General features: G+C 40.1%; 1 pseudogene; it reads right to left on the reverse strand.

Annotated features, from left to right (window-relative positions):
- Positions 1-16,518: 16,518 nt before the first annotated feature.
- Positions 16,519-28,435, reverse strand: LOC129050549 (ATP-binding cassette sub-family B member 10, mitochondrial-like; annotated as a pseudogene).
- Between the last annotated feature and the right edge of the window lie 32,578 nt (positions 28,436-61,013).

Below are 61,013 nucleotides of genomic sequence, written 5' to 3' on the forward strand. Positions count from 1 at the left end.
TCTCGGCCTCCCGGGGTGCTCAGATTGCAGGCGTGAGCCACCGCGCCCGGCCCACTTTATTAATCAGAAAGGAATAGATAGTCCTGGCATGGTGGCTCACGCTTCTTATTCCAGGAATTTGGATGGCCAAGCGCGGCAGATCGCTGGAGCTAGGAGTTTCAGACCATCCTGGGCAACATGGTGAAACCTGGTCAATTTTTTTTTCTTTTCTTTTTTTTTTTTTTGAGGCGGAGTTTCGCTCTTGTTGCCGGGCTGAAGTGCGGTGGCGCAGCCTCGGCTCCCCGCGGCCTCCGCCTCCGGGTTTGGGTGGTTCTGCCTCAGCCTCCTGAGTGGCTAGGATTGCAGGCCTAAGCCACCAAGCCCGGCTCATTTTGAATTTTTTTTTTGGGGGGAGGGTACAGACGGGGTTTCTCCCTGTTGGTTAGGCTGGTCTCAAGCCCCGGACCTCAGTTTATCTGTCCGCCTTGGCCTCCCGGGGTGCTGGGATTGCAGGCGTGAGCCACCGCACCAGGCCCAAATTATTAATCAGAAAGGAATAGATGGGCCTGGCGTGGTGGCTCACGCTTGTGAGCCCAAGAATTTGGACGGCCAAGCGCAACAGATCGCTTGAGCCTAGGAATTCCAGGCCGGCCTGGGCAACATGGTGAAACCTGGCCACTTTTTTTTTGTTGTTCTTGAGGCGGAGATTCGCTCTTGTTGCCCAGGCTGGAGTGCAGCGGCGAGGTCTCGGCTCCCCGAGGCCTCCGCCTCCCGCGTTTGGATGGTTCTCCTGCCTCAGCCTCCCGAGTGGCTGGGATTACAGGCATGAGCCACCGTGCCCGGCTCATTTTGTATTTTTTTTTTTTTTCGGTGGAGATGGGGTTTCTCCATTTTCGTCAGGCTGGTCTCAAACTCCCGACCTCGGGTTATCTGCCCGCCTAGGCCTCTGGGGGTGCTGGGATTTCATGGATGAGCCAGCTCGCAAGGACCAATTTATCAATCAGAAAGGAATAGATCGGCCTCGCGTGGTGGCTCACGCTTGTGATCCCAGGACTTTGGACGGCCCAGCGCGGGGAATTGCTTGAGCCTAGGAGTTCCAGGCTGGCCGGGGCAACATGGTGAAACCCGGTCTTTTTTTTTTTTTTTTTTTTTTTTTTTTGAGGCGGAGTTTCGCCCTTGTTGCCTGGCTGGAGTGCAATGGCGCGGTCTCGGCTCCCTGTGGCCTCCACCTCCGGGTTTGGGTGGTTCTCCTACCTCAGCCTCCCGAGTGGCTGGGATTACAGGCATGAGCCACCATGCCCAGCTCATTTTGTATTTTTGTTTTTTTTTTGTTGTTACTGTTTTGGTGTAGACGGGGTTTCTCCATGTTTGTCGGGCTCGTCTCAAACTCCCGACCTCAGGTGATCCGCCCGCCTCGGCCTCCCAGGGTGCTGGGATTGCAGGCGTGAGCCACTGCGCCCGGCCCAATTTATTAATCAGAAAGGAATAGATCGGCCTGGTGTGGTGGCTTACGCTTGTGATCCCAGAACTTTGGACGGCTCAGTGTGGCAGATTGCTTGAGTCTAGGAGTTCCAGACCGGCTCGGGCAACATGGTGGAACCCGGTCTTTTTTTTTTTTTTTTCCTTTTTCTTTCTTTTTTTTTTTTTGGAGGCGGGGTTTCGCTCTTGTTGCCCAGGCTGGAGGGCAGTGACTGGTCTCAGCTACCCACGGCCTCCGCCTCCGGGTTTGGGTGGTTCTCCTGCCTCAGCCTCCCGAATGGCTGGGATTACAGGCATGATCCACCATGGCTGACTAATTTTGTATTTGTTTTGTTTTGTTTTGTTTTTGGTACAGATGGGGTTTCTCCCTGTTGGTTAGGCTGGTCTGAAACTCTCGACCTCAGGTGATCCGCCCGCCTCAGCCTCCCGGAGTGCTGGGATTGCAGGTGTGAGCCACCGCGACCAGCCCACTTTATTAATCAGAAAGGAATAGATCGACCTGGAGTGGTGGCTCACGCTTGTGATCCCAGGACTTTGGATGGCTGAGCGTGGGGGATCTCATGAGCCTAGGAGTTCCAGACTGGCCTGGGCAACATCATGAAACCCGGTCACTTTTTTTTTTTTTTGGAGGCGGAGTTTCCACTCTTGTTGCCCAGGCTGGAGGGCAGTGGTGCGGTCTCGGCTCCCCACGGCCTCCATCTCCAGGATTTGGGTGGTTCTCCTGCCTCAGCCTAGGAAGTGGCTGAGATTGCAGGCATGAGCCACCATGCCCGGCTAATTTTGTAATTTTTTTTTTTTTTTTTTTTTTTTTTGGTACAGACAGGGTTTCTCCCTGTTGGTCAGGCTGCTCAAAAACTCCCGACCTTAGGTTATGCTGCAGCCTTGAATTCCTGGGCTCAAGCAATCCTCCTATCTCCACCTCTTGAATAGCTAGGACTACAGGTTCGTGCTACCACACCCAGCTAATTTATTTTTATTTTTTGTAGAGGTTGGGGCTTGCTGTGTTGCCCAGGCTAGTCTCAAACTCCTGGCCTCAAGCAGTCCTCCTATCTCAGTCTTCCAAAGCACTGGAATTATAGGTGTGAGCCACCGCACCCCAGCTGCCAAATATGTTAATAATCACATCAAACATAAATGATTCAAACAGCCCAGTTAAAAGTCAGAAGTTGTTAGAATGGATATGAGAGCAAGATCAAACCATACGCTGCCTTCAGGGGTCCTACTTTAAATACAAACAAATAAATAGGCTAAAAGCAAAAGGACAGGGAGGTACATACCATGCTAATGTGCATCAAAAGAAAGCTGGAATGCCTGTGTTAATGTCATACAAAGTAGAATTCATAGCAAACAATACTGACAGGGACTAAAAGAATAGTATCCAGACAATGCAGGTGATAGTTCATCAAGACGACATAATGTCTTAAACCTTTGCACCCTTCATTATAGATCTTCCAGATACATGAAACTAAAATAAAACTTCATGGAGAAATAGACAAATCCACAGTTGTAACTAGAGATTTGAATACCCCTCCTCCAATAATTGATAGAACAACTACGTTTAAAAAATTGATATAAGATTTGAACAACTGTATCAACTAACTTGACCTAATTCACATTTTTTTAGAACACTGGACAGATTTTACATTCTTTTCAAGTGCATGAGGAATACCTACCAATATAGATCATGATTTGGACCATAAAACAAATCTTACGCATCAGAAGGATTCAAATTTTGTAAAATATATTCTCTGTCCACAGGGAAATTAAATTAGAAATTAATAACAGATCCCTAGAAAATCCCCAGTATGTGGAAAGTAAAACATTTCCAAATACAATGGATCAAAGAATGAATCAGAAATAAATTACAAATAATTTTGAAGAGTGAAAAAGAAAACTGTGTACCAAAATGTGTGGGATCCGGCAAAGGCAGACCTTAGAAGGAAAATTATGGCATGAAATGCCTATTTTAAAAAAGAAAAATGGTCTCAGAACTATGACCTTAGTGTCCATCTTAGAAAACAATAAGAAGGACAGATACAAACCAAAGTAAACAGAAGAAACGGAGGGAGTAAGAAAGAGCAGAGGAGAATCCATAACATAGAAAACGGAAAAACAATAGAGAAAAAGCAAAGGAAATAAAAACCGGTTCTTTGAGAAGATCAATATAATTGTTAAAATCTCTATCTAGACTGGTCAAGAAAAAAAAGATTACAAATTATAAAAATATTAGGCATAGAGGAGTTTTTGTCACCCCAGAGTATACAGATATTAGAAAGTAAGTATAATGAACAACTTAATGCTGACACATTTGACTTTTTAGATGAAATGGACAAGTTCCTCAAAGGACATACTCTTAGCGATGTGTCTAAGAAATTGAATTTCCTGGAAACCAATCTCCAGGACCAGATGTGGTGATTTCTAACAGATATGTAGCTAACAGATAATACCAATTCTACACAAACTTTTTCAGAAAATTGGAGGAGGGAATTCCCATTTTTTTGAGGATAGCTTTACTGATAGCAAAGACTGTCTCAAGAAAAAAAAAGATTTTTAATATATATATTCAAGAATATGTGAAACAGTATTTTTTCAAGTTTCCATTGAAAAATTTAAAAATAGATGATATAAAACCTCAATATATTTTTTAAAATAAAAACCACACAGGTCACATTACCTACTCAAAGTTTAATTACATTAGAAATTAAGACAAAGTTGAAACAGGACAACCAGCACCCATAGTATCACCCTCCTCAGAGTATTTAAAAATAGATTCCTTTAAAACTATTTCTTTTTTTACAGGAATAAAATCTAATCAATTATTAGAAAGATAATCTCAAACTGAACTCAAAAGAAGACGCAAATCGTCTTCAAAGTCAGTAAGGGTGCTATAAATGCTTCTTGTACTTTGAAACTCTCTGACTTTCCATTCTACTCTCAGTTGTAGAAAACTCCCTGATTGTTAAGTTTTTGTGTGATTAGATTAGGTTTACCCAGATACTCTCCCTGTCTTAAGGCTGACGGATTATTAGCCTTAGTGACATCTGCAAGACTCCTTTGCCGTGTGAAGTATCAGCAGAGTAACAGGAGGAAATGAAGGTCATAGGGGCTTAGAAATCTTCCTGCTACAACTTCTATTCACTTATTTTGAGTCCTCAGAGTTTAATGAGCTCCTACTATGTTCTAGGTCCTTGCAATAGGAGTACAGCAGTGAACAAGACAAACATGGTTCTGGTCCTTGGAGTAGAAAGTAAATGCTGAAAATTTAATAAATGGGTGGGTAGATAGATAGATGTATGAAGGTCTAAATGCACACTCAGAAAACAGCAGGAGAAGACTGAGACTCAATATTATTGAATATGTTTTCAAGGCCCATGTATCGTCTTGAATGAAAATGTTGCTCAATTTCTGATGAGACTAATTCATCAATATCTGTTATCATTGACTGATGACCTCACATAATAAAAGATCTTGACTTGAGTGTATGTTAATAATCAACATAATGGGTAATGTATCAAGAGAGTATATGGAAAGTAATAAAAAGATATAAATTAAAATCTTGAAAATTTTTGTGCTAAAAATGTTAAAATATTTTATGTTAAAAATTTATATATTTATTTCAATTTTTAGATGCTTCATCTGTTACAGGCCATCATGATTTAAATTTAAAAAATGAGAAACATTTTGTTTAGAGAATAAAATATAAAGTGTTAATAAATTGATTTTTCTGTTTATTATTTCTGCGAACTTTTGTCCACCACAACCTATTTTAAAAAGTTACTATAGGCTGGTTGCAGTGGCTCACGCCTGTAAACCGAGCACTCTGGGAGGTCAAGGCAGGTAGATCACCTGAGGTCAGGAGTTCCAGACCAGCCTGGCCAGCATGGCAAAACCCCGTCTCTACTACAAACACAAAAATTAGCCCAGTGTGGTGGCGGGCACCTGTGATCCCAGCTACTGGAGAGACTGAGGCAGGAGAATTGCTTGAACCCAGGAGGCACAGGTTGCAGTGAGCTGAGATCATGCCACTACACTCCAGCCTGGGCAACAAGATCCAAACTCCATCTCAAACAAACAAACAAACAAAAACAACCCACACAAACACAAAAAGTTACTATAATTGTATCTCTTTTGACTATAGCCTGGAAGAAATCACTTTTTCCCCAGCTTAAGGAAGTGGAGACTTTCTCTATCCAAGCTTTGAGTATACATATATAAAAAGAAATTTTCATTTTCTTGAAACTGACTTGATGAAAAGGCATATGGTGTTCCCAAAAAATGTCTGATGAGTGAGAATATTAAAATGACTAAACTCATGGGACATATTTAAATTAATATTTAAACTTTATAAATAAAAAATAGTTAAGCATTTAACTCAAGAATTTCAAAATGGTACAGCAAAGCATACAAGCAAAATTAAAATGAATACTAATTACATATTAAAAGGCAATAAATTATAAACAAAAACAGTAACAATTTATAAACATACACAAGTTCATTCTTGAACAAATAACCCATAATACAGAAAAATACAGCAAATGTGATAAAGCAAAAACAGAAAATATAAAATTTAAAGTGAAAAAAACAAAAACATGCAGCAATTGTTTTAAAGACAAAAAATGCTATCTTAGAAAATTAAATACATTTCACTAAAATAAACAGGTACTGCTTAAATGAATCTTAATTTTAACAATAGTAAATAGGTTGCATGTATCAATTTTTGCAAGAAAAGTAAAACATTTTAAAAATTTTTATTAAAGTCCCTATAACCAGTGTTTTTAATAAGCATCTGTTTAAAAAACCTTGTAAAATGGACCCCAAACTACGAAATACGGATAAAGTTATAAAAAGTGGTTTCCTTTCAGTTCATTTTACAAAGCAAATACAACTATTACCAACTCTCGATGAAGTGAATATAAAAAGAATAAAATTACTAAACAGTGTCTCTTATAAACATAGTTAAAATATTCTTAAAAGAAAAAGGAACTGAATTCCACACTTACTAAGAAATCACCCACCCCAGTGATTTGGCATACAAAGATTTAATACTAGGAAATATATATTAATATAAGGCAACACAATAATAAAGCTGTTTATTTACTTTATATTGTACATTTACTGCTACAGACTAAATGTTTATATCCCTCTCAAATTCGCATGTTGAAATGCTAACCGCCAATTGAGGGTTTTTGAAGGTGGGGCTTTTGGGAAGTAATTAAGTCGTGAGAGAGGAGCCCTCATTAATGGGTTTAGCACCCTTCTAAAGCAGCCCCCTGGAACTCCCTTGCTCCTTCCCCAACTGAGGTTATAGAGAAAGGGCAGCCTTCTTTGAACACAGGTTTCTCCCAGACACCAAACCGACTAGTACCCTTGGTGAACTGTGAGAAATTCCTTTCTGTTGTTTATAAGCCACCAAGTCTATGGTATTCGGGTACAGCAGCCCAATTTCAGATATTTATTTAATGATATTTAACATGCGTGACTGATAAAATTTAACAAAGTAGTTATAGATATGTCCTTACCATGACTAAAAATAACTATCTTAAACTGATGCATATTTTTATTATCTAATCTAGTTCTAGCCAAAGGCATAAGATAAAAACACAAATAAGAAACCACCATGGCACACGTATACCTATATAACAAACCTGCATGTTCCACGCGTGTATCCCAGAACTGAAAATCATATGTAAAAAAAGAATTATTTATATAGAAAAAGCAAATGATAATATTTTTTCAAAAACTGATAATTATAGTAAGTTCTGTGTGACATGTGCCTGATATGTGTGATATGTGTCTGATGTGATATGTGTGATATGAAAAACACTAAGGGGGTATGTGCTTTTGAGGATTCACATGCCCATAAATCTTTGTTAGAATTAAAATATCACATTAAACCTCTCTTTCTTTTAATGTCCATGATTTCTTTTATATGTTTTAGTAAGTGACACAGAGGAAAATATTGAGCAGACACCATTTCTAAATGGGTAAACTGCCCTGAACTGCCACTTTACTCTCTTTTCTACAGCAGATGTGGAAGATTAGAGTTCAGGCAAACATGTCATGTAAGTTGTGAAGATTCCCTTTTTCCACTGGGACAGCAGTAGAACTGAAGGGAAATCAGGTAACAGCTACCTCAGCAGTAGAGCCTCAATGATGATACTTTTACCTCAACAGTGGAAGCTGGTAGTTTCCAAAAATAGAGCTAAAAAGTGAATCAATTTTTAAAGCACACAGAAAGTCACATGCAAAACTCATTATTACAGAAAAGCTATAAACCAATCACAGTAAATGAGTGAATTTAGAAATTAAATTTTAATATGAAAGGTTCATGTTGTCAAAACTGACTATATTAGTCCATCTCAATGCTATAAAGGAATACCTGAGACAGGGTAATTTATAAAGAAAAGAGGAGTATTTGGCTGATGGTTTGCAGGCTGTACAAACATGGCACCAGTATCTGCTCAGCTTCAGCTGAGGCCCAGGAAGCTGACAATCATGGCTTAAGGCAAAGGTGGAGCTGGCGTATTACATGGGGTGAGAGGGAGCAAGGGAGATGCCAGGCTCTTTTAAACAACAATATCTCTTGTGAATTCATAGAGCAAGAACTCACTCATTACCAGGAGGGCAGCACAAAACCATTCATGGGGATCCACCCTTGGGAAACAAACACCTTGTACTAGGCCCACCTCCAACACTGGAGGTTGCATTTCAACATGAGATTTGGAGGGGACAAAACATCCAAACCATATCACTAACAGAAAGTTATTGTTTAAATTTCTGTATTCAGTCCCTTGGCCTTTTTGAGAAATGCCATTCATTTCAGCCATCAAGCAAATTATTATTTGAGACATTTACACCTCTTCATCGTTTAAAAGTTTCAGAAGCATGAATTTAAAAAGTATTCATTGTAAATTTGAGGCTAGTCAAATTGATGTGGCATCTAAGTAGCACGGGGATGGGATGAGGAGACAAAGTCACGAGGGGAGGTAGGAAGAAACAGAGAAAAAGAGAAATAGGAAGAGAGAAAAAGAAATGAGGAGACAGTATAAGAAAAATAAAGAAGAAAGAGGAAAAGAAAAATGGTTTAAATCAGGGGCAAATGTCATCTGATGTTTTACCATTGGGCCATAGGGTATTTGAAGTTTCGGAAAATTCCTAAGTTATTAAAAAATGTGACTTTAGTGTAGTGAAGTTATAACTTGTAAGAAAACAAGAACTGATTTCTTTTAAGAGAGCCTGCTTGGCCAGGCGCTGTGGCTCATGCCTATAATCCCAGTACTTTGGGAGGCCGAGGCGGGTGGATCACGAGGTCCGGAGATCAAGACCATCCTGGCTAACACGGTGAAACCCCGTCTCTACTAAAAATACAAAAAATTAGCCGGGCGTGGTGGCGGGCACCTGTAGTCCCAGCTACTCGGGAGACTGAGGCAGGAGAATGGCGTGAACCCGGGAGGCGGAGTTTGCAGTGAGCAGAAATCGTTCCACTGCACTCCAGCCTGGGGAACAAAGCAAGACTCCGTCTCAAAAAATAAAAAAATAAAAAAGAGGAACTTCTTAAAGATGCTGTTGTCTTTCGTATTCTTCCTTTAGCTCTTTTTCACCTCTCCACTGACACAGATTTTTATACCAAATAGCTGGCATTAGCTAAACCAATGTCTGGGAGAACTGATCCTCACAAAAGTCATAATTTATTATTTTTTAAATTCATGGTATTTACTTGTAAAAGAAATATATTTCTATTTAAGAGAAAGTAGAAAACAAAGGAGAACAGAAACAACTTTGTTTTTTGTTTTTTTTTTTTGAGACAGAGTCTCGCTCTGTCGCCCAGGCTGGAGTGCAGTGGTGCGATCTGGGCTTGCTGCAAGCTCCGCCTCCCGGGTTCATGCCATTCTCCTGCCTCAGCCTCCGGAGTAGCTGGGACTAGAGGTGCCCGACCCCATGCCCAGCTAATTTTCTTGTATTTTTAGTAGAGATGGGGTTTCACCTTGTTAGCCAGGATGGTCTCGATCTCCTGACCTCGTGATCTGCCCGCCTCAGCCTCCCAAAGTGCTGGGATTACAGGCTTAAGCCACCGCGCCCGGCTGAAAAAACTGTTTAAAATTTGTTTGGGGATCTCCCATATTTGCCAAAGTAATCCCACAAAAACAATTAACATTTGACTTTGAAAATTAAGACAAAAAATACAATGATGAATATTTTCTTGTAAAAGCAAAGGCAGTAAAAATATTCAGATTTAAAATAAGCCTGAGAAAAAGCACGATTTCCTTGAGCTTACCTAAGTAAACCTTAATTTACGTGTGAATGTATCAATAACTAGCAAAAGTAAAAGTCATTATGAAATCCTCCAAATCTTTCAAAGTAAAGTACTATCTTACATTCAAGCATTGAGTTTGCCCATAACATTACTTAAGCTCAACCTTTTCCTCAATCTTCAAAACTCTGGCATGTAACTACACACAAATTTCAATAGGGGACAGAATCTCCTTTTATCATTAATTCTACCAAACATCAACTTCATAAGAATTAGAATCCAGTGTAATAAGAATGAACTAAATATAATCATTGATATAAATTTATAGGTGTTCAGACATAACCTTTAGACATATTTGTCAGTGTACATGTAAACAATACTCAATAACTTCTTTAATAGACTTCCCCAGAGAAATAGAACCAATTGGATGTAGGTATATAACTCAGTTATATATTTCATCAGCTTCCTTTTTATGTAATAGAAACCAACTACATCTAATGATGAATTTTTTTCATTCATTAATCTTTAAAAGGGGAGAGAGAAATCCAGGCTGGGTTTGTGCCATTTTTGTTCCCTCACAGTTATCTCCTTGCTGCTGGATTTTTCCTCTCAGATATTAACCAGAAGGAGTGGTTAGCCTGACTATAGCTCTAGATGAGCAACACAGGCTCTGGATAATGAGGATGCATGGGCTTTAATCAGTCCCAGCAGGAGGTCTTGGCTTAGACAACTACATAGCTGATGGTATCCCTATAGGGAAAAAAAACATATATATATATGATTTTGTAGTAGCAGGACAGATTCAGTTTCAGACATTTGTTCAACAAATGTTGGTGTTCAACATACATTAGTGTTTTGCACTAGGTACTATGTACTAAAAGTATAGTAAGGAATAAAATTATGTAGGGGAATAAACAAAAACAAAACAAAGAAACAGATAAAATTCCTATTACCCTTTAGGAAAAGCAACATAAAATAAAGTAACAGAATCTAGAAATAGAGAATAACAAGATAGAAGCCTTGTATATACCACCATTATCAACCTGTCAAAATAAGCATCGTCAGTAATGAGACAAACTGAAATCATGTACCAGCTGATAGGATGCAATGAAAAAAACACAGCATCAATTCTGTGATATTCTTTCCAAAATGCATTGCCTGACTCTAGTCACAAGGAAACCTCAGAAAACCTAAAGGGAGCCATTCAAAAAAGAAGCAAGGGAAAAGGAAAAAGTAAGGGAAAGGGGAAAGGAGAAGGAAGGGGAGGGGGAAGGGAAGGGGAGAGGGAAGAGAAAAAAGAAGGGGAAAGCGAAGGAGAAAGGAAAGGAGAAAAGGAAGGAGAGGCAAAGCAAAGGAAAAAAAGAAAGAAAATATGGGCCAGAAATCTTGCTCAAGTTAGGTTTAAAGATCTATTCTTGATACAAGGACATTAAAAAGACATGACAATGAAAGGCAATGCATGATGCGGAACTTGATCCTTTTGCAATGAAACATTATTGGGACTATTGGTGAAATTTTTTTTTTTTTGAGACGGAGTCTCCCTCTGTCCCCCAGGCGGTAGTGCAGTGGGGCGATCTGGGCTCACTGCAAGCTCTGCCTCCTGGGTTCATGCCATTCTCCTGCCTCAGCCTCCCGAGTAGCTGGGACTACAGGCACCCAACACTACACCCGGCTAATTTTTTTTTTTTTTGTATTTTTAGTAGAGACGGGGTTTCACCGTGTTAGCCAGGATGGTCTTGATTGCCTGACCTCGTGATCCATCCCCCTCGGCCTCCCAAAGTGCTGGGATTACAGGTGTGAGCCACCGTGCCCGGCTGACTATTGGTGAAATTTTAATGGGGGCTTGAAAATCAGATGTAGCAATATATTAATATCAATTTTCTGGTTTTGTTAGTTGTACTGTGCATGTATTGTGTGTTTGTGGGGGGGGGGCACACACATATTACTGTAATAGATTTGTAATATATAGAATTATATATATGTATATACATATATAGACACAATTGTGTTTGTAGAAAATATATATGAAAACAGGGTTTTTCAACTTTGGCACTATCGCTTTTGACATTTGGGCCATATAACTCTTTGTTGTGGGCATTTCCTGTGAGTTGTAGGATGTTGAGCGACTTGGTTTGCCTTTAATAACTAAACGACAGTAGCATCTTCCTCACACCTTTCCCCAGGCGAACAACTAAAAATATCTTCAGATATTATCAGATGTTTCCTGGAGGGCAAATCTCCTCCTGGTTGAGAATCACTCTACTAAAGTATTTGGAGATGACAGAGCATCAGGTTCGTTTCTATATATTATTAAAGTATCTTTCAAAGTTGAAGGTAAAATTAAGACATTTTCAGAAAAATTAAATGGGCTAATTTGTCACCAGCAAATCTGTACTACAAAACATGCTATCAGAGTTTTTGGCCTGAAGGGAAATAACATCAAATCTAAACTTCAAATTAGAGGAAATGAAAAGCATAGAAATGATAAGTATATAAGTAACAAGAAATGCTTTTTTTAATCTGTCAATTTCATTGAAGGAAACTGACTATTTAAATTGAAAAAGATATCATTTTATTGTGGGGTTTATGACGTGCATAGAAAAACTTACACTAAAAAAATCACAAAAGACAGAGGAATAAAGGAAATGTTACTGTCATCAGTTTTTGTTGTTGTTGTTGCTTTGGGTTTTTTAAATAGACTTTATTTTTAGGGCAGCTGTAAGTTCAGAGCAAAATTGAAAGAAAGATACAAAGATTTCTCATACATCATCGTGTCCACACAGGCACAGCCTGACCCCTTGCTGTCATTCTCCTCTGGAGTGGCACATAACTTACCGCTGATGAACCTGCATTGGCACATCCTTATCACCAAGGTCCATAGTTTCTATTAGGGTCCACGCTTGCTGTCATACATTCTATGAGTTTGGGCAGATTCATATACCATTATAGTATCATGCAGAATAGTTTTCTGCCCTAAAAGTGCAAATGAATAGGATAGGTGGAGCACAGATCACTTTTTAGGAAAATGTTGCCTTGTTTTGATTTGACAAAGTGGACAACACTATCAATCACTGGAGAGAATGTAAAAATAGAAAAAGGATGTCATCAGTTTTTTACATTATATATGAAGTTGTAAAAAATTACCTCTAAGTAAAATTTAGATTAAGTATAAATTGATGATTATTGTAATACAAATAACTCAATACAAAAGCATTGCAACTAACTCATCTATGCAATTTAAAATGAATACTTAAAATACAATTAAACAAAAATATGAGAAGAGAAGAAAGAGATTGTACAGTTTTTAAAAGTGGCAACACGTTTCATTTAACATATTTATGAACTAAATTATCCAATTACAAGGTAGAGATTGTCATATTAGACAAAAGAACAAGACCCAACTAATGTTGTCTACCAGAGACATATATTAAACATAAAGACACACATAGGTGAAAAGTAAACCTATAAGAAAAGATAAACCACATACACAGCAAGCATTAGGAAGCTTGTGTGGCTATATTAGCAAAATGCAATGTAGACTGGAAAAGAGGGTGCATTATAAGAGAAAATGGGGGCATTTCATAATCACGAAATAACCAATTCATCAGAGGACAATAATATCAGGAATTGTCCTCTGATGAATTGGTTATTTCATAATTATGAAATGCCCCCATTTCAGAATTATGAAAGGGACACCAACTTAATAATAAAGCCTCATAATTCATGAAGGAAAAAGCAGAATTGAAGGGAGAAATGGATAAATGACAGTAATAATTAAAGATTTTAACATCCCTCTGCTCATCACTGATAGAACAGTAAGACAAACCATTCGTATGGCTATAGAACATTTCAACTTCATTATAAATCACCTTGAGCTTATTGACATTTATAAAAACTACACTTAAAATGCTGAATATACATTGTTTTCTCGTGTATTGAAAGCATCACCAACATAGGCCAAATGCTGAATCAAAGAGTAAGTTTAAATGAATTTAAGTTTTAGATTTTATAGAATATATTCTCTGATCACAATAAAATTTAATTTGAAATTGATGACATAAGAGTTACCTAGGAAACCCCCAAATAGTTGTAAATAACATGAAACACTATTTAACTAACTCATAGTTCATAAAAGAAATCAAAAGATAATTTAGAAAAAATATAAGGAAAACAGTATATTGAATAAACATCTGCACCTAGATGTTTATTGCAGCACTATTCACAGTAGCCAAGATATGGAATCAACCTAAGGATCCAACAACAGATGAATGGTTAAAGAAAATGTGGTATATAGGCCAAGCACGGTGGCTCACACCTGCAATCCCAGCACTTTGGAAGGCCGAGATGGGCAGATCACTGGAGGTCAGGGGTTCAAGACTAGCCTGGCCAACATGGTGAAACCCCATCTCTACTACAAATATAAAAATTAGCTGGGCATGGTGGCACCTCCCCAGCTACTCGGGAGGCTGAGGTGGAAGAATCACTTGAATCCGGGAGGGAGAGGTTACAGTGAGCCAAGATCACACCATTGCACTCCAGAGCAAGACTCCATCTCAAGGAGGGGAGGGGAGGGGAGGGGAGGGGAGGGAAAAAGGAGGAGAGGGAAATAGTACACAATGAAGTACTATTCGGCCATAAAAGACAAGGAAATCCTGTCCTTCACAGCAACATGCATAGAAATGGAGGGTATTATGTGAGTGAAAGTTAAACATCACAGCTTCTCACTCATATGTGGAAGCTAAAATATTTTGATCTTATAGAAGTTAAAACAGAGGATGCTAGAGGCTGTAAAGTATAAGAGGAAGGGAGGGATAGGAAGAGATTTGTTAAAAGATTCAAAATTAAAGCTAGATAGGAGGAATAAGTTCTAATGATATGACAATAGTTAACAATAATATATTATATAGTTTCAAACAGTTAGCAAAGGATATTGAGTGTTCCCAAAACAAAGAAATGGTAAATGTTTGCAATGATGGATATGCTAATTACCATCACCTCATCAGGGTAATTCAATATATACACTATGTGTATTGAAACATCACTATGTACCCATAAATATGCACAATTATTATGTGCCAATTAAAAAAATAAAATAAAACAAAATTTTGATAATAACAGCTACATATTTGTGGTGTAGAGTTAAATTGAGAGGGTAATTTATTACTTTAAATTCTTGTATTGGAAAAATACATAGGTTTAAAAGTCAATGAAAAAATAAACAAAACATGATTTGAAAAAAATAAAATAACAGAGGTAATGAAAGAAATAAATGAAATTGAAAGTAAATAGTAAATTCACAAAGTGAAAATTCCCTTGGAAAGATCAATAAAGTTGTTACATACTAGTAAGACTAAGAAAAAAGGACTGATAAAAGAAGAAATATCATTACAGAACCTCTATATTTAAATGATAATAACTATTATGGACAATTCCATACTCACGAATTTGGCAGCTGAAAGTTCTTTAAAGAGACAAATTACCAAAGGTTATTTAAGAACAAATTGATAATGTGAATATTTCTGTATCTATATGTATCTATATATTCTAGGTTTTCTAATTTCTGGCGTATGTTTGCTCATAGTAGCCTCTAATGATCCTTACAATTTCAACAAAGAAATTAAGAAGAAATTGAAAAATTTATTGAAGCAAATGAAAATGGCAACACAACATACCAAAACCTATGGGATACAGCAAAAAGCAGTAGTAAGAGGGAAATTTATACCTATAATTTCCAAGATCAAAAAAGTAAAAAACCTCAAATAAACAACCTGATGATACATCTTTTTTTAAAGTTCACTATAAATTTTAATCTATGATATAAAGTATTACCTAAAGATATAATTGAACATCATGCATCAGAAAATAAAACATAACAATGAAATGCAATTTTGTAAATACCTCCATGGCACAAGGATTATTTTCCTCAGATTCAACCTTGTAATTGTGTTTTGTTTGCTTTCTGAAAATCACACTTTATAAAGAACACAAGTAGAGCTTGTTAAAATGATTGTCACAGATGTACTGTTTACTAATTCAGAAAACACTACGTTCATTCATTCAATTTTATTCATTAATTATGAAGAATAAAATATAATATTCCATGCTTATCATGAAATAGCGGTTTCTTCTTCCAGTCTAATCAGGGAACTAATAAATGCTTAGTTCATGGCAAAACTTCCATTTGATTTACATTGACTTAATTACTTCTTAGGGTCTAGCCTCATCAATGGAGAAAAAGCAATTTTTCCTGAGGCAACAGCACATTAACAGCACTGAATACAAAATATGGCAAATTCAATGGTTATCAGCACTGCTTTAGGAATTTTGAGACTGTAAATAAAACTATAACCGTAAATAAAAGAAAAGGGCTTATTAATATCTTTTCAGAAGAGTGATACATTTTTCTTGTTATTCTGTTGAATAGCAAGGACTTCCAAACTTAAATGTCTTAAGGCTGAAAATTAGTTATATTCCTCAGATTTTAGCCTTATTAATGAAATTCCAAAAGTATCATAAGATTCAATTTGTTTTGAAATTATAAATTTGTAACAGATTTTTTTTTCAAAATACATGCCTTCAAACAACTTATATGCAAAAATCATTCATTCTCAATAATACCTAGCAGTTCACCCCTTGCTTCCCAGAAGTACTCATACACACATGTGAATTTAATAGGTTTTCCTGTTCAAAAAATAAGCTTCTGCCCTTTTAAAAACTTATCAGGTTTTCTTGTGCCAGAATGTTGAAAATTGCACATATTCAAACATAGTTCCCATAGGAACACGTAGTCTTCAACTCTTACACCTTTGAAGACACAGGAGACGGGCAATATAAATGTTCTCTTCTTTCCAGCTGATGTTAGTTAGGTTTGCTTCATGAGATTATCGGAATAAAGGGTTAAATTTTCATTTTCCATTACTCTATCTAGTAAAATTAGACTTAAAGTAGGTAGACTATTACCAGAAGAATTACACAGTGACTGGTAAACTGGCCTAAAATAATCAGGCTTTTTATTTATACTTCCATTTTTTAAGTTGTCATTTGACAATAGCTTCCATCTTTAACAGCAGGCAAAAGAAAATGAGATGCCATGCTATATTAATTAAAATATTCCACAATAAAACAAAATACAAAACCTGAAAATAACTTCAGTGCTATAAACATTTAAAAAGTTACAATTATTAAAACTCTGAATAAAAAGATCTTGAGAACAGGTACATTTCAAAGCAATATTTTACACACTTTGGAAAAAATAGGTATTTTTCAAATAACTTGATATATGGTTTACATATTTCATACAGTCTCTGAAGTTTTTTTTTCTGCAACACTGTTTTGCATTAAAGTCTCTCATGTTGTCTACCAGATGGGTTCCTGTCTCACTGTCCCAATCTTGGATCTCAGCCACACTGGGTTTAGCTGACGGATGTCATGGCCATCAAGACTGATAGTTCCAGAAGCAGGGTCCTACAACCTCAGCAGGAGCGAAAGCACTGTTGATTTGCCAGAACCACTTGGGCCACCGCCAGAACCAGTGCGGTGATAGATCCTGACGGAATGGAAAGGCTGAAATCCTGAAATATGGGCGCCTCTGGGCGAGCGGGATCGCCAAAATGCACGTTCTTAAACTTCAAGGCACCCTGGAAGGTTTTCTCATTTAAGATAACCCTCCCCCCTCGTTAAAAGGCAGGTTGAGCTCTCTCTCCAGGAGCTCCCAGAGGCGCCCCCCGGCACCCAGTCCTTTCATCAACTCCAAGTAAAAAGATCTCAGAACTCCAATGCTTATTCCAACCCAGAAAGCATACATTAGGAAGGAAGAGAGTTCACCCATGGTCATGTGGGCACTACCCATCAGCAGCCTCCCTTTTTACAGGACAGAAAGCACAATCAGGTTTCCGGCAGCCTAGTTGCTCCAAAGAAGCCAGCCCGAGCGAATGCCTCTTTCTTTGTTAACTGCATCCCATGGTCCACTTTGCTGGCGTATTTCTCTATTTCAGTCATTTCTTTTCCAAAACCTCCAACAGTTCTTACATTTCCAATACATTCCTCAGCTAGCTGAGTGGCTTGTGCCCGGGAATCCTGGGTGACTTTGTTCAGTTTCAGCAGATATCGTTCATAAATTACATCAATGATTGACACTGGAGGCACCACGCTCAAAACAAAGGTGGCCAGATTAGGTGAGACAAAAAACATCCATACTGATGCCTACAGAAGCCCGGCCCCGGCCCTGGCCCTGAGCCCATCTGAGAGGTTTTCAGTCACTGAGCGCCCCAGGAGTGCAGTTTCTGATGAGAGGCGGTTAATCAATTCTCCTGCGCGAGTCTTGTCAAAGAAAGCAACCTCCTGCCCCAGAATGGAGGCGAATAATGAAGTTCTCAGCCTCTTCACAACGCGCTGACCTGAAGTTTGCATGAGGTAGACACGAATGGCATTGGCGGCAGCACCACACAGAAACACACCACTGAGGCCAAGGCAGAGGCGGGTCAGGTTGTCGCTGTAGTCTATGGTGGGGTTGGTATAGATGACATCCATGATCTTCCCCAGGAAGAAAGGGGCAGACATGGAGATAACAGTGGACATCGCGAGAAATCCAACCGCAGCTGCCAGCCTCGGGCGCTCAGGGTACGCCAGCCCCAGGAGCTTCCGGGCTCCGAGAGTCCAGGCGCCGCAGGTCGTAGCCGCCCATCCTTCCCGGAGGCGCCGCCGGCCCGCGCCGCCAGGCCTCATCCCCGCCCAGGCAGTGTCGATGGGAGCGCCCAGGAACCCGGTGCGTGGGAGCCGAGGAGCGCCCGGCCAGGCAAGAGCCCGGCACCTGCAGCAGCCAGGCGCCCGAGCCCACAACCCCAGGAGCCGCGCGAGGCCCGCGCCGCCCCCTGAGCCGCCCAGAACCCCGCCCCGGCAGCTTCCCTCCAGCGGCGCGTGGCTTCTCCAGCACCGCGCGGCTCCAGTGCCCCAGAGCAGCACCGGCCCCGCGCCCCATGGCGGCGCCAGCCTCAGGGCAGTGAACGGCGAGATGGACGCGGGGCGCGGCTGGCCGGGCCGCACGCAGGCTACCGGCAGGAGCCGCCCTGGCTCTGCTGGGCCTGAGGCGCCGATACATCTTAAAGAACTAGAAAAGCAAGAGTAAACCAGACCCAAAATAAGTATAGAAGAAAGGAAAGAATAAACATAAGTGCAGAAATTAATGAAATTGAAATGAAAACATACAAAATATGAACAAAATGAAAAGTGCGTTTTTTAAAAAAGATAAACCAAACCACTAACCTGTAGCCACACTAAAAAAAACAAACAAACAACAACAAAAAAAACCTAAATAAAATCAGAGATGAAAATGGGGACAACATTATCATTGATACTATAGAAATTCTAAGGATCATTAGAGGCTAGTATGAGCAACTACAGACCAATAAATTAGAAAATCTAGAATAAATGGATACTTTCCTAGACACATACAACCTAGCAAGAATGAACCATGAAGAAATCCAAAACCTGAAAAGACCAATAAGTAGTGAGATGGAAACAAAATTTTCCCAGGAAAGGCCGGGCGCGGTGGCTCACGCCTGTAATCCCAGCACTTTGGGAGGGCCAGGCGGGCAGATCACGAGGTCAGGAGATGGAGACCATCCTGACTAACATGGTCAAACCCCGTATCTACTAAAAAATACAAAACAAAACAAAACAAAACAAAAAAATTAGCCGGGCGTGGTGGCGGGCGCCTCTAGTCCCAGCTACTCAGGAGGCTGAGGCAGGAGAATGGCGTGAACCCGGGAGGCGGAGCTTGCAGTGAGCCGAAATCACACCACTGCACTCCAGCCTGGGCGACAGAGCGAGATTCCCTCTCAAAAAAGTTTCCCGGGAAAGAAAAGCCCAAGACCCGACGGCTTTACTCCTGAATTTTACCAAATATTTTTAAAAGAACTAATACCAATCCTACTCAAACTACTGTGAAAAATAGAGGAGGAGGGACTATTTCCAAACTCATTCTACAAGGACAATATTACTCTGATACCAAAACCAAAGACACATAAATAAAAAACAACAGGCCAATATCCCTGGTGAACATTGATGCAAAAATGTTTGGCAACATGCTAGCAAACTGCATTCAACAACACATTAAAAAGATCATTCATCATGTCCAAGTGGGATTTATCCCAGGGATGCAAGGATGGTTAAACATATGCAAATCATTATCATCATCTCACATCAAATCACATCATATCAATAGAATGAAGCACAAAAACTGTATGATAATTTCAATTGATGCTAAAAAAGCATTTGATAAAATTCCACACCCCTACATGATCCAAGCCTTGAAAAAACTGTATGGAAGGAACACACCTCAACATAATGAAAGCATATAGAACAGACACTCAGTTTCATACTAAATGGGGGGAAACTGAAAGCTTTTCCTCTAAGACCTGGAACAAGAAAAGGATGCCCACTTTCATCACTGCTATTCAACATAGTACTAGAAGTCCTAAGCAAGTCCTAGTTAGAGCAATCAGTCAAAAGAAAGAAATAAGGGGACACGCAAATTGGAAATAAAGTAATCAAATTACCATCGTTTGAAAAATTAGTAAAGACATTACCAAAAACAATAAGCCTCCATAACTTATAAACACAGATGCAAAATTTAAAAATACATATTAGCAAATCAATTCTAGTAATATATAAGAAATATATAATGATTAACTGTGGTTTACTGTGATAATAAAAAGTTATTTTAACACCCCAAAATTAAGCAATGTATTTGAACTGATCAATAGCATTAAAAAGACAGTTCCATATAGTGATCTGAATAGATGTACAAAATTCTACTGACAAAATTATATAAGTATTCTTGATAAAACGTCAGAGTAGATCAAGAATAGAGGCAAACGTTTTCTTATATTGGAGAGGAGCATCTACATAATCATACATCAAATGTCATACTTAATGACTATATATTGAATGTGTTCTTCCTAACATTGGGAACAAGGCAAGTATGTATGCCCCTGTAACTTTTATTTAACGTTGTACTGAGGTTTGAGCCAGTAATAAAAAAGCAACAAAAAAGAATGAAATACAAAATTTGGAAGAAAAAAAAACAGCCATAGAAATCTTTATGCACAGACAACACAATCACTTATGTATAAAATCATAAGAAATTTATAAAACAAGACATAAGACCAATGTGAAAATAAATTATATTTCTTTTAAAATTGTACTTGCTAACATTAAAACATAATAAAATGTATACAATAATACCATCCTGAAAACTACTAAGCATTTCTGAGAAAAATTATATATGACCTAAACCCATGTTCATAAATTAGAAGACTCAATCATGTTAAGATGCCAATTTTCAATTTGGTTATTAGATTAAATTTCAATCAAAATCCCATCTGCTGTTTGGAAAAAACTGATAGGTTGTTTTTAAAAATGTATATAGAAATGCATAAGACTTATAATAGAAAGATAAAAACCATAATGAAGCATGAATTAGGAGAAATTATTATTCCTGGTTGAATACTTGTCAAAAGCTATCCTGAACAAGACAAAGCAACATTGGTGTAAGGGAAAATGAATACACTAGTAGAGAAGAATAGAAATGTACAAATACATATTTGATCATTCAATTTAAACAAAGGCACCAAGGCAATTCAAATTGGAAAGAAAAATCTTTCTAACAAATGATGGAACCACTTCCTAAGTCAAAAAAAAAAAAAAAACCTTAAGCCCTACATCATAATGCATAAATTAATTTCAGGTATATAATAGATTTAGGTGTATAGTCTAAAGCTATAAAGATTCTGATATAAAGCATAGGAGAAAATCTGCCCCATCTTCAAGAAAAAAATATTTCTTAGGACATAGAGAACAAAAATTTATGTTCACAAGGTGTCTTTACAAATGAAAAAGAAATAATCATAAATATTAAGAAAATAAAAGAGCAAGCTACAGACTAGAATAAGATATTCAAAAATATATACCTGAAAAAGAGCTTGACTACTAAAGAAATCCTACACATCAATAAGAAAAAGATATCCTAATGTCTAACTTGAACAGATGCTTCAAAAAAAGATATACAAATGGCCAAGATGCACATGAAAATACACCTAACATCTTTAATTGTGTGTAAATACAAATTGAAACCACAAAGAGTTACTAATTGTGGAATGCAAAAAAATGACAACACTAAATGATGAACATATGGTGAACAACTCAACCTCTCATAATTTGCTGATGGAAGACTACAATAAAATACACACTTTTGAAAACTAATCCAGTTTCTTACAAAGTTAAACATAAAAATATTTCATATTTATCAATTTCACTCCTAGGCCTTTACACAAGATCAATTGAATGACCACAAAAAGACTTTTTACATACCTGTTTATAGCAGTATTACTGAAGATAGTAGAAACTTTGAAAAAAATCAAATATTCATCCAAAAAAATCCAGATTTTTAAAAAATGTGTATATCTACACAATGGAATACTACTTAGCAATGAAAACAATGAACAATGGAATTTAACAATGAAAATAATGAGATACCAATACACACAACATGAAAGGACCTCAAGAATATATATTAAACAATAATAGTGAGACACAAAATATACAAAGTCCAAGAACAGACAAAAGTAATACATGGATATAGACTTCAGAAATCACGTTGCCTATTGGAGCTGGGAAATGACTGAAAGTGGACAAAGGGAACTTTCTAGCAAGTAGAAATATTGCATATCCTGATTTAGGTTTTGGCTACATGAATTTATATATATTTGTCATTGAATTATATATCTAAAATCTATGCATTCATATACAATTTCCCTCAATACATAATACATAAAAAAACTAAAATTGAAAACTCAGTACTAGACTGAATGACCAAGAAAATCATAATGTTTAAGGTATAGGTCATGCCGGCATCAGAGATCTAGAAGTAGCGGAATTGACGTCATCAGAGTTAAGGCATTTTGAAATACCATGAAACTTGACAACTCTATCATGAAAAACCAGCCTGCTTTCTATTTCTTATGTCCTGGCAGTAACTTGTTTGGTTGCATTAATCAAGGATTTGATTCTACATGTTAATTTCATATTATTAGAGAATATTGCCAATTTTGCTTCTCATTCACATTTCCATTTAGAACTTCACTATTTTTTCACAGTAGGAAAGTACAATGCTTCGTATAAAATAGGCATTAGGACTAATTTTCCATAACTCCGTAATGGCAGGAAAAGATGACTCGTTTTATATGCATGTTTGAATGTAGATTGCCATGGTTTTAATAGCTAGTGGGAAAGTACACATTTTACAGATATTTTAAGGTAGATTAAACAAAATTTCATTGCTTAGATATGACTATTCTCTTAAGAGCTGAAAAGCCAATGAAATTTGAAGTTGTACCTGTTCTATAATTTCATTCCATGGTTACTAGGAGCTAGTTAGAAAAGCATGTTAAAACTCACCGGTATAGAAGATAAAGTCTGTCAACATCTACTAGCTATTGTCTTTATCAAATTTCACCGTGGCATTTTCCAAAATTTAGACTATAAAGTTTGAAAACAGGATTAAAAAATTTAAATAAGGCTGGGCGCGGTGGCTCACGCTTGTAATCCCAGCACTTTGGGAGGCCAAGGCGGGCGGATCACGAGGTCAAGAGAGCGAGACCATCCTGGCTAACATGGTGAAACCCCGTCTCTACTAAAAATACAAAAAAATTAGGCATGGTGGCGGGCGCCTATAGTCCCAGGTACTTGGGAGAATGACGTGAACCCCGGAGGCAGAGCTGGCAGTGAGCCGAGATCGCGCCACTGCACTCTAGCCTGGGTGACAGAGTGAGACTTCTCAAAAAAAAAAAAAAAAAAAATCTAATGAGTATCTTTCAAAAATAGTAACAGAGATGCTTCAATTTAATTACCATCAATTTGTATATGCAATGAGATTGCTATTTAATACATTTATTCACATTTCCAGGCAACATAAAATAGTTAACATCTTAGGGAATAGAAAAAAAATCAAATGTGACTTGAAAGTGCTGAATTCTCATTTTAACCATCATAAGTCTAGAAACTAAACTCCTATTTTTTAAACAAATGTTAAAAACATGTCTATTAACAGTATAAATTTGAGGGTTAGATTTCACATATATTTTTTAAAAGTGAAAATAAGCAATTGAAATATTTCAGTTGTTTTTTAAAAATGAATTTAATTTCTAGTGTGATTGGATGAGGGAGTACTTGCTTATTTTTGCCTTTCTTGGTTGAAATGTTCAGTATCTTTTAAAAATCAAAACAATGGAGCTCATGGAAATAGAGAATGGAAGGATAGTTACCAGAGGACAGGAACGGTGGTTTGGGGAGGGGAAAGAGGAGAGGAAGTGGGAATGGTTAACGGGTACAAAAAAAATAAAAATTAGAAAGAATGAATAAGACAGACCAGGCGCGGTGGCTCACACTTGTAATCCCAGCACTTTTGGGAGGCTGAGGCGGGCGGAACACAAGTCAGGAGATGGCGACCATCCTGACTAACACGATGAAACACTGTCTGTACTCAATACACACACAAAAAGATTAGCCTGGGACCTGTAGTCCCAGCTACTGGGGAGGCTGAGGCAGGAGAATGGCATGAACCCCGGAGGCGGAGCTGGCAGTGAGCCGAGATCGCGCCACTGCACTCTAGCCTGGGTGACAGAGTGAGACTTCTCAAAAAAAAAAAAAAAAAAAAATTCAAATGAGGATCTTTTAAAAATAGTAACAGAGATGCTTCAATTTAATTACCATCAATTGGTATATGCAATGAGATTGCTATTTAATACATTTATTCACATTTCCAGGTAAAATAAAATAGTTAACATCTTAGAGAATAGAAAAAAATCAAGTGTGACTTGAAAGTGCCGAATTCTCATTTTAACCACCATATGGTAAGTCCAGAAACTTAACTCATATTTTTAAACAAATGTTGAAAACATGTCTATTAACAGTATAAATTTGCGGGTTAGATTTCACATATATATTTTAAAAGTGAAAATAAGCAATAAAAATATTTCAGTTGTTTATTAAAAATGAATTTAATTTCTAGTGTGATTGGATGAGGGAGTACTTGCTTATTTTTGCCTTTCTTGGTTGAAATGTTCAGTATCTTTTAAAATCAAAACAATGGAGCTCATGGAAATAGAGAATGGAAGGATAGTTACTAGAGGACAGGAAGGGTAGTCTGGGGAGGGGGAAGAAGAGAGGAAATGGAAATGGTTAATGGATATAAAAAAAAAAAAACACAACTAGAAAGAATGAATAAGGCAGGCCGGGTGCCGCGGCTCACGCCTGTAATCCCAGCACTTTGGGAGGCTGAGGCAGGCGGATCACAAGGTCAGAAGATTGAGACCATCCTGGCTAACAGGGTGAAACTCCGTCTCTACTAAAAATACAAAAATAAATTAGCTGGGTGTGGTGGTGGGCCCCTGTAGTCCTAGCTACTTGGGAGGCTGAGGCAGGAGAATGGCGTGAACCCTGGAGGCGGAGCTTGCAATGAGCCGAGATCACGCCACCGCACTCCAGCCTGGGCAAAAGAGTGAGACTCCGTCTCGGAAAAAAAAAAAAAAGAATAAGACCTATTATAGTATTTGATAGCTCAGCAGGGGGACTAGAGCCAATCGTTCAATTGTATATTTTAAAATAACTAAGAGTTTAATTGGATTGTTTGTAACACAAATGATAAATGCTTGAGGGGATGTAGACCCAATTTCCCATGATGTGATTATTACCTATTGCATGCTTGTGCCAAAATATCTCATATACCCCATAAATATATATACCTATTATGCACCCACAGAAACTAAAAATAGAAAAGGAAGAAATTTTCAATATCTTTATTTGTTCTGAAAAAGCTAAAATGTATTGTTGTGATTGCAGAACTCTCCATACTATAAGTATTTATAGAATAATTGGTTATAGCACCTCTTTTTTTCCTGCTTGCTCATAGAACGTTGCTACCAATTCCAAGCTCAAACCATGAAGGGCTTGGAAAGCCACGGAGTAAGTGCATGAATAAACCTTCTAGGCCGGACGCGGTGGTTCACACCTGCAATCCCAGCACCTTGGGAGGCCGAGGCAGCCGGATCACAAAGTCAGGAGATGGAGACCATCCTGGCTAACACAGGGAAACCCAGTCTCTACTAAAAATATAAAAATTAGCTGGGGGTGGTGGCGGGTGCCTGTAGTCCCAGCTACTCGGAAGGCTGAGGCAGGAGAATCGCTTGAACCCAGGAGGTGGAGCTTGCAGTGAGCCGAGATAGCGCCATTGCAGTCCAGCCTGGGCAACAGGGTGAGACTCTGTCTCAAAAAATAATAAATAAATAAATAAATAAGCCTTCTAACAGCAGAAATTTCAGGAAAAAAATAACCATAGTGAACTTGGAAGACTTAAGGAAAGCTATTTATGTTACTCTGAGGAATACAAATCAATAAAAGCCGATGGCTGAAAGGTTCTCATTGGCTGGAACATACTGGTAGCACAGTAATTTCAAAACCCAATGTAGGGTTTGCCAACCACACCACATTTTCTGATTGTATCCAATAAAACGTTATGACCTAGAAACGGTTATCTCTAGTGTAAATTTCTTGAATGACTTTATTTTTTATTCTAACAGGACTAAGCTGATATCAGGGCATTTTAAATAAGGTTTCAAAGAAGGGTAAAATGCTTTTAAGTTAAATATTTCAAAGTCAGCTTCATGAATGTTGATGTTGGAAAGCACACTCATCATTCAGAGGTGTGAGGAATATACAGACAATAACTTGATTACCTTTCTAGAAGTTTGTTAAATTTTCCATTTTGAGAATGCCAACCAATCATCTGTTAATTCTTTAGCCACATCTAAACCAATGAAAGCTGTTGTAAATCTCTCCATGCTGCAATGCCAGTGTAAAGTCTTCTTGTGTCTTGGTATAAGGGCAGAGTAATCACTTTTCTAAGATGTACCTTAATTTTCCATGCTGATTTAAAAAGTTACCCTTCTCTAAATGCTGCTGATCAGTGTATCTGCCACATCAACTATGATATTTTAAATGAAAAAAGAAATAAAATTCTTCCAGCATAAAGTCTCATCCACATCAAGCATTATACCCCCAGATGAGAAAGAGAAACCCCAAAAGAATAACTTGAAAAGTTAGAGACTGAGTATCAAAGTTCTTAAAGACAACTTTTAGCTTAATATCAACTTATTATTTCTATAATTTTAAAAAAATTCCATTAATTTACCAATCATTACATTGCTCAGTCCTTGAAAACACTTGTACTTACCATTCTGACCGTATACAAGGGTGAAAACTCTTAATGAAAAGTTGCATATATAGATGAATAATACTAATAAACTACCACTCTAGAATGTAAACTACACAACGGCAGAGGCTTCAGTTGTTTGGTTCAGTGCTGTTGTTCTGAAGCCTAGAATGGTGCTTGTCCTAGAGTAGGTACTCAGCAAATGTTTCATAATGAAAATATCTGAAATGAAGCTCTCCAAGTTCTGCATTATCTCATAAAAGTATAGGCATGCCCCACATAACAATGTTTGGCTAACGACGGATCACATATACCACAGTGGGTCCCTTAAAGTTATACTGGAACTGAAAAATTCCTGTTGCTTGTTGAGGTCCTAGCTGCAGTATCATTACAGCTCAAACATTATTCACATGTTTATGGTGAGGCTGATGTAAATAAACCTAAAAAGAGAAGACGAACTCCCAAGAAAATACACAGTGATGGGTGCAACTTTTGCAGAGCTCAACAAGCTCCATAAAAAGTTTTAAAACATGGACACCAACAGCAACAGATTTTCCTTAATAGAGAGAAATGTTCATGATGCATTATTTGCTTATAAGCAAATCTATAAGGAGAGAAAAAAAACAATAAGTAAACCACCATGGACATATTTCTAAAAAAGTGACACCCGGGATCTCCAGGAAGTATTTGGAAAGAAGGTCCTGTTATCATAGGAGATGAAAGCTCCGTACATGTCATTGGCCCTGATGACTTTTCAATGGAATAAGATGTGGAAGTGAAAGACAGTGATATCGACGATCCTGACCGTGTGTCTGCCTAGGCTAATGTGTGTGTTTGAGTCCTAGTTTTTAACAAAATAATATAAAAATATAAACAAAAAATAATTTTTTAAAATTAGAAAAAAGCTTTAAAGTAAGAATATAAAGGACAATTAAAACAATCAATGTTGGTAAAGTAAAAATGTCACAGTGAGCTAAAGTTAATTTTTTACGTAAGAAAGAAAACGTTTTCTAAATTTAGTGTAGCCTAAGTGTACAGTGTTTATAAAGTCTACAGTGGTGTACAGTAATGTCTTCGGTCTTCAAATTCACTCACTACTTACTGACTCACCTACAGCAACTTCCAGTCCTGAAAGCTCCGCTCATGGGAAGTTCCCTATGTGGGTGTATTTTCTCTTTACCTTTTGGATTTTATTTTTACTGTATTTTTCCATGTTTAGGTCTGTTTACATACACAAATACCTATCATCCTGCTACAATTGTTTACCATATTCAGTACCTCTGGGGCACTGGCTGTATCTCATCTCTAAATGAGATGTGTTCAAAACGTTTTTTTCTGCCAGAAACAATATTTACCTCCATGTACTTGTCAGGTGTCAGCTCAGACCTCACCTGATTGCTCAAGCCTTGATTATAGGCCCTTTTATGTCCATTTGTAATGCCTTCCATATTCTTTATCATCATATCACATCTTGTTTGTAAATTCACTTATGAATATCCTGCAGAAGGCTCAACTCCAAAGGGGCAGTTATGTGTCTAGCTTCTATTTCCTGGACTCAATATTTCTTCAATGTATAAAAAATTACTATTCATCATCCCATGAAATTGTTAATAGTTAATAAGGATAGGGCCCCAAACACAAATAAATACCAGGAAATGCAAAAAACACAAAACAATTTTTTTCTTGTGTAGATCAATGGTGGAAACTAAAATACAACAATCACACTTTTTTCTATCTATCTAGAGACATATCTAACAAATGAAGCTTGAAAAGTTACAAAGGAAAAGCACTGGCATTCGTGTGAGGTTAGACTTCTTAAAATAGACCTTTGAACAAAAAGGAAGAGGATCAAGTTCTATAAAACATAGATGAGAATATTTGAAGCACTTCATGAAAATATGACATAATGTAATCTAGAGACAACCCTAAAAGTTTGAAATACAATAGAAAAGGGAAGATCAGACTTCTTTTCAACTAGTATAGGATACATGTCTTTTATTACATATAAGTGTTGCAGAGGGCAGCATTAAATCCCTTTAGTGGGTTTATCAACCTTGATATTATTGACAGTTTGAACCAGAAAACTCTTTCTTGTGACAACCAGAAATGACTCCAGACATTAGCAAATGTCACCTGAGGGGTAAAATAGCCCCGGGTTGTTCTATAGGTTTCAGGCAGATTTGGCAAAAAGCATGGATGTCAGAAATATAGTGATGGTTTTATTGTAAATTTGATGATACTAATTATCATCAATTAATGATATTATCGTTGGTTATCGAAGGTTAAGCATCGCTAACCTTTGAAGGTGAGAGAGTCATGGTATCTCAATCAAACACTAGTGTTGTAACTTTCTTTCTTTCTTTCTTTTTTTTTTTTTTAAGACACAGCCTTGCTCTGTCACCAGGCTGGAGTGCAGTGGCATGATCTTGGCTCACTGCAACCTCCACCTCCCAGGTTCAAGCCATTCTCCTGCCTCAGCCTCCCAAGTAGCTGGGATTACAGGCATCTACCACCAGGTCCAACTAATTTCTGTATTTTTAGTAGAAACAGGGTTTCACCATGTTGGCCAGGATGGTCTCAATCTCCTGACCTCGTGATCTGCCCGCCTTGGCCTCCCAAAGTGCTGAGATTACAGGCATGAGCCACCGCGCCCGGCCTATAGTGTTGTAACTTTCAAACATTATTGATCCAAAAAACCTCCGTTGAAAGATACAAGTAATCAGCATTTAAAAGATTATAATTAAGTGCCAGTTTCATATACTGGATGGGAGAATAAAGAAATCTCAATGCCTGACTCATCTTCACCTCTACTCTGTGAGACAGTGAGCAATATCCTTTACAATATTTTCCCTCACTTTTCTCATCTTTACACTGAAGGTGTGAATTATTTCTTAGTCCCATAATGGCTCTAATATTCCATGATCATATGACATCATTTTGTGTATATCAGAGTTAGTAAAATAAAAATAACCACTCTCTTCTGATACAGGCATCGTAATGTACCACAACTGATATTAAGCATAAAAAGATTTGTATAGATTATGCAGTTTTTGGAGGTTTCCCTCGATCAAAAGCTCAATAGCCATTTGAAGGTACCTGAAGTTCTATTAGAAACTCGCATTTCTTTGAGTTAAAGCAACTCTTTTCAATCTGTGTTGTATGGATACTCAAGAGCATACATTAAAGGGCAGTAAGCCTGCAAGACTCTAAAGCTCCAATAATTCAAACAGAATACACAAGCTTTAATGATGTTATTTACTGAGGTGTGGCCAAAAAACCTCTGAATATAGAATTTGGCTAGATATAAAAAAACACTGCAAGGTATAAAATATATTTTTAAATGTGCATAGAGCTATTAAACCATGTGTGGTTTATAGGCAATGGATGGAAATTCACTCATTTTTCTTTCCAAGGCAGCCTTCTGAGGAAGGACGGTGCCTCTATAGAGCAGTGTCTGGGATAAACAAGCCTGGAAAGTCAGACACAAAGCCCTGGTAATTCTGAGTGTAGAAATATATATCATGTCATCATACTAAAAGGGTAGGTAGCAGTGTGCAAAAATTACATGGTTTTGAAACAGGCATGTATGTGGAAACCCAGCAGAAGCCAATGCATTCTTTACTACATCAGAAAAAGAGCCATAGGTTTGCAGCACATAGGTAGAAGGAAGGAGTTGCAGAGCTACTAGGATAAGCTAAAGGGGCTGACCACCTCCTTTCAATAAGCCAAAATTATTTTTTCCATGGCAGTTGTAGATCTGCCCTCTCACCTCTAAAAACAGTTCACATTTAAGGATTCTGGGATTCACGATGATAAATAAAATACCAGCAATCTATATTATTAAGTTGTAGAATTAACCATACTGCATGCAATATATTTTCAGGAACATCTGATTTTTTTAAAGTTACTCATTATACAAAGCTAAAGTTGTCCTAACTTGTAAATTATTGCATAACAATTGACTTTCAAGTCCATAGAACTCCTAATGAATCAATCATCAGAATGTCCCTGGTTCAGAAGCAAGATGATGTTATTCAGAATCTATTGGAAAGCTTTGCTACTATGGTTTAAGAGATTAATTCAAATATTGTATTTCCCAAATATAGTTAACAATAGATATACCTCACTTACGAAAGAAGCTGAATCACTTTAAAACATCCTCTTTTCTACCCTCTTCTTTCTTCCCTTCTGCTTTCTCTTTCTCCTCCATTTCCACTTTCTGGTCTTCTAACTCTTACAGGCCCACCTCCCCCAGAAAACCATCCTTTAGGCTGGAGCCCCTCCCAGGCCTATACCCATAGGTATGTCTCTCCCACTGCATTTACTGCAACTCTCCCTCACTACTATAGGCTTCTGTGGACAGGATTAAGCCCACTTACATTTTAAATTCCTAGTTTCTACTACTAGTTTTTGATGTGCAATAGCATCCAATAAATATTATTTCAATCAATAATTAAATAAACAAACTGTTGGCCAGATTTATCCAACATACGAACTGAGAAGACACAGTACAGCCTCGCGCTTTCTTCCTAATAGAGTAGAGCAAGTTATGTTTTCAAGGTGAGAATAAGGGACAAAATTGGCATTCACATGAAAACTGGCATTTAAATACATGGTCTGGAATTAGTTCCAATTAATAATTATGATTTGTGTATGAAAAGTTTAGGACTGAAAAGAAGCAGCCCATTCCATCACTGTGAACTGATTTCATCACTTTCCAAAGAACAGAAAATTACATGGCATGATTACATAATAACAGCCAAGGGCCACATCAATACCTCACTATTAAAAGTATTTTGCTCAACTAAAATGATGTTTTCCAAAGCAATGGAGAGTACAGCACTCAAGGCTATATTTTCTACTATAAGACTATGAAGAATATTCTTCAAAAATTAGATTTATGGTCACTATAAGGTATGTATTTTGAAAATAAAATGAGTTAAAATTTCCTGTCAAAATACATCTTACTTTAGAAACTAATCTCAGAGATCATTTAACCAGGAGATGTAATTTCTGATTATACAACCAAAAAGGATAAGGAAAGTTTTGTTTTATTGTTCTATTTCTAAATAATCCTGTATCTCTTTCCTGTAATATTTACTAAATATATATTTTAACCAGGGATGAGGTTTCTCATTATTCTTTTGATATTAATTACTTCTTATTCTTAGGTTAGAAATTTGGAACCAAAGTAGAAATATTACATCAAATCTTATGGAAAAAGAACATTTCTCCCCTCTAAATCAGAAATGTAACACTCAGCAGCTGAGAGGAAGTAAATCATGCCTAATTCTATGTCGTTGCTCTTTGACAGAATTTGTTTTTCAATCAAACTCTATGATATACTTACAGTAAAGGCCATAATTTCTCTAATCTGTGTGTATATAAACATATATACACATATACATAATTATAATAAAGGTACATACAGAAACCTATTTAATGGCCATCCTTAAAGGAGTCTTTCAAAACTCACTACATCTAGTAATTATTACTAATCATCAATGATGTTTTCACACCCATTTCAGTTGCAGAAAATTATAATAAAGCATACATTCTCTCTTTGAACTTAATCTTCACTCCAACAATCTAATTTTTTCCCATTAATATTATCCATTTTCCCAAAACCTCTTCAATTCCCATAAACATTGAGAACTGTTATCTCACCCTAGAGTAACTTCAACATTTTCTATAGAGGATTTGAGATGAGATTGGCCAATTTGATGAAAGGAAATGGGAGAATACTTGAAGGAGAAATAACCACTGACAATACTTGCAGAGGTATCCAAGTAGGTAGAAATTACACTGAGTTCCTCCTTCCTTTTGTCTTCAGTAAAGAGCCATTCAAAAGCCAATGATGGAGAAGCCTACTCATACTACTAATTACTTCTCTCGGTGAACTTGCACTTCACAAAAGATCTAGGTGCCTAAAGCTGCTCAGCTTATTATAAAGGTATACTTGATCATCAACTTCCGTTTACATGCTTACATCAATTCTAAGGAAATACTAAGTTACTAATCCATGACCAATAAAAGAATGAAAATTTCAGTAAAACCCTTATGTGCAACTCAAAATTGTTACACTGGGAGAATCAGGTTAAACTAGATTTAATATGTTACTATGATGGTATATTAGATGCTGTTTTTTTCTTCAACATAAAGCATGCAATTTAGGATTATATGTTAATTGAAAAGTTGTAAAATGAATATGACTGTATATTAGAACCTGGTGTGTTTGTCTGATTTAGTAGGTCACATGGGCGTGCCAGGGTATAAAGTAGCTGATATGTCAAGTGTCTTACAGCCATATAGGTACTTTTCAGATCATGTAGAGGGAGCCCCACAATGCCTTCTGCAAAAAAGTGTTTCCCATATGTACATTTAATTTGCATAGATTTCACTATATGCCTTTCTGCCAAAAGGAAAGATAATGGGATAGGGATGATGTAAATGATGATGGTTAAAGCCCCAGTTAAAGTATTAACTATGATCCAATTTTAAGCGTGATCTAATAATCCCCTATGAGGTACCTACTATTATCTCTATTTTACTGATGAGAAAACAAAAGCTAAGATAATTTAAAGAACTGTTTTCAAATCATGCAGTAAGTGACAAATCTTAAATTTTAACCAAGTTTTATCTCTTTAGGAATGATGATGACACTTAAAAGGGTTATTATTAGGTTAAGTTAGAAAATACAGGAAAGGCACTCAGACATGGTAATACTGTTTAACATTTTTATTACTGCTTTGTACACTGTTGAGGGAATGGTTCTTTTCTTCTTTAACTCTTGTGCTGGAACAAAGTTGGGGAAGAAGGGCCAAAAGCCCTTGTCTGTGCCTTCCTGGTTATGGCAAACTATATTTACTCATTAAGGTTAAGTGACTAAACAACTGTTGATTATAGTTAATAAGACTGTATTGTATACTTCAAACTTGCTAAGAGAGCAGATCTTAAGTGTTCTTAACAACAACAAAAAGGTACATATGTGAGGTGGTAGATTTGTTAGTTAACTTGATTATAGTAGTCATTTCACAATGGAAATACATATGTGTATCAAGCCATTAAGCAGTAAATGTTACATATGTAGTTTTGTCAATTATATTTTAATAAGGATAGAAAAAGATTAAACAACTAAAAAAAACTTACTGATTTTAGGTTAAAGGCAAATCTAACAGTTGTGTGTCAAGATGTGACACTAAGAAGCCAATAAATTAAAAAGTTGCACTATATTTAAAACAAAAATACAAACAGAATCTCAGAGTTCAAAAATTAAAGGCATTAATTGTGATAGTATAAAAGAGGAATCCATGAGCTTATTACTAGCATTCTTTTGTTGTGGAGGATCACAGTGTAGTAATTATTAGAGCTACCCTAAAATGATAATTCCATATTTTGCTAGGTTATATGAATAAGTCCTGTGTTTTTCAAATCTTCTCCCCAGAAATATTTAATTACAACTCTTTTCAATATTAAAAGATGTGGGTTTCCAGAAAATTACAGTTTATTTTTTTCTTACTCAAATTAATTTAAAAATGCACACAACAAAATTAGCCGGGCATGGTGGCAGGTGCCTGTAATCCCAACTACTAAGGGGGCAGAGGCAGGAGAATCACTTGAACCCCTGAGGTGGAGGTTGCAATGAGCCAAGATAGCACCACTGCACTCCAGCCAGGGTGACAGAGTGAGTGAGACTCTGTCTAAAAAAACAAAAACAAAAACAAAGCAAAACAAAACAAAAACCACACACCATCAAAGGTTATTCCAAAAGAGAGGTGATGGTTAAATTTCCAGGACTTTTTGATTCACTTCTGCACCCTTCAGTGGATGATCACCCTTGAATGCAGAGAACTGCCTCCTGAGGTTTATATTCCCACTCACCGGCCACTCCAGTTTGTCCATAGCCAATGCCTACTTGCCATAGGGTTCTACAGCCCAGGCCTTTAGCTCAAGAGAAGACTCAGGTGCAATTCACACTCTAGAGGTCCCACTGGAATCAGTTTGAACCTCATCTCCATCTGAGCCTGCTCCTCTGCCTGTCTTGATTCCCGAGTAACATTAGAAGTTTCTGCAGAGAGCACACATGCACAAGAATTCCAATCTCAGCTTCCAGGGAATCAAAGCTAAAAACAAACTCATGATGATCTGCTTTTCAAATCCGTCAACTTCTTTTCAATCTCCATCCTTCTTCGACTTTATGTAATTTCCAAATTTGTTGATGACCGCTGCTTTTCCTTAAACTCTATTCTTACAAAATCTCTAAAATAAGATTTTCATATCATTTTCCATACATCCCTTTCATTCTTTCTCACTGCACTTTACTGGAGCATCTGTTTCATTCTCTTATCCTTTACCTCCTATCCTGGTAAAATCTCATCTACCATGAGGCTTCATATCAGATAAATGCCAAACCCTCAAATGTATATTATTTTCCCCTGCCGAAAACAGTATTTTTCACAGACCTAATCATCATCCTGTGTTCTTTATCTGTTAAAGGCATCACTATCTCTGAAGCCACTGAACCTCGAAGACTTCGTGTTCACATTCATCTTTAATCCTTCATATGCTCCCTTATTTGTTACACCAGTTAGTGATCAAGCCATGGCAACAGGAGCTACATTTTACCTTGGCAGCTGTTTCCCCCTTTCCTTTAACATTGCATCAGGAAAGCTTATGCTTCCCTAGAAACATTTCATACACCTCCAAATGTATCTCCCTTCCTCCAATCTCCTGGGCCAGCCACCTACTCTTCATACAGCCACTACAGTTTTTTTCCAAAAGATGTCTTCTGGCACTGTGACCCCCCTTTTTAAGAGCTTTGCAGTTATACACATTTACTGTAAGTAATTTCTCGATTGTTTTAAAGCAGTATCCGAAGACTATTACAAGGTGTGGGAAATCTTATTTTTCCTCTCATTTTGCCAAGCTTCCCAAGACCGCAGAGAATACTAGTTTATTTGCCATTCCATACATATATCACGCCTTTGTATACTTCAGTGTCTGTGTTCATGTTTCTCCCTCTTCCTGTAGTGTCCCTGACCCTTCACCTACCAAACTCAACTCCTTTTGTGGCTAAATTCCAGTGACTCACTTTTCATGTGGTATTTCACCCAACATATTCTCCCTCCCTCATGAATCTGTAATACATGCTTATATCTCCATTATGAAAGTTTAATATTTTGGCTAATTTGTAATTTTGTGTGTATATTTGTCTTTCTTAGAGCGGTGACTATAAATAGTTAGAAACATGAAGATCGTTAATCAAGTTTTATGTTTCTTCTGGTGTGTAGCACAGAGCTTTGCACAAAATTGTTGCTTAGCAAAAGTTTGGAGTGCAATTCTAAAATTATGACTTGCTACTTAGTCAATTAACAGTCATGACTATGGCAGGTTATTCAAATAACCACTTAAAAATAGAAAAAAGGAGATAATTAGATGCTAAAAGTAAAATTGAAATACTGCCAATTAAAATCACATGGCTAGTAACAAAAAAGACAATTCATACTCTTAAACTACTTTCATTTTAGGGTATTAAGAGGATTCCAATTATCTGGATAATAAAATAAATTAAAATGTATCCTGAAAGATAATTCAACTGTAAAGAGCATATCTCATTTTCAATATTTGCCTCAGATTAGATGTTTTGAAAATCTTAAGCAACACGCATAAAACTAAAATGTAGGCAGTTACCGAGAATATAAATTAAATATTCTTAAGCATCAAGTTTGCCCTATGAGTTTCCTTAAAAATATCAGTGTTCAATATTGGAGAAGCATCATTCAAATTATAGAATTTTTAAGAATTTAAGGACAACATATTTTTAATGATAACCTTTTGAAGTAAAACATTTCATTCTTTCACTCTTTACCTCTCCTTTATTTTTTATGCCATCAATCAGATAAATGTCAAATGAATTGCCTTGTTTCTAAATATATGTTCCCATTCCTTTGCTCTAAACCCAAATATTTATGAACTAGAAAAGAAACCCTTCTTTAATGGTAGAACATGGTTTGATTCTGTAGGACTCGAGAGATGCATGGCATGGACAAAAATCAAAGAAAGTGTCAAAATTCCTGTACTACAATAAGGTCGTGTCTATGCAGACATGGTGAAGAGGTAGCATTGAAATTCAAACTTACTTCAAAATAGTTTATCTTCCCTGGCACAAACTGAAACTTTTATGATGCTGTGGAGAGTATGAATCATGACTAAGTCCAGTTGACTAAAATATCTTGAAAACACAGTAGCTCTTGACACATTAAATAGAACCTCAAACTGCCCATATGTTCCAAGACTCACTGAAATAGTTTGTCAGTTGTACTCGTGTTTGTTCTATTGAGATAGCCCACTCACTTTCCTTCCCTCCTTCCTCCCATCTTTCTTATTTCCTTCATTTTTCCTCTCTTCCTTTTTTCAGTTGGCTTTCTAAGCTACTCTAAATTACCAATATAAATCCAATGCCTTCTTATTTATTTGCAAAGAGCAAATACCATTCGTGTTATTCAGTGGCCACCTTGTGAAAGCTGACTGCTCCTACAATGATTGAATTCCTTTTTTTAAATTTAATTTAGTTTTATTTATATATATATTTTATTATTATACTTTAAGTTCTAGGGTACATGTGCACAACGTGTAGGTTTGTTTCATATGTATACATGTGTCATGTTGGTGTGCTGCACCCATTAACTCGTTATTTACATTAGGTATATCTCCTAATGCTATCCCTCCCCCCTCCCCCCACCCCACAACAGGCCCCAGTGTGTGATGTTCCCCACCCTGTGTCCAAGTGTTCTCATTGTTCAATTCCCACCTATGAGTGAGAACATGCGGTGTTTGGTTTTTTGTCCTTGTGATAGTTTGCTGAGAATGATGGTTTCCAGCTTCATCCATGTCCCTACAAAGGATTTCTATCTGTAATCATCAAGCGGGGCAACAGAACTAAGAAGATATAAACAGCATTTAGCACAGTATACTACTTTGAAAAACAGATGAATTTTTTATGTAAAATGCTACTGAAGCACTCACTTAAACTTAACCATTCAATTTTCTACCTCGAGCCCCAAAGCCCTCTTTGCTGCCTAAGATATTTTTCTTTATCTAGCATGCCTGATGTTGCAGGTCTCTTTCTCACTCCTTATTCTGCAAGACATGCTCAGATTCTCTTTCCATTCAATTTATGACATAATTCATTGAATGCTACAGCCTACTTGAGGATTTTTAAGAAATATTTTCTTTTTTCTTTTTTTTTTTTTTTTTTTGAGACAGAGTCCCGCTCTGTCGCCCAGACTGGAGTGCAGTGGCGTGATCTCGGCTCACTGCAAGTTCTGCCTCCCGGGTTCACGCCATTCTCCTGCCACAGCCTTCCAAATAGCTGGGACTACAGGCGCCCGCCCCCATGCCCAGCTAATTTTTTTTTTTTTTTTTTTGTATTTTTTAGTAGAGACGGGGTTTCATCGTGTTAGCCAGGATGGTCTCCATCTCCTAGCCTCGTGATCCGCCCGCTTCTGCCTCCCAAAGTGCTGGGATTATAGGCGTGAGCCACTGCGTCAGGCCAAAAAATGCTATGCTTATTTTCTTATTTGGTTTTCTAAACTAATTAGATTATTTGCAATTCACAATTTCTTGCTTTCACAAAAAGAGTAGATACTGGGAGGCCGGGGGTCTCTACTAAAAATACAAAAAAAAAAAAATTCGCCTGGGGTGGTGGCGGGCACCTGTGGTCCCAGCTACACGGGAGGCCGAGGCAGGAGAATGGCGTGAACCCAGGAGGAGGAGCTTGCAGTGAGCCGAGATCACGCCATTGCACTCCAGCCTGGGCGACAGAGCCAGACTCCGTCTCAAAAAAAAAAAAATAGAAAATAGAGTAGATACTGGGAAAATTTGAATCTGTTCAATGCCTGGCACCTTTTCTAAATATCCTCCATTATATCCAGTATTGGCAAAATTCATCCCTAACCCCAACTCCTGAGCTGAAAACCATGTGTGAGGATGCTTCCGATACTGAGCATCCTGGCTTCTGCTCTGTCAAAGACCAACCCAGCCTTGGCACCAACCACCTTGTGAAAGAACACAGTTCTGTTCTGCAGATTCTCTTTAGTGAGGTCTGGAGGTTCTCGCTGTCATGCTAAACAAGAGTTTGAGACTTGGCAGCCCAATACATGGCTGCCTCTGTACTGCACCACAGCAGCCGAAATCTTCGCAGCTAGCCAAAAGCTAGTGAAAATGTCAAAGGTACAAAGCTCCTCTCAGAGCTCCAAAGAAGCAAGAGAGCTTTCAGCAGGATCATAACAGGTGCATCAAAGTAATGCCAAGGGGAGAAAAAGGCTTCTTGGACCTAGCAACAAATAAAAATTATAAAAATAAATATGCACACATAAACCCTGTTTTACATTTGTCAAAAAAGCCCCTTTCAATATTCAGCAAGTAACTGCCAAAGGATCAAAAGAGACCTGTATAAACTACAAGAGGTGACAAGTATAAGACTTATTTCCAGTTTAAAGAAGATTGAAATGTCTCACTTTGGAATTTCAAGTACTGCAGTACTTCTGTGACACTTGGGGCTTAAACTGCACAAAATGTATTTTTAACGGGCAAAATGTATGTGAGAGACAATGAATATAGACTTCGTGGCCGGGAGCAGTGGCTCACGCCTGTAATCCCAGCAATTTGGAAGGCCGAGGCGGGCAGATCATGAGGTCGAGAGATCGAGACCACCCTGGCCAACATGGTGAAACCCCGTCTCTACTAAAAGTACACACACACAAAAAAATTAGCTGGGTGTGGTGGCAGGTGCCTGTAATCCCAGCTACTTGGAAGGCTGAGGCAGGAGAATCGCTTGAACCCGGGAGGCGGAGGTTGCAGTGAGCCGAGATCACGCCATTGCAATCCAGCCTGGGGAAAAAGAGTGAAACTCTGTCTCAAAAAAAAAATTAAAAAAAAGTTTTAAATTTAATGAATGCAGACACGAGTTACTGTTATGTCAATGTTTTCCATTCATTTTCTAAATACTGTTGCGAATGTGAGAACTTTTAGAACATGTGAAATATTTGCCGGCTTCGGCTGGGCACGGTGGCTCACGCCTGTAATCCCAGCACTTTGGGAGGTCAAGGCTGGCGGATCACGAGGTCAGGAGATCGAGACCATCCTGGCTAACATGGTGAAACTCCGTCTCTACTAAAAATACAAAAAATTAGCCGGGCATGGTGGCGGGCACCTGTAGGCCCAGCTACTCGGGAGCCTGAGGCAGGAGAATGGCGTGAACCCGGGAGGCAGAGCTTGCAGTGAGCCGAGATCGTGCCACTGCACTCCAGCCTGGGTGACAGAGGGTGATTCCGTCTCAAAAAAAAAAAAAAAAAAAAAAAAAAAATATATATATATATATATATATATATATATATATAAAAAATACCTCTTGGGTTTTTTCTTTTTTTGGCTATACAAAATCTCTGTGACTCTAAATTAAAAGGAACAAAGAAATAAGAAAGGTGTTCCTCAAAATCTTATTAAGTGATAAAGTATTAAATATTAGGTTAAGATTTCCCTTCATTGGTATTAATTATTTTCCCTTAATGTTTTACTATAACATCTGGTGACATATTGAAAAGTTTATATTGTACAACTAAAGTAATGATTTAAATATGTATACCCTGTATATGGACATAGCATAATTTGTTTAATCATCCATCTACTATTGGACCTTGAAGTTTTCCTACCTTTATTATCCTGAGAGACACATCATTGTTATTTCAAAAGATTTTTACTCTATTTTATTATTTTCCTGTGTTAAGCCAAGGTCTTCAAGAAATTAAATTATACCAGCTTTACTCTAGTAACTAAATTGATTAATTCATTCAGCGAAAAGAGAGAGTTCTCTTATACAGACTATATAATTGAAGAGTTTATGGAAAGAACACTGTCTTTGCATGCAGATTGGACTTTAAGTTCAACCATTCCCTGGCACTATAACATTAGGTATTATTACCTAATATTCAAATATTGTGCCCTAATCTGTAAAATAAGAGAGAAAGTAATATCTCTTTGACTTGTAGGAAGTATTAAATAATACAACCTATGTAATTATCTAATAAGAATTCTAGAACATAATAAACAAGGCATCATAGTCCTTTTCTATCCTACCAAAGGTAAGAAAAATGACATCTTAGAGCCTGGTCATCTTATATAACACACTTGCAACTCCAGGTTTAGTATTCTGGTATTACAGCAGTTAATTTTCTGAAACTAAATTGTTTTCCTATTTTCGGAATTGTCTCCAAACTTCTCTCAGTTTCAGTGTTAGAAAAATATGATTTCCTCCCCTTGGAATAGAATCACTTAAGATAATTTTATACCACACCCATTAAATGTTGTTTTTTAATTGCACAGAATTCCCTGAGAAACATCTGAATCCCTGAATCTTAGATTTCACACCATAACCTTCCCTAAAGGCTCATTAGCATATGCATCCAAAAAAGAATGAACTATTTCCTAATACCCATTTCTTAACTGATTATTATTTCAAAAAGTCAATTTTCATTTTACCTTTTATGTCACATATTCATGAGAATTTTTCACATATATATTTAAAATTTTGTAGAGTATATTCAGTATATGTTTCAACATGTCTTTGGGCCATATGTATTTTGTGCTAAAGTTTCTCTTTATAAAAAAAAAACAAAGCAGGAGATAAGAGTTTTGTGGTGGGAAATGGATTCAATTATTATGTTCTAAGGGAGATTAAAGAGAAAAATAAATTTTCCTGTTAATTCTGTGACAAACAAAAGTAAGCAATATAGCTGAGAAATTCATCCAAGCTGATAGTTGATTATATGTATAATTTTTCTCTAACAGAGCCACAACAATTGAGACAATTATAGTTTCACCAAGTCAAGTGTCAGCCAGAGGACTTACAGTTTTTACACTTGGCAAGGCAAAGCAAAGAAAATGTGAAGAATCCTCATTTACTTGTTAGCCAAACTTAGTGTCAAAAAAAAAAAGAACTATTCATCATTGGTTGTCAATCACAGGGTAGTTCTCTGTCACTGGAAACTTCTGCAGACAGGATAATTGCTATGATTAAATGCAGTGTATTTAAAATATTTCAGTAGCGGTTAAAGTAACTGTTGAATACTGATGGTATAATATCAAATCAAAAGTGCAAAACTGTCCACTAATTATCCAGAGTATAAAATATCTGATGCTGTGTAAGTATAATGCCAAAGCACATTCACAGGTACAGAAATTGATGAGGGTTGAATCATGCTTTTTGGAAATATAGTAAAGAAGATAATCCTTTTTCTACCTTAAAAAAATAAATTTTAGACCTTGTCCTTCAAGGTATACAGTTTGTATTGTTGACAATTAGCTCTGATTGTATAATGTACTCTAGCTGTTGCTTTCAATTTATTTATCTATACTTCTGATTATTCCTCTAACACAAAGATACTGAGGGCTTTCTCTGTGTCAGGCAACAGCTGCAAAGCTAAGTCTTGGAATACAGAGATGTGAAACAATGCTAGCACTGGCTCAGAAATACTTTATTGCCTCGTGAAATTTTTAGCTTAGTCCTATTCCCACAAACGTTTCTATGTGAGTGGTGGGGATTGGGGGGTACCTCACTCTCCTCCAGGGACAGGCCATATCCTAAGCAGTAGTTTGAAGGCATCACTTTGGAGAATTTAGGTCTGGAGACTCTGTAGAAATCAGCGAGGTTTCAAAGGATCATTATTACATTGCAAAGTCTCATAGGCAGGAGTGGAAAAGAAGTAATATGTTGTATTTCCTCTTTTGTAGTGTGAGTTAGTTGATCTAAATGTTCATTGTGTTTTCTCTATCTTTGAATTATGTGTAACAATGTAGATAGTAAAAAGCTGTCAAGAGGCCATGAGATTTCAAATAAACAGGTAAGATCATACTCTTACCAGGAAATTGTAAAGGAACTAATTAGAGTCCACATGTTCAGTGTCAGTTCAAAGACACAGAGAGATAGGTGCTCAACAGATGGAATATGTTAGAACCCATAAAAATGACCAAAATGGGATGGCACAAAATCAGCAGAGCTATAATCAATAACCAACGAATTGGGACTCTCTTCTGTCTTTCCCACTGTATTTGGGTCTTCATAGGTTATTCAATCATGTTTGAAGTGATGAAAAACCACTATTCATTCTCAAGGCAAAATAATTATATATGCTTTTGGGAAGAAGGAGGATAAGGGGAGGTTTCTAAACTTTTACAATGGGCCACGCTACCTGTAGTATACAAATCATCTAAAATTAATTTTTTTCCTAGAAAGACAGATCTTAAATCAGCTAGAAGTTAATGTGGTTCATCAGAGCTGTATACTCTTAAATTCAGATTTTCTGAATCCATCTCACATTATCCTAGTCCCACAAGATAACTGCAAAAATGTCTCATTGCCAAATACATTCAACAGTGAACTATACAGTTGCCTCCAAGAAATTCACTGCATATTGGTCTGTTCATTACATTAAGAAATCTTGTGGTTAAAAACAAACAAAAAATGTACTTAGTATCTTTTAAAATATAGCATCTACAAGATTATTTAAAAGTTACTTTCCTTGTTGTCTCTCTGAATATCTCTCAAAAGAACTGTTGGAAAATATTGCTTAACATGATTGATCTTCCATTTGATTGATCTGCATTTTACACCCATGCCTATTTTGTGTAGATGATCAATTCATTTGTCAAGAGTGCTTTTATAATTATGCATTGAAATACACAAGATTGTCATCCCTCAAAAATGCTACTATTATCACCCATAATTAAGTCTACCAAATTTACACTAGAAAACAAACACAGGGAGAACAATGGGTAGTTGTTAGATCATTTAGCAATCAGAGGTAAAAATTAGTAGCAGAAACAAAATTATTGTCATTTCTCAAATTATTTTTCAAAAGACAATGTTGCCTTATTAACTAATATTTGATTGGGGATATTTACAACCATTAATCTAGAAAAGAAATTCTTCTACTGCAATGCACCTCCTCTACCTACGTGTGTGAATGAGTGTCTGTCCATTTTCTTTATTTAAAGTTCCAAGTTACTTATTCATTCATTAGGTAATCTTTTCACATGGAACAAAATTTTTGTGGTAATTTATGATAGTTGAAAAAAAAGATTTGGGTTGATTATAACCCTATTTAGATATTTCTGCCTGCATCTATATCATATCAAAAAAAGTAGGGCCGGGCCCGGCAGTTCACGCCTGTAATCCAGGCATTTTGGGAGGCCGAGGCCGGTGGATCACGAGGTCAGGAGATGGAGACCATCCTGGCTAACAAGCTGAAACCCCCTCTCTACTAAAAGTACAAAACATTAGCCGGGCGTGGTGGCGCATGCCTGTAATCCCAGCTACTCGGGAGGCTGAGGCGAGAGAATGGCGTGAACCCGGGAGGCGGAGCTTGCAAGGAGCCGAGATGGTGCCACTGCACTCCACCCTGGGCGAGAGAGACTGCGTCTCAAAAAAAAGAATAAAAATAAAAATAAAAATAAAAAAGTAAAATCTGTTGATTCTCACAACTTACTAGCCAAATGTTAGATGCTGGTTGAAAATGAAGATACCTGGGTTAGTTCCCAAAAACTGTGATTAATTTTGTTGGGAGTAAGAGCTAGAAGTCTATTCTCAAAAAATGGTAGTGAATCTGATATTAGTTGGTGTGGGAAGCAGGCTTAGAGAAAAATCGATCTATTGCAAAAAGCGCACTTCTCTTTGGACACCTGAAAAAAAGAGCATGCATTAAATGCATTAAAACTCTATCAAGAATGCTTCAATAAAATGCTTCCAAAAATATATTGATATAGCAAATAAGATTTTGGTAATTTTCAGGGTAATGCTGATAATGTTTTTAAATAAATGAGTTCATTTGTTTTGGCTTTTCCTTCTCCCCGTTTCTCGCTAAATATTGCAGATCTGCCACCTTTTGAAAAATAGATGACACTTCCATTTCCCACTCCCACTAATATACTTACAGCTCCTCTTTAGTGAAAATTCTAATGTTCTTGTGCTCCAACAGAAAGGAAAAACACAGTAGCACTTTATTACTTAATCTTGGAGAAGTTACTCACCTTGTCTGAAATTTATTTCGTGTCCTGTAAAATTGTGCTAATACAGTACAGTGTTATATTAAGGATCAAATTTAAAAATGCACGTGAAAGGTCTTTCAAAAATAAAGAGGTGTGTAAGATGTGAGGCATTACCCCCCGCCATGCATTCATTTGAATGATGCCATTTAAGAATGTTTTTTGGCTGGGGGCAGTGGCTCACTCCTGTAATCCCTGCACTTTGGGAGACCAAGGAGGGTGGATCACGAGGTCAGGAGATAGAGACCATCCTGGCTAACACGGTGAAACGCCGTCTCTACTAAAAACACAAAAAATTAGCCAGGCATGGTGCCGGGCGCCTGTAGTCCCAGCTACTCAGGAGGCTGAAGCAGGAGAATGGCATGAACCCGGGAGGCGGAGCTTGCAGTGAGCAGAGATTGTGCCACTGCACTCCAGCCTGGGCGACAGAGCCAGATTCCATCTCAAAAAAGAAAAAAAAAAAATGTTTTTTGGCCGGCGTGATGGCTCATGCCTGTAATCCCAGCGCTTTGTGGGAGGACGAGGCAGGTGGGTCACGAAGTCAGGAGATGGAGACCATCCTGGCTAACACGGTGAAACCCTGCCGCTACTAAAAATACAGAAAAATTAGCCGGGCATGGTGGCGGGCGCCTGTAGTCCCAGCTACTCCGGAGGCTGAGGCAGGAGAATGGCCTGAACCTGGCAGGCAGAGCTTGCAGTGAGGCGAGATCGCGCCACTGCTGTCCAGCCTGGGCGACAGAGCGAGACTCCATCTCAAAAAAAAAAAATTAGCCGGGTGTCGTGGCGGGCGCCTGTAGTCCCAGCTACTGGTGGGGGCTGAGGCAGGAGAAAAGCCTGAACCTGGGAGGTGGAGCTTGCAGTGAGCCGAGATCGTGCCACTGCACTCCAGCCTGGGCGACAGAGGGAGACTCTGTCCTGTTTTCTAAAAATAATTATTTATAACATATAGTTTACCTCCAGTTGGACATTTCCTCTGCATATGTGCATATATTTACAAAATTGAGCTTCCCAAAATCTGTAGCTTTCATTCTTTTTCAATATCATGAGTACTCAGACCGCTGGAAAATCCTCATATACCATGCTTTAACCATCCATGGCTTTTTAATTGGATCTCAGTCTTTTTGTTACTTGATTTCTTTGCTTATTTCATGACCTCCATGTATCTGCATTAAGGGAAATTATAAAACCAAAACCTAGAATGACATATTGGGACATTATATATTAAAGATTTATGGCTTTATTCAGTGGGCACTGAGAAATCCAATCCTGTTTTTTAAGCTGTAAAATGAGGCAGCAGATTGATCCAAAGATGAGAAAATGAATGGAAGAGGCCATTTTGAAGATGGTCACAGTAGTCTAGGTGGAGATGGGTATTGAAAGCATTAATTAGAATAATAATAAAGAGAATCGAATGTAAAGCAAAGTTTGGAGAAGCATTGAAAGAGTCAAGTAGATTAAGATCAGGGGAATGATAAAACATGTAGAGGGAAAGTGGAGACAGACGCCTTTCTCTAATTATGTTCTTCATTTCTGACCTTCATTTCTATTCCTGTTCTCTCTTTTTGTAATATCCTTTTTCGATCATCTCTGTTTATTGAAATCTACACTTTAAGTGCCAGGGTACATGTGCAGGATGTGCAGGTTTGTTACAAAGGTAAATGTGTGTCATGGTGGTTTGCTGCACCTATCAACCCATCACCTAGGTATTCAGCCCAGCATGCATTAGCTATTTCCCCTATGCTCTCCCTCCCCACGCACTCCCTGCACCAGCAGGCCCCAGTGTGTGTTGTTTCTCTCCCCATGTTCTCTGCCCTGGGTGATAGAGTGAGATTCCATCTCAAAAAAATAAAAATAAAATAAAATAGATTGTATTTTCAGTGTCTACCACCATCACTCACTGTCCCTAGAGGATTTAGGCACAGTTGGGCTGTGGATTATACTTTGAAAAATTCTGGACTAAGTTGCTGATTGAATTTTATCTTTTATTACAGCATCTCTCCCCAGTTGCCTTGGCCCAGTTGACTTGAACAACTACTAGATTTAGATTTGTACGTTTCTTCCAACGCATCTCTTTTGAAGGTTTATTATAGGGTTATGTACCCATTCACAGCTTAGTACCTATAAATGGAGAGGATTCTCTGAAGATAACCTCCATTTATCACTTCTAACCTCTTATTCTTGGGTTGTGACCATTTTGCTTACTCAGGGATTCCTCAAATAACCTTTTAAAAAAGTGCTCTAAAGCATAAATTAAAGTAAAAAGCATTTTTAATGATATTCAGATATCTGTTAACAATTTGGACTTAACAATCCTGAAATTCTATAACTCAATGAAATGCACTTTTATAATGTCATACATCTATATTTCAATTACCTACTAAGATTTAAATCACAGCAAAACTTCTTTCTCTCAGAGAATGCACAGTGGAAGTTGAGAATTTACCTCTCATTTCTTTCCAGTATTTCTTTCTCCCATTTTGTGTGAGATATTTGTCTTTATAATTTGATATATTATTTTGGTGTTTGCTGCTTAAATATTGCAACTATTATGGGTAACTGAGCTGGTTATTGACATTGCTTGCCACTTATTATAAATAAGAAAATGAAGACAAGTCAAAATGTCAGAACCTGTTAATGATGGGATCGCAGTTATGGTTGGATAGACATCAAGGATGGGAGTAGCTGGCTGCTATTTATTATGACATTGTACCAAGTGTGTTACCTTTCGTTATTTTATTTTTTTCTCATTTTATTCTTACTTGAATCATGTAAGTAGAATCATTCTAGTGTTACAGAGGAGAAAACAGAATCTCAGAGAGTAACCTGCCTTAACCACACCAATGTAAGTAATAGAGACAGAGCAGAAATCCTGGCTTGCTTGACTCCAGTCTCTGCTTTCCACGCTACCCTGTGCTGCTATGATGCTTAATTTATTTACTGTATGACAACTCAATCAAAATAGGTTTAGTCCAGTGGAAACTGTATGATACTATGTTGGTGGATGCATGTCATTATACATTTGTCCGAACCCCTAGACTATAAAACACCCAGAATGAACCCTAATGCAAACCATGGACCTCAAGTGACAATGATGTGTCAGTGTGGGTTCATCAATTGTACCAAATATTCCACTCTGTCCAGGGGTGTGGCTAATGGAGGAGGCTATACATGTGTGGGAGCAGGAGCTACATGGGACCTTTTTGTACCTTCCTCTTAATTTTACTGCAACTCTAAAATGGATCTTAAAATATATATATGTATTTCTTCTTCTTCTTTTTTGAGACAGGGTCTCACTCTGTTGCCCAGGCTGGAGGGCAGTAGCACAAAATGCAGCAGCAGGATTCTCCTGCCCCAGCCTCCTAAGTAGCTGGGGCTACAGGTATGCACCACCACGCCTGAATAATTTAAAACTTTCTTTGTAGAGATAAGATCTCACTATGTTGCCCAGACTGGTCTCAAACTCCTAGGTAAAATGATCCTCCCACCTCTGCCTCCCAAAGTGTTAAAATTACAGGCGTAAGCCACTGCCCCTGGCCTAAAAAAATTATATATATATATTTATATTATATATATATTTATATGTTTATATATATTTATATATATATATTTTTTTGAGACAGTCTCACTGTGTCACCCAGGCTGGAGTGCAGTGGCATGATCTTGGCTCACTGCATCCTCTGCCTCCTGGGTTCAAGTGATTCTCATGCCTCAGCCTCTCGTGTAGCTGGGATTACAGGCATATGCCACTATGCCCCACTGATTTTTGTATTTTTAGTAGAGACAGAATCATTCCTGATATGGCTCCTAGACCCCAGGAGGTGCTGGCCAAGGGGAGGAGAAAGGAAAGAGCTGATGCTGGCCCCTGCACCTGCCTGGTAACACCATCATTCACTCAATTGAGGCACCAACTGCTCCAGGTAGGTGCTGTAGCATCCTTTTGAGACAGGGTCTTGCTCTGTGTCCCAGACTGGGGTGCAGTGGTGCAATCATAGCTCACCACAGCCTCCAACCCGAGCTCGAGTGAGTCTCTGCCTCAGCTTCCTGAGTAGCTGGGACTACAGGCACATGCCATCGTAACTGGCCTTTTTTTTATTTTTACAGATGGGGTCTTACTATGTTGCCCAGGCTGGTCTCAAACTCCTGGCCTCAAGCAATGCTCCCACCATGGCCTCCCACAGTGCTGGGATTATTGATGTGAGCCACCATGTCTGCTTATGGCATTTATTTTTACTGACCAGAGGTGTTTGTCACTCACCCGAGGTCACAGGGCTGAGATGGGGACACAGGCACACAGCCTACACTCTTAGTTCCTGCTCCTGTCTTTGGAAGATTAGAAATGTCTTATTCTGGCTGGACCAAGGGGTGTGCAAAGGCAGGAGGTAGGGAGATGGGCCACAGAGGCCAATGATCAGAAATGCGCAGAGCTTCAGGCTTTTTTTTTTCTTTTTCTTTTTTTCTTTTGAGATGGAGTTTCACTCTTGTCGCCCAGGCTGGCGTGCAATGGCACAATCTCAGCTCACTGCAACCTCCACCTCCCAGGTTCAAGGGATTCTTCTGCCTCAGCCTCCCAAGTAGCTGGGATTACAGGTGCCTACCACCATGCCTGGGTCATTTCTGTATTGTTAGTAGAGACGGGGTTTCATCATGTTGGCCAGGCTGGTCTCGAACTCCTGACCTCAGGTGATCCACCTGCCTCAGCCTCCCAAAGTGTTAGGACTACAGGGGTGAGCCACTGCACCCAGCTGCTTCAGGCTTTTTCTAAAGAGATGACCAACTTGTTTTTCTTGAGCCAGAGCCTCAAACTTAGGGATGCCCTGTGGGTTTGGTTCTGAGTCTGTCTCCATCTCTGGACTGTGCTCTCTGGGAAGCCACGGCCGTCCTGGCTCATTTTGTGACCTCAGGGGCTGGCAGGTGGCCTGGCATGGCCCAGGCAATCAAGAAAGGTTCTTAAATAAATGAATGACTCAATGAAGGGCAAGAAGGCAACAGGAAGGACAGTGCTTACCAAGGGGCCAGTCCACAAGAGTGGAGCTGAGGGAAGGCTGGCTTGGCAGGACACTGAGACACTGCGTTGGGAGACTGGGAAGCGGGGAGGGGGAGCAACAACTGCTATGAGATTGGGAGGCAGGAGACAGGCTCTCCCCTCCCCACTTGTGCAGAGCAAGCCCTCCTGGAACTCTGTCTCTCTGTACTCCTTGGCAGATGCTTTTAATTGACTAGTACATGATATTAACAACTAAACGTTCTAATAATGGAAAGAAGGAAAAGGAGAAACCAAAACGCCATTGATTGCCTGCTCATCACTTGCTGGGCTCTGGGTTAGGCACTTTTATTTATTTATTTATTTTTGAGATGGAGTTTCACTCTTGTCACCCAGGCTGGAGGGCAACAGTATGATTTTGGCTCACTGCAACCTCTGCCTCCCAGGTTCAAGTGGTTCTCTGGCCTCAGCCTCCCGAGTAGCTGGGATTACAGGCACCCACCACTTCACCTGGGTAATCTTTGTATTTTTAGTAGAGATGTAGTTTCATCACGTTGGCCAGGCTGGTCTCGAACTCCCGACCTCAGGTGATCCACCCACCTCGGCCTCCTAAAGTGCTGGGATTACAGGCATGAGCCACTGTGCCCAGCCTGGGTTAAGCACTTACATTCATGACATCATTTAACACACATACCACCTGGCAGGGAGATACTGACATACAGGGTACCTGAGAGGCTGTCCCCTGTCCGATTACCAGAATGTGACATAGCCATAATTCCAACCCTATTCCATGTGACTCTGAAGCATTTAACCAACTCTCAGCTGCCCTCCTTCAGTCAGGGGTCCCCACAGGGCAGAGTGCAACCAAAGTGGGAGTGAGACCATTTTCTGTGGTTCACAGACCAAGGCTTTTTCATTTAGAATATCTATTTATCATATATTTAGATATATACATATATTATATTGTATTGGGGAGAGAGAGAAAGAGAAGGTGGGGGAGAGAGAAAAAGGAGGCAGGGGGAGGGAGAGACAGACGGACACACACCAGGACCTGCACTTTACTTATTTATTTATTTATTTTTGAGATGGAGTCTCGCTGTTGTTGCCCAGGCTAGAGTGCAGTGACGCGATCTCGCCTCACTGCAACCTCTGCCTCCCGGGTTCAAGTGATTCCCCTGCCTCGGCCTCCCAAGTAGGTGGGATTACAGGCGCTCATGACCATGCCTGGCTAATTTTTGTATTTTTAGTAGCGATGGGGTTTCCCCATTTTAGCCAGACTGGTCTTGGACTCCTGACCTCAGGTGATCCATCTGCCTTGGCCTCCCAAAGTGTTGAGACTTGTACATGCGTGAGCCACCCTGCTCAGCCTTTGTTATTTATTTTCTTGAGACAGGGTCTTGCTCTGTTGCCCAGGCTGGAGTACAGCAGTGCAATCATAGCTCACTACAGGCTTGAGCTCCCGGGCTCAACCAATTCTCCCACTTCAGCCTCCCAAGTAGCTGGGACTATAGTTGCACACCACCATCCCTGGCTAATTTTTTTAAAAAAAATGTTTTATAGAGATCATGTCTCACTATGTTGCCCAGGCTGGTCTTGAACTCCTTGGACTCAAGCAATCCTCCTGCCTTGGCCTCCCAAAGTGCTGGGATTACAGGCTTGAGCCACTGAACTCAGCTATTATACTTTATATATACATATACATAGTTAAACCAAATACAATTGCTGTGATTATAGCTTGAAAATGGTCAGATGATGATTTCATATGGTCCACCATAAGTATTTGTTTATATGTGTGTATTTGTTTGTATTTACAAGGACCTTCTTATTCAGGGGTAACAGTGACAACAAACCTTTATTGAGCATTTACTATAAGCTATACATTGTTCTAAGCATTTTCATACACCAAACACAGCAAAATATTATAACCCCCATTTCAGAGAGGGGAAAATGGAACAATGGCCTCATTTTATGGCAAGTTATCCTGGCTTGTCACTGATGGTGATGGAAAGCCTCCTTTGTAAACAAGTTTACTGTAAGAGGAATGGGGCCGGGGGGTCAGCTGAAAGGAGAGCACACAGCACCTATGGTGAGGACATGGTGGTGCAGGAGGCTGGGGAGGGACTGCGGTTTGGAATCCCCGTACCTGAGGGGCAAGGCAGCAGTGCTTACATACGGGAGCAGAACCCAGCTTAACCAAGGCCCAAGCTTCGGGAACCAGTAGGCAGAGCAGAGCAAATTCTGAATGAGGAGTCAGAGGCTATGGGATCCCATTCTGGGCCCCAGTGAATTCCCCATGGTACAGGCCCCAACCTCAACAGCTGGTCCTCAGGGTGGCTGAGTCAGGAGTGCCTTCGGCCACAAGTCACAGGAAATCCACCTGGCAGTGACTTAAAGCTGCAGACAGTGGCCATATTTGACAAGGTTGGAGGTTAGCACTGCGGCTCTTTGGCATCAAGGATCCAAGTTCTGGCTGTGCAGTGGCTCACACCTGTAATCCCAACACCTTGGGAAGCCAAGGTGAGAGGCTCTCTTAAGCCCAGGAGTTCAAGACCACCCTGGGCAACATAGCAAGATCCTGTCTCCACAAAAATAAATTTTTTGAAAAAGCATCCAGGTTCCTCCTGTCTTCTCAGTCTGCCACCCTTGTGTGTTTGCTTTCCATCTCCAGCCTGTGTGCTGTCACATCCTAGTTCAAGACAAAAAGAGACGGAAGAAGTGTCTATCCCTTGCATTGGCCAGAGCTTGATCACATGGCCACTTCTGAGACAGGGTCTCCCTTTTGAGACAGGGTCACCCAGGCTGGAGTACAGTGGCACGATCTCAGCTTACTCCAACCTCTGCCTCCCAAGTTCAAGCAATTCTCCTCAGCCTCCTGAGTAGTTGGGATTACAGGCATGTGTCACCACACCCGGCTAATTTTTTTTTTTTTTTTTTTTTGGTAGAGACAGGGTCTCACCATGTTGCTCAGGCTGATCTGAAACTCCTGACCTCAAATGCTCTGTCCACCTCACTGGAATTACAGGCATGAGCCTCGATGCCCAGCCCACATGGCCACTTTTTTTTTTTTGAGGTGGACTCTTGCTCTGGTGCCCAGGCTAGAGTGCAGTGGTGCAATCTCAGCTCACTGCAAGCTCTGCCTCCTGGGTTCATGCCATTCTCCTGCCTCAGCCGCCTGAATAGCTGGGACTACAGGTGCCTGCCACCACACCCGGCTAATTTTTTGTATTTTTAGTACAGACGGGGTTTCACTGTGGTAGTCAGGATGGTCTTGATCTCCTGACCTCCTGATCCACCCGCCTCGGCCTCCCAAAGTGCTGGGATTACAGGCCTGAGCCACCGCACCAGGCCAACCACTTCTAACTACAAGGGAAGCTGAGATACTAATGTCCAGGAAAGGGAAAGGGATTGCCGCAATGGGGCCAGAACCCTCATGACATGGCCCCTGGAGCTGGGCACATGTGCTTCCTCCCTTCTTGGTAGCACTCATCACAGCTGCAATCTGGTCTTTATGTGGACCTGTGGTTGTTCGGTGTTTGTCTCCCATGGACTAGGAGCCCCTTGAGGGCAGGACCTGCTTGTACATTCTCCTCCATGTCCCTAGTCCTGGATCTGGCACACAGAAGGTACTCAGATCACAGATTAACTGAATAAATGAACAAATGAATGATCTAAAGAAGTCTCCTTCTTGGCCAGGTGCAGTGGCTCACACCTGTAATCCCAGAACTTTGGGAGGCCAATGTGGGCAGATCACTTGAGGTCAGGAGTTGGAAACCAGGCTGGCCAACATGGTGAAACCCCACCTCTACGAAAAATACAAAAATTAGCTGGGCATGGTGGTGGGGACCTGTAATCCCAGCTACTCAAGAGGCTGAGGCACAAGAATCACTTGAACCCAGGAGGTGGAGGTTACAGTGAGCCGAGATTGTGCCACTACACTCCAGCCTGGGCAACAGAGTAAAACTGTGTCTCAGAAAAATAAAGAAGTCCCCTTCTCTTTTGGGCTGACAGATGAAATCTGAAGTCTCTTTGATCTCCAACATCCTACAGCCAGTTGGCCAGGCTAAAACCACTCTTTATGGAGTGTCCACCATGCACACTAATAAATGTATGTGCTGGGTGCAGTGGCTCATGCCTGTAGTCTCGGGATGATGGCTTGAGGCCAGGATTTTAAGACCAGCCTGGGCAACATAGCAAGACCCCATCTCTACAAAACAATTTAAAAACTAGCTGGGAGCCAGGTGCAGTGGCTCACACCTATAATCCCAGCACTTCAGGAGGCCGTGGCAAGCAGATCATTTGAGGTCAGCCGTTCAAGACCAGCCCGGCTGACATGGTGAAACCCCATCTCCGTTAAAAATACAAAAATTAGCTGAGCGTGGTGGTAGGCACCTGTAGTCCCAGCTACTTGGGAGGCTGAGGCAGGAGAATCGCTTGAATCCAGGAGACAGAGGTTGCAATGGGCCGAGATTGCGTCACTGTACTCCAGCCTGGGTGACAGAGTGAGACTCCATCTTAAAAACAAAACAAAACCACAGAAAACAAACAAACAAGCAAAAACTAGCTGGGCATGGTGATACATGTCTATAGTCCCAGTTACCTGGGAGGCTGAGATGGGAGGATTGCTTGAGCCTACATGTTCAAGGCTGCAGTGAGCTAGATCATGCCTCAGCAGTTCAGCCTGGGTGATAGAGACTATCAAAAAAAAAAAAAAATGAAACAAAACAAAAACTCTCCCCACAGTCATATTCCACGGTGTGGTGGGCTTAGAATCCACACAGGCCTGGGTCCAATCACTGCTCAAAATACACCAGCCTATTAACAACACTCTATGCCAGGCCCGTACCAGGGGTGTTGTGTGTGTGGTGTCTGGTTGCCCGGTTTCAAGTTTTATGTGCTGGCTGTGTGATGATAGGCAGGTTACTTAACCTTTCTGTGTTTTATCTGTAACACAGGGATAAAAACAGTACCAAACTCACAGGACCCTTCTGAGGATTAAGTGAGATAAGGCCTTGAAGAGCTTAGCTCAGACAGGCACAAAGCAAGTTCTCAAAAGTGGCATAGATTTTTCTTTTCTTTTTTTTTTTTCTGAGATGGAGTCTCACTCTGTCACCCAGGATGGAGGGCAGTGAAGCGATCTCACCTCACTGCAAGCTCTGCCTCCCAGGTTCATGCCATTCTCCTGCATCAGCCTCCCGAGTAGCTGGGACTACAGGCACCCTCCACCACGTCCGGCTAATTTTTTGTTTTTTTTTTAGTAGAGACGGGGTTTCACCATGTTAGCCAGGATGGTCTCGATCTCCTGACCTCGTGATCCAACCGCCTCGGCATCCCAAAGTGCTGGGATTACAGGCGTGAGCCACTGCACCTGGCCTTAGAGTTTTCTTATCTGGGCCGGCACAGTGGCTCACGCCTGTAATCCCAGCACTTTAGGAGGCCGAGGCCGGCAGATCACCTGAGGCCAGGCGTTAGAGACGAGCCTGGCCAACATGGTAAAATCCTGTCTCTACTAAAAATACAAAAAAATTTAGCCAGGCGTGGTAGCAGGTGCCTGTAATCCCAGCTACTTGGGAGGGTGAGGCAGAAGAATTGCTTGAATCTGGGATGCAGAGGTTGCAGTGAGCCAGGACTGCGCCATTGCACTCTAGCCTGGACGACAAGAACAAAACTCCATCAAAAAAAAAAAAAGATTTTTCTTATATGTAGAAAAAATCCAAATCACCTTTCCACAGCCTGCTTTCAGCTAATGACTGAGCACAAATTTTTACAGACACAGACTCAATCCCCATTATTTGTGGATTCTGTATTTGCAAGTTCACCTACTTATTAGAATATATCTGTAACATCAAAAATCAACACTCGAGGTGCTTTCAAGGTCATTCACAGACATGTGCAAATGGCAAAAACTTTCCACTGTCTGAGGGGCGTGTTCCCAGCTGAGGTTTCAGAAGATCTCACGCTGCCTTCTGATCTCAGCTCTCACATCGCAAACAAGTATCCTTTTCATGGTCTACTTAGTGCCAAATTTGTCCCATTTTTGTGCTTTCTGCAGTCGTGTCGATGTTTAGAATGACACCCGTGTGCAGTGAGAGCAAGGCAGGAGTGACTACGTTACAGAGAAAACACATGTGTTAGAGAGGGTTTGTTCAGGCATGCGTTAGTGCTGTTGCCTATGGACACGTATGTGTTTAATTATTTTTCTTTTCTTTTTTTTTTGAGACAGAGTCTTGCTCTGTTGCCCAGGCTGGAGTGCAGTGGCACGATCTCGGCTCACTGTAAGCTCCACCTCCTGGGTTCACACCATTCTCCTGCCTCAGCCTCCCCAAGTACCTGGGACTACAGGCGCCTGCCACCATACCCGGCTAATTTTTTTGTATTTTTAGTAGAGACGGGGTTTCACTGTGTTAGTCAGGATGGTCTCGATCTCCTGACCTTGTGATCCGCCCTCCTTGGCCTCCCAAAGTGCTGGAATTACAGGCATGAGCCACCATGCCCAGCCTAACTCCACCTCTTAGAAGAGCTGAGAGGCACACCTGAGACAGTTCATCTTGAATTTTGGTGGTTGAGCAGGCACAGGGATTTACCTGAGCCCATGAACAACCTCTGTGAGAGACGTGAGCCTCATCCCCCCGTCCATTTCACAGATCAGGAAGCCGGGGCTCAGCACTAGTGCCCACAATGAGCCAGGCCCTCCTCATTGCCCTGCACCTTCCTCCTGGACTGTTCTGTGAGCATGGGGTGGGGGTAAGACAGTGCAGTACCCAGACCCCTGGAGGACAAGGAGGAAGACCAGAGGGGGCCCTGGGCTCTGTCACAACCCCCCCTCTATTGCCAGTTTCTCACTTTAGTGAAGATACACAGGACTAGGCATAGCCTTGGGTCTGTTCACTCTGCAGATGCTACAAACATTCATCCATCACCCACTATGGACCAAGCACTAGGTTGAACCAAGTGACACACGGATGCTGGTGCCCAAAAGGTCACAGTACAACATGACTCAGAAAGAGCTACATGTGGGGGCTTGTGAGGCCAAATGCAAACACATCTTCAAGGAAAAGAGCACTGTCGCCCTTTCACCTGCAGAACCATCACATTGCCTTGGAGGCCACAGTCCGTAGGGCCATCGGGGTCCCCAAGTCACACAGCAGAGGGCAAATGAGGGGAACCCAGGTGTGGATGAAGGCATCTTCTAGAAGAGGGGTCAGCAAATTATAGCTCACAGGCCAAATCTAGCTGCTCCTTGATTTTTTTTTTTTTTGAGACAGAGTCTCGCTCTGTCACCCAGGCTGGAATGCAGTGGCACAGTCTCCACTCACTGCGAGCTCCACCTCCTGGGTTCACGCCATTCTCCTGCCTCAGCCTCCCAAGTAGCTGGGACTACAGGTGCCCGCCACCACGCCTGGCTAATTATTTGTATTTTTAGTAGAGATGGGGTTTCACCGTGTTAGCCAGGATGGTCTTGATCTCCTGATCTCGTGATCCACCCACCTCGGCCTCCCAAAGTGCTGGGATTACAGGCGTGAGCCACCGTGCCTGGCCTGATTTTGTAAACAAAGTTTTATTGGCACACAGCCATACCCCCTCATTTACGTATTGCATATGGCTGCCTTCCAGCTACAACTGCAGCCTTAAGAGCTCTCATGGCCCACGAGGCTTAAAATATTTACTATGTGGCCCTTTATGGAGAAAGTGTGCCCACACCTGTTCTGGAAGATCAGTTGCATGAGGTTAGAACTTTGTCAGTTTCATGCTCTGCCATCTCCCAAGCACCCGTCACAGTGCCCAGTCCAGAGCAGATGCTTATGAAGTGATGGGAGGCTGCTTGTATCACATCCTAATTCTGTGACCGTGAGCTAGTTAAGTACTTACTCAGAAATGCATCTTCCGATCAAGTGGGAGGGCGTCCAGCCCCCCCCCAGCCCTTAACAAAACAATGGAGAATAAGGAGGCACAGTCCTGGACCCCCTTCTGGTCTCCTGGCCCCCGGGTAGCTCATCTCCTACCCTGCCCTTGGTGTCCTGGGGCTGCCCTGCAAGCCTAGCCAGGCCTGTGAATCATCAGGACGGACTCACTCTCTAAAAATACATATTGTCTCATGTTGGCGGGTGCTGCTTTAATCACTGTTTGTGCTCAATCTAGTCTTTTTCCGCTTGACTTTGAGGTCTTTGTGGGCAAGGTGTGGGTTGTCGCCATTCTGAGTCCCCAGGGCCAGGTTCCTGCTGCAGCCTGGAGCCGGAAAGGAATCTGGGAGGAAGAGGTTGGGTGTTGGGGCCAGCAGACTAGGGGACAGATCCTGCCCTGCCACTCATTTGCTGTGCAACTCTCAGCAAAGCACCCAACCTCTCTGAGCCCTCGCTTCCCCATCGGTGAAGTGGGGATCACAAGGCCCATCCTGCAAGGTGGTTTCCAGGGTGAAAGTAGAAAAGGAGGCCTGTTCCTACAGCCTGTGTGCCTTGGGAGGCAATGCTCATCATCTGTGATCCTTTTCTACCTGACTACATGAAAGGGGAGTGATCTGCTCACTGACCCCGGGCTGGGCTTTTCTCCGCCAGTGAAATCATTTGAAATTGTCCAAGGAAATCAGGAACCTGAGCTGACACCAAGTCACTGAGCTTGGTGCCAAGCAGTGGGGGAGCTCCGGTTACAGAAAACAAGTGGAATGCACAGGCCCCGGGCTGAACATGGAACTAATTTGGGAGGCAATGAGAAAGAGCAGAACATAAGGCGGAGCCTGGGAGACAGGTCTGCCCTGAGCCAGGACGCCATCCAGGTGGGGTATCTAGGGCCCCTTGAAATTTTCAACGTCCTGCTTCTGAAGTGGGGAGAGCCGGGACATGATGGGGACCCACTTTGGGATCTCTGAGTCTGGCTGTGCACAGACTCAGGGCATGGGCCCGGGGTCAGAGCAACTGCAATCATATCCTGACTTGCCCCCTCGATGCTGTGTGACCCGGGGCCTGTCACTTCACTTCTCTGAGCCTCAGCTGCCGCATCTGTGAATGTATGACCTAGGGATCCCTCCCTCAGAGGGCTGCTTCATAGAAGGCTCAGTACCATGCCAGGCACGTAAGCCTCTCTCAGGAAATCAGACATGTAGAGACATGACATGGGGGGTGGGGGGCAGCATTGGAGGAGCAAAGACCAGTAACGTCTCCCTCATTCATCTGTTCGTTCAGCAGATACTTACAGAACATGCAACCTGTGCCAGACTGGGGAACACAGAAGGGAACAAGACAGACCTAGCCCCACCCAAAAGGAAACAAATAGTGTGTATCTAATTGTAATCATCCTATGAAGGATAAGAACAGGGTGCTTGGATAAAAAAAATAACGGGTGGGCCAGGAGTGGTGGCTCACGCCTGTAATCCCAGCACTTTGGGAGGCCAAGGTGGGCGGATCACCTGAGGTCAGGAGTTTGAGACCAGCCTGGCCAACATGGCAAAACCCCCTCTCTACTAAAAGATACAAAAATGAGCCAGGCATGGTGGTCATGGGCACTTGTAGTCTCAGCTACTGGGGAGGCCGAGGTGGGAGGATCGCTTGAACCCAGGAGGTGGAGGTTGCAGTGAGCTGAGACTGTGCCACTGCACTCCAGCCTGGGCGACAGAGTGAGACTCTGTCTCAAAAAGAAAAAAAAAAAGAAAGAAAAGAAAAAGTAAAAGTAAAGAGACAATGCACCCAAAATTTCGATGGATGGAAGGATAGAGGGATGGATGTGTGATCAGTCAAATTTAGTAAAATGTTAGTGAGTTGATGTTGCTGTTTCAAAATTTTCATAATAAAATGTTGGAGAAAAGTAACAAAACCAAGAAGAAAAAGAGGTAGAAACAAATTCTTTAACGGCTCTCTTTTCCTACAGAACAGTGTCCAGGTGCTTAGCCAGGCAGCCACCCCACAAATCCTTGCCTCATGCCCCAAACTCACTCTAAGTGTGTAGCCCTGGGTGCACCCTCAAACCTCTCTGAGGCTGCAGTCCTGGTCTCCTAGGAAGTGAGAGGCCCTCCTCTGGGAGACGCGAGGCTGAGATGCACACAGTTGTTTTCAGAGCAGCAAGGCCACTTCAGCAACACTCAGAACTTAGGACTTGGTCAACCAGCCTTTACTGGGGCTTGGGAGACTCCCCACTGACACAAACTCCCTTCTTGTTTGCACTGGGGACATTCAGTGCCTTGGGTTATCCATTCACTGGTCCAACAGATATTTTCTGTGTTCCAGGTCCTGCACACAGCACTGCAGTGTGAAGTCTGTCAGGTTCTTCCCTTTAAAGAACACCCCCAAGACACAGACAGATCCAATCCAGTGAGACACACACTCCGAGGGAGCCAAGTCCAGCACCACAGCACAAATCCTGCAAACTCCAGCCTGGATAGATGCCAAGCCCCACGGCCAGGCCTCAGACTGACTCCCGCCTCAGTCCGGAACCTCAGCACAGGAAGGACCCTCGTGTTGGGATGTCCAGGCCTTGCCCCAGCCCAGTGGCCCCTGCCCCTCCTCAATGAACTAACTTGAGCTCCCCACCCTCTGGGGACAGAAGCCCCCCAGTGAGTCTGCTGCAGTCACAACAAAAGGTAATGGGGGCCAGGTGCGGTGGTTCACGCCTGTAATCCCAGCACTTAGAGGTTGAGGCGGGCATATCACTTGAGGTCAGGAGTTTGAGACCAGCCTGGCCAACATGGTGAAAGCCCATCTCTACTAAAAATACAAAAATTAGCCGGCAGTGGTGGCAGCCACCTGTAATCCCAGCTACTCAGAGGCAGGAGAATCACTTAGACCCGGGAGGCGGAGGTTGCAGTGAACCGAGATCATACCACTGCACTCCAGCCTGGGTGAGAGAGGGAGACTCCATCTCTAAAAAAAGCAATGGGGTTGTGGTGTCCACTTGGGAAGAGATGGGGAGGCAAAGGGAATAGGAATGATGTACTCCCCTGCCAGCCAGGCTGAGGCTGTGATCCAGCACAGAGG

This window comes from Pongo abelii, chromosome 16 (assembly GCF_028885655.2).
Source record: "Pongo abelii isolate AG06213 chromosome 16, NHGRI_mPonAbe1-v2.0_pri, whole genome shotgun sequence".
Taxonomy (NCBI): domain Eukaryota; kingdom Metazoa; phylum Chordata; class Mammalia; order Primates; family Hominidae; genus Pongo; species Pongo abelii.